This window comes from Macaca fascicularis, chromosome 4 (genome assembly GCF_037993035.2).
Source record: "Macaca fascicularis isolate 582-1 chromosome 4, T2T-MFA8v1.1".
Classification (NCBI taxonomy): Eukaryota; Metazoa; Chordata; class Mammalia; order Primates; family Cercopithecidae; genus Macaca; species Macaca fascicularis.
In genome coordinates this window covers 130,315,948-130,383,844 of record NC_088378.1, presented here as the reverse complement: position 1 = coordinate 130,383,844, position 67,897 = coordinate 130,315,948, and the positions used below count along the sequence as shown (strand labels likewise).

The following is a 67,897-nucleotide window of genomic DNA, read 5'->3' as shown; positions in this document are numbered from 1 at the left end:
TCAAAAGTGTGACCCTGGGGATCACTGTGCTGATGAGGGTAGAAGAGTTCAAACACTCACTCACTGACTGAGGAAGTATGTACTGGATTCAACCTTTCTTAAGAGAAATTTGGAAGCATTGGTCAAAATCATTAAAAATATGTATACATTAGACTTTTACATCCATCATTTGATTTAACACAGCAGTGTATTTTGTCTTTATATTTATTTTTCCCATTAAAAAATTAAGGCCTAATTTACATACAGTACTTTTCACCCTTTTCAATGAACAGTTCTGGGATTTCTAGAGACTTGTATCCAATGCCATAATGGAGACAGAGAAGAGTGCCATCATTCCCAAAAGCTTTCCCCTGCTCCTTGTTAGTCATCCCTTCAGTCCTAGACAAACATTGATCTGGTGGGGTTTTTTCCTATCGTTTCTCTCTTTCCAGAATGGAAATAGTACAGTATGAAGCACTTTATGTTGACTTATTTTGGTGAAGTCCAAATATAATTTTTATGGATCATATTTTTATGTCATATCTAATAAATCTTTTCTTAACCCAAGGTCACAGTGACTTTTTTCAACAGTTCTGTGAGCTATAATTCACATAATATAAAACTGACCCACCTAAAGCATACAATTCAGTGCTTTTCAATATATTCACTGAGTTGTACAACTATCACCAATTTTACAGCATTTGCATGTCCCCTCCTCCCAAAGAAACCCCATGCCCATTAGCAGGCACTCCCTGGATCCGTTTCCTATTACTGCAGACTGGGTGGCTTAAAACAGTATTAACTTATTATCTCGCCATTCTGAAGGCAGAAGTCTGAAGTCAGTATCACACTGTACTGAGATGAAGATGTCGACAGGGCTACAGTCTCTCCAGAGACTCTAGGGAAGAATTTGTTCCTTGCCTTTCCATCTTCAGGTAGCCGCCAGCATTCTTTGGTTTGGGGCTGTTTTACTCCAATCTTCAAGGCCAGCATCTTCAGTCTCCCTCTGCTCCATCTTCACATCACTTTCTCCTCTTTGTGTTCAAATCCCCCTCTGGCTGTCTTACATAAGGATACGTGTGATTGCATGTAGTTCCCATCTATGTAATCCAGGATAATCTCCCCATCTCAAGATGTTTAACTTATTCACATCAGCAAAGATCTTTTTTTTTTTTTTGCCATATAAGGTAACAATCACAGGTTCCAGGGATTAGGACACAGATATCTTTTAAGAGGACATTTATCAGCTTACCACAGTCCCCATTCCTACAGTCTCAGGCAATATATTTATTATATATACAATCCCAGGCACTAATATTTTTGTCTTTATAGACAAAAAAATCAAAACTTATTTTAAAAAAATAATCAAAAATTTCTTGATCAATTCTGGACATGTCATAAAAATATAATTGAACAATATGTGTTCCTTGTGACTGGATTCTTTCATTTAGCAGAATGTTTTTCAGGCTTGTCCATGTTGTAGCTGTACTTGTGCTATACGTTGTATTAATACTTCATTCCTTTGAAAGGCTGAATAATATTCCACTGAATGAATATATATGTTTACCATTTATCTTAACAGATATTTTATTTGTTTCCACTATTTAACTACTATAAGCAGTGTTACTATGACTATTCATGTACAAGTTTTTGTGTGGACATATGTTTTCATTTCTCTTGAGTACATAACCAATAGTAGAACTACTGGATCATATGGCAACTCTACGTTTAACATTTTCAGGAACTCTCACATAGTTTTCCAAAGTGGCTGCAAATTTTTCACCCTCTCCAGCAATGTATGAGTGCTCTCATTTCTCTACAATCTCTCCAATACTTGTATTGGCTTTCTGTTTATAGCCATTCAGTGAATGTACTTACGTTTTGAATTGTAGTTACCTAACAATTAATGATATTGCGCAGCTTCATCTTGAGCATGTACAATTTGCTCATTTGTATACCCTTGGAGAAATATTCATTCAATTGTGTTGTATGTCTTTTATAGCATTTGCACAATATTGTGCCACCTTTTTCTGGCTTCCATTGTTTCAGATGAGAAATTCACTACAATTAGAATTGGTGTTCCTTTATAGATAATTATTTCTCTCTGGCCATTTTAAAGATATTTTCTTTGTCTTTACTTCTCAGAAGGCTATCTATGCTGTGTCTTGGTGTCTATTTCTTTGGGCTTATTATATTTGTGATAAAATCAGATTCTTGGATTTGTAGCTTTAGGTCTTTGGGCAGATTTGATTAGACGTTTCTTTGAATACATTTTCAGGCTCACATTTTTTCTCCTTTCCTTCTGGGACTCTGAGGATGCAAAGATTAGCTCTTATGTTAATGTCCTGCAGATAGCTGACATTCTGTTCATTTATTTTCAGTCTGTTTTCTCTCTGATCAGACTGAGTAAATTTTCTCAGTCTGCCTTCCAGTTAACTAATAACATCCTCTGTCATCTCCACTCTCCTATGGAGTCCACGTAGTCAGCTTTTAATTTTGGTTATTGTTGTTTTTAATTCCCACATATTCTATTGTTATTCTGTTCCCCAAAGAATAAAAAAGAGTAAATGGAAAGAAGAACTACTAATACTTGAAAAAATAGTACTGAGGATTTTTCAGAATTAAACAAATATCTAAGACTTCAAATTGAATGTGTTCAGAGAGTTCCAAATAGAATGGATAATTAAATAGTCCATATTAAACACACTATAATAAAAATTCAAAGGGAAAATTATAAAAATATTGCAGAGATAAAAGTGGTCAGTAAAGATGAATAACTATCAGATTGTTATCCGACATTTCCATAGCAACACTGCGAAGGTAAGAAAACAATGAAATATGTTCAAAATTTTGAAGAAGTATATGTCTTTTACATGTTAACTTATGATATAGAATTTGCTACATGTACTTATGATATAGAATTTGCCACCCACTTGAAAATTGTGGTTAAGAGAACTATGACAATTTTGAGGCCAAGGATGTTAAGATAAAATATTTAAAAGTTATAACTAAATGCTAGCTCTTAGCATCTGATTGAGGAAGACCTATTTTTGTTTAGTCCACTTTTATCCCACCACCAATGTTCTTTAAGTGAAGCTCAACATTTCCATACTGTAAGTGAACCCATCCCAATCTGCTGCAGTTGCATAAGTTCAATAAATTGAGAAAGGATTGGGTTCAGTCACATATGACTGAAAACCAAATAGCAGTGGCTTCAACACACAACTGTTTATTTTTAGGTATCATTTTAATTATGAAAATTCCCAAGAAGGCACAAAAGTATCTCACAAAAAAGAAATAATCGGCCAGGCACGGTGCCTCATGCCTGTAATTCCTGCACTTTGGGAGGCTGAGGCGGGCAGATCACCTGAGGTCAGCAGTTTGAGACCAGCCTGACAAACATGATGAAACCCCATCTCTACTAAAAACACAACAGATTAGCTGGGGGTGGTGGCAGGCGCCTGTAATCCCAGCTACTCAGGAGGCTGAGGCAGGAGAATCGCTTGAACCCGGGAGGCAGAAGTTGCAATGATCCAAGATCGCACCACTGCACACCAGCCTGGGAAACAAGACAAAACTCAGACTCAAAAAAAATTTTTTTTGAAGATAATTATACATCTATCCCCTATGTAGCATCACTCAGTTACATTTACTCTTGCCTTCCATTTTTTTTTATTGGCAATACCATTCCATAGGTTGTGCTGTTTACTTCACATAGACTCACAGAAAATAATCTCTAGTGTCTAGATTCGTGTTTTGGGCAACACAAGCTGACAGCATTACTCAGACATCTGAGATCATAAAACCCAGCCGATGCCATCTGGGTATAAGTCCTAAAGGAAGTCTCACCTGATTCCACCAGAGAACATGATGGACAATATTCCTCACAGTATTGTTTGCAATATGGAGAAGTGAAGGCAAAACAGCACATGCACCCTGGGTTTGGAATGATACACTGTGGAATATGTACACAACGGAATAAGCACTGAAAAGTGGGCTGTGTATATGTACCCGGGAAGGAACAAAACGAATATATGAGAAAGATCTATCACAATTTCTTACATGTAAGTTAAAATACAGTCACAGAAAGAAAAGCTGCATGCTTTACAAGAATATATTCAAATTTAAGGTTACATATCAAACGTATTAGAGTGGTTGCCTCGGAGGGGAAGGCAAGTGGAAATAGGGAATGAGGATTAAAAAAAAAAAGAAAGCAAAAGTGGTGCCTCTCACAGATAGGTGATGGTCATTGGCAGGAGCAGAGATATACATGAAGAGACTTCTGTTTGATGCCTGTATTAGTCCCTTTTCATACTGCTATGAAGAAATACCCGATACTGGGTAATTTACAAAGAAAAAGAGGTTTGATGGACTCACAGTTCCACATAGCTAGGGAGGCCTCACAATCATGGCAGAAGGTGAAGGAGGAGCAAAGGCACATCTTACATGGTGGCAGAGAGCATGTGCAGGGGAACTGGCCTTTATAAAACCATCAGATCTTATGAGACTTATTCACTATCAGGAGAACAGGAAGGGAAAGCTCACCTCCACGATTCAATTACCTCCCACCAGGTCCCTCCCACAACATGTGGTGATTATGGGAGCTACAATTCAAGATGAGACTTGGGTGGGGACACAACCAAACCACATCAATGCCCCTCTCCAGAAAGAGCAAAAGAAAATGGTACTCTCTCTGTTTTTTGTTTGTTTGTTTGTTTTTGTTTTTTTTTTTTTAGCCTGTTGCTCAGGCTGAATTGCAATGGCGCAATCTCGGCTCACCGCAACCTCTGCCTCCCAGATTCAAGCGATTTTCCTGCCTCAGCCTCCTGAGTAGCTGGGATTATAGGCATGTGCCACCATGCCCAGCTAATTTTGTATTTTTAGTAGAGACGGGGTTTCTCCATGTTGGTCAGGCTGGTCTTGAAACCCTGACCTCAGGTGATCCACCCACCGTGGCCTCCCAAAGTGCTGGGATTACCGGCATGAACCACCGCGGCTGGCCAGAAAATGGTACTCTCTTTATGGTGGCCTTTTTCAGGGCTGGCATTCAGCTGCTATGCACTGGTACCCCAAATTGGTTGTTCATGGTGAACCCCCATTCTGAGTAGTCAACCTCGCTATGTTACCTGGTTCGAAAATGACTGTGCCTCTTCTTGTTTCACAGATGTGTGCTCCTCTTGCGTTCCCCAAAACATTTATCTTTCTCCTACCATCAATTATTGTTAGTTCAACTTAATTTTCTCTTTTAGGCTACGAATCTCCTCACACAGTAAACATACAAAATTTTGACCCCTGATGATCAGATTCCATTGAATGTTCTGGGTCCTGTTTTAGGCTGCTGAATCCACTGCTCTTGTCATTTTAAGGCATCTGATTTTTTCATTTACTTCTAGGACTTCCTCAGTTTCCAGTCTGCTGATTACAGCCTTTCTTAGTTTCAATTTTATCGTTTATTTTTAAGTCACTTCTCTCTCATTTAGGGTGGAAGGGGAGGAGGTTGAGGGGATACATCTGCCCTCTTGCTCAGTTGCCCCTGACACATTTCAGTTTAGAGGTTGAATTTAATTAAGCACAAGAGGAAACTGATAGGACTCTCGGGCAGACCACAGGCAACAAACAGGGAAAATGTGAGGGATCCTGGAGACCTGCTGAGGTGGGGCTGAGAAAACCACAGAGTGCTGGAGACGAGGGCTGGCACAGCTGAAGATGCTGAGCTGGGCGTTGACCCAGATACAGAAACCCCCACCCCAGGTCTTCCCAATGGCGAAAGGCAGGGCAGCGGAAGTAGATGTAAGAGGGCTCCGGGCAGGGGTGAGGGGTCACCACCGGGGAGATCAGGGGCTGAAAGTTCTCGCCAATAGGCTTAGCGCTGGCCTTTCCTCACGGGGAGGTGGGGCGCAATGCTTAGGGCGGCTCCCAGTAGCTGGGCAGGGGAAGAACTGGGATTCATCCTGGATCCGCGCTGTGGCTCACGCACCCAAGGGTTCTGGGGCAAGGCTGGGCTAATACAATCAGAAACCTCCGTCATTGCTGTCCTGAAATGTGGCAAGAGAAAGAAAGTCATGAATGCGTGTGATGCTTTCCCTGATCCTCTTTCCTGCCACTTTGTCTCACCCTGTCCTTGTTACCTGTTCCTCCTCTTTCCCTCCTTTCTCCCTGTCACCTGCTTCCTTCACTGCCCCTTCCTGTCTCCTAAACCTTCTACCCAGGCATTCTCAGCTTTGTCCTCCTGGCCTTGTTCCTTTCAGGACAAAGACAGAGGCAGAGCCCTAGGATGGGACTCCTACAAAGCCTCTGTCTTTTTCTAAGGTCTGTGTCTGCAGGAAGGCAGAGATTGCAAGAAAACACATATTTAAATTGGACTCAGCTGTCATTTTTCCTGCCTCTGTGATCTGTCTTCTTTTTTCTAGCCGTCTTTCTAGGAACAGCATCTGACTCCAGCTCCATTGCCCCCCAGGCCAAATCCAGGCCCCACTCACCTGTGGCACCTGCAGGTCAGGAACACAAACAGGACTCACAGCATCAGGGCCTTGGCCAGGAGGAGTCCACATAGCACAGAGACCAGGAGTTTGGGGTCAGCTGAGCCAGGGCAGATGGGGCACTTGATTTCCTGCAGGGAGGAAGGAGAAAGGAGGATGGACTTGGGCCAGGATGTCACCTGCTGCTGCTGTGTCTCTTAGCCAGGCCCCTTGTGGCTGGAGCTACTTGTATAAGGGCTCACCCTGAACTCACTATGACACAGGGGTGTGGGGCAGGAGCCACAGAGGTCTCTGGGACTGAGAGGAGACCTAGGCAGAAGGAACCTCAAAGTCTTGAATGGAGGAAAAAGCTGGCCAGGGGAAGAACAAGGGATTGGAGGTCAGGGAAGGGGAGGGATAGAGCCAGGGGAGCAGGAACTCTCCCTAACTAGGTCGGGTAGAACAGGACTATCAGGAGCCTCCTAGGAATCAGAGCCAAGTGCATCTTTAAGACCAGCCAAGATATCACACCTGAAGGAATGAGGCCCAGACACTGCACAGGACCTGACTAGACCCTTAGGAGCAGTGACAGAGCACAGACCTAGACCTCCTGTCTGCTGGTGCCAGGGGTCCTCCCAGGTCCCCTCTGTGTGGCACCTACTCCTGGCCTCCCTAGCTCTGATTCTGGGACTACCCTGTCCTAGCAAATCTGCTTTTCTCTTGTGGCCTCAGTAGCTTCCTGCTTCAGTATTACTTCATATTTGGTAAAGCTAGTGAGTTCTTTTTATTTTCACTTTTTCATGGTTGATTTAGCTAGTCATGCATTGTCTTTTTTTCATTTAATTTCAGAGTAAACTTTTAAAGTTCTTTACAAAAGTAAACTGAAGTTGTGTTTGGGATTGCATTTAAAGACTTGAATTTGGGGGAAATTGACATCTTTACAATGTTATTGCCTCTTCCAAAATCATGGATTATTTCTATTTATTCAGATCACCAGTCATTTTTTAGCATTTTGTAGTTTTCTCCAAACAGGTCTGGCTTAAATTAATTCTTTCTAGAAACTTAATGATTTTGTCGCTGTAATGAAAACTATCTTAGGTTTCTAAATGATTATTTTTCATAGAGATCTATTTGTGACGTACGTCGGTTGATTTTGTCTCTGGCAACCTTGCTAAATTCTTTTGTGAGATTTAATTGTTTGTTGTTTCTCATTCTTTTTCTGGGTAGATGATCCTATCATCTGCAAGTCATGATGGTTTTTTCTCTTCTTGTCTAATCTTCTTTATTGTAACTTGTTTTCCTTTCCTTCAAGCATTGATCAGAACCTCTAATATTATAGAAGACATTAATAGTAGCTGCAGAAATCCTGAATTTGTTTGTTTATGCTTTCTTCACTAAATAATGTTTATTGTAATCATTGCTGTACAATCTTTACCAAGTTATCTGTTCTTATTTCCATTTTATTAAGAGCTTTTTCATATAACATAAATGTGCTGAATATTCCCAAATGCTTTTTGTGCAGCAGTTGACTTTTTCCCCTGTAGTTTATGAATTTGGTTCACTTATATTAATAGATTTTTCTGAAGTTGAACAATCCTTTCTGTTTTGTGATAAAACTGTACTCGATCATACTTCAGTCTTCTTTTTGATGCACTCTTGAATTCAGTTAGCTAATGGTAATTTGGGAATTGACTCCACGTGCGTCAGAGAAATAAACCTGTAATTTAGTTTTTTTATTTCCCCCTAACTGGTTTTGTGATTTTGATGACACTAGCCCCTTCAAATAACCTGGGCTGTTCTTGCTTCTTTTCTATTTTCTGCAACATCTTGTATGAAATATAAATCAAATGTTTCTTAAACGATTGAGTTACCTGTAAAACCAGGTGAGTCTTGAATTTTCTGTGAGGGTGGAGCTTATCTACCATTCCAGTTTTCCTATTTATTAATCTATTGAAATTTGTTTCTTCTTGTGTTAATCTTTGCAGTTCATGTTTTTTAAGGAATGTGTGCACTTCTAAGGTTTAAAATTGAACTGGTCTGATCTGATTAGATCCGGTCTGATCCAGTCACAACCGGCTTGAACCAGTCTGATCCGGTTTGATCCGGTTTGATCCGGTGTGATCTGGTCTGACCCGGTTTGAACCGGTCTGATCCGGTTTGATCCGGTTCGATCCGGTCCGATCCGGTTAGATCCAGTCAAAACCGGTTTGATCCGGACCGATCCGGTTTCATCCAGTTTGATTTGGTCTAAGCCGGTTCGATACGGTTTGATCCGGTTTGATCCGGTCAAAACCGGTTGGAACCGGTCTGAACCGGTTTGATCCGGTGTGATCCGGTTTGATCCGTTCTGATCCGGTCTGATCCGGTCTGATCCGGTTCAATCCGGTCTGATCCGGGTTGATCCGGTTTGAACGGGTTTGATCCGGTCTGAGCCGGTCACAACCGGTTTGATCCGGTCTGATCCGGTTCAATCCGGTTTGATCCAGTCCGATCCGGTTTGATCCGGTCTGATCCGGTTTGATCCGGTCTGAGCCAGTCACAACCGGCTTGAACCGGTCTGATGCGGTTTGATCCGGTCTGATCCGGTCTGAGCCAGTCAAAACCGGTTTGATGCGGTTTGATCCGGTCTGATCTGGTCTGAGCCAGTCAAAACCGGTTTGAACCAGTCTGATCCGGTTTCATCCGGTCCGATCCGGTTCGATCTGGTTTGATCCAGACTCATCCGGTTTGATCCGGTCAAAACTGGTTCGATCCGGTCTGATCCGGTTTGATCCCGTCAAAACTGGTTGGAACCGGTCTGACCCGGTTGGATCCCGTCTGATCCGGTTTGCTTTGGTCTGATCCGCTTTGATCCGGTGTGAACCGGTCTGATCCGATTAGATCCGGTCTGATCCGGTCACAACCGGCTTGAACCAGTCTGATCCGGTTTGATCCGGTCTGATCCGGTCACAACCGGCTTGAACCAGTCTGATCCGGTTTGATCCGGTCTGATCCGTTCTGACCCGGTTGGAACCGGTCTGATCCGGTGTGATCCGGTGTGATCCGGTCTGATCCGGTCTGATCCGGTCAAAAACGGTTCGATCCGGTCTGATCCGGTTCGATCCGGTCTGATCTGGCTTGATCCGGTTTTAACCGGTCTGATCCGGTTTGATCCGGTCTGAGCCGGTCACAACCGGTTTGATCCGGTCTGATCCGGTTCGATCTGGTCTGATCCGGTTTGATCCGGTCTGACTTGGTTTGATCCAGTTTGAACCGGTCTGATCCGTTTGATCCGGTTTGATCCCGTCAAAACCGGTTGGAACCGGTCTGATCCGGTTTGATCCGGTCTGAACCGGTCTGATCCGATTAGATCCGGTCTGATCCAGTCACAACCGGCTTGAACCAGTCTGATCCGGTTGGATCCGGTCACAACTGGCTTGAACCAGTCTGATCCGATTTGATCCGGTTTGACCGGTCTGATCCGGTGTGACCCGGTTTGAACGGGTCTGATCCGTTTTGATCCGGTTCGATCCGCTCTGATCCGGTTAGATCCGGTCAAAACCGGTTTGATCCGGACCGATCCGGTTTCATCCGGTTTGATTTGGTCAAAGCCGGTTCGATCAGGTCTGATCCGGTCTGAGCCGGTCAAAACCGGTTTGAACTGGTCTGATCCGGTTTTATCCGGTCCGATCCGTTTTGATCTGGTCTGAGCCGGTCAAAACCGGTTTGATCCGGTTTGATCCGGTCTGATCCGGTCTGAGCCGGTCAGAACCGGTTTGAACTGGTCTGATCCGGTTTCATCCGGTCTGATCTGGTTTGATCTGGTCTGAGCCGGTCAAAACCGCTTTGATGCGGTTTGATCCGGTCTGATCCGGTCTGAGCCGTTCAAAACCGGTTTGAACTGGTCTGATCCGGTCTGAGCCGGTCAAAACAGGTTTGAACTGGTCTAATCCGGTTTCATCCGGTCTGATCCGGTTTGATCTGGTCTGAGCCATTCAAAACCGGTTTGATGCGGTGTGATCCGGTCTGATCCGGTCTGAGCCGGTCAAAACCGGTTTGAAATGGTCTGATCCGGTTTCATCCGGTCTGATCCGGTTTGATCTGGTCTGAGCCGATCAAAACCGCTTTGATGCGGTCTGAGCCGGTCACAACCGGTTTGATCCTGTCTGATCCGGTTCGATCTGGTCTGATCCGATTTCATTCGGTCTGATCCGGTTCCATCCGGTTTGAACCGGTCTGAACCGGTTTGATCCGGTCTGAACCGGTCTGAACCGGTTTGATCCGGTCCGAGCCGGTCACAACCGGCTTGAACCGGTCTGATACGGTTTCATCCGGTCTGATCCGGTCTGATCCGGTCTGAGCCGTTCAAAACCGGTTTGAACTGGTCTGATCCGGTCTGAGCCGGTCAAAACCGGTTTGAACTGGTCTGATCCGGTTTCATCCAGTCTGATCCGGTTTGATCTGGTCTGAGCCATTCAAAACCGGTTTGATGCGATTTGATCCGATCTGATCCGGTCTGAGCCGGTCAGAACCGGTTTGATCCAGTCTGATCCGGTTCGATCTGATCTGATCCGATTTCATCCAGTCTGATCCGGTTCCATCCGGTTTGAACCGGTCTGAACGGGTTTGATCCGGTCCGAGCCGGTCACAACCGGCTTGCACCGGTCTGATGCGGTTTGATCCGGTCTGATCCGGTCTGAGCCGGTCAAAACTGGTTTGATGCGGTTTGATCCGGTCTGATCTGGTCTCAGCCGGTCGAAACCGGTTTGAACCAGCCTGATCCTGTTTCATCCGGTCCGATCCGGTTCTATCTGGTTTGATCCAGACTCATCCGGTTTGATCCGGTCAAAACTAGTTCGATCCGGTCTGATCCGGTTTGATCCCGTCAAAACCGGTTGGAACCAGTCTGATCCGGTTTGATCCGGTCTCAACCGGTCTGATCCAATTAGATCTGGTCTGATCCGGTCACAACCGGCTTGAACCAGTCTGATCCGGTTTGATCCGGTCTGATCCGGTTCGATCTGCTGTGATCCGGTCTGATCCGGTTTGAACCGGTCTGATCCAGTTTGATCCGGTTTGATCCCGTCAAAACCGGTTGGAACCGGTCTGATCCGGTTGGATCCGGTCTGATCCGGTTTGATCTGGTCTGAACCGGTCTGATCCGACTAGATCCGGGCTGATCCAGTCACAACCGGCTTGAACCAGTCTGATCCGGTTTGATCCGGTTTGATCCGGTCTGACCCGGTTTGAACCGGTCTGATACGGTTTGATCCGGACCGATCCGGTTAGATCCGGTCAAAACCGGTTTGATCCGGACTGATCCGCTTTGATCCGGTTTGATTTGGTCAAAGCCGGTTCAATCCGGTTTGAATCGGTCAGATCCGGTTTCATCCGGTGTGATCCGGTTTGATCCGGTCTGATCCGGTCAAAACCCGTTCGATCCGGTCTGATCCGGTTCGATCCAGTCTGATCCGGCTTGATCCGGTTTGAACCGGTCTGAACCGGTTTGATCTGGTGTGAGCTGGTCACAACCAGTTTGATCCGGTCTGATCTGGTTCGATCCGGTCTGATCCGCTTTGATCCGGTCAGAGCCGGTCAAAACCGGATTGATGCAGTTTGATCCGGTCTGAGCCGGTCAAAACTGGTTTGAACCGGTCTGATCTGGTTTCATCCGGTCCGATCCGGTTCGATTTGATTTGATCCAGACTCATCCGGTTTGATCCGGTCAAAACCGGTTCGATCCGGTCTGATGTGGTGCGATCTGGTCTGAGCCGGTCAAAACCGGTTTGATGCGGTTTGATCCAGTCTGATCCGGTCTGAGCCGGTCAAAACCGGTTTGAACTGGTCTGATCCGGTCTGAGCCGGTCAAAACCGGTTTGAACTGGTCTGATCCGGTTTCATCCGGTCTGATCCGGTTCCATCCGGTTTGAACCGGTCTGAACCGGTTTGATCCAGTCTGAGCCGGTCAGAACCGGTTTGATCCGGTCTGATCCGGTTCGATCTGGTCTGATCCGATTTTATCCGGTCTGAGCCGGTCACAACCGGTTTGATCCGGTCTGATCCGGTTCGATCTGATCTGATCCGGTTCCATCCGGTCTGATCCGGTTCCATCCGATTTGAACCCGTCTGAACCGGTTTGATCCGGTCTGAGCCGGTCACAACCGGCTTGAACCGGTCTGAACCGGTTTGATCCGGTCCGAGCCAGTCACAACCGGCTTGAACCGGTCTGATGTGGTTTGATCCGGTCTGATCCGGTCTGAGCCAGTCGAAACTGTTTTGATGCGGTTTGATCCAGTCTGATCTGGTCTGAGCCGGTCGAAACCGGTTTGAACCAGTCTGATCCGGTTTCATCCGGTCCGATCCGTTTCTATCTGGTTTGATCCAGACTCATCCGGTTTGATCCGGTCAAAACTGGTCCGATCCGGTCTGATCCGGTTTGATCCCGTCAAAACCGGTTGGAACCAGTCTGATCCGGTTGGATCCAGTCTGATCCGGTTTGATTCGGTCTGATCCGGTTTGATCCTGTCTGAACCGGTCTGATCCAATTAGATCCGGTCTGATCCGGTCACAACCGGCTTGAACCAGTCTGATCCGGTTTGATCCAGTCTGATCCGGTCTGATCCGGTCTGACCCGGTTTGAACTGGTCTGATCCGGTTTGATCCGGACCGATCTGGTTTGATCCGGTTTGATTTGTTCAAAGTCGGTTCGATCCGGTCTGATCCGGTTTGATCGGTTTGATTTGTTCAAAGCTGGTTAGATCTGGTCTGATCCGGTTTGATCCAGTCGAAACCTGTTGGAACCGGTCTGATCCGGTTTGATCCGGTGTGATCCGGTTTGATTCGTTCTGATCCAGTCTGATCCGGTCAAAACCGGTTCGATCCGGTCTGATCCGGTTCGATCTGCTGTGATCCGGTTTGATCCCTTCTGATCCGGTGTGATCCGCTTTGAACCGGTCTGATCCAGTTTGATCCGGTTTGATCCCGTCAAAACCGGTTGGATCCGGTCTGATCCGGTTTGATCCGGTCTGAACCGGTCTGATCCGATTAGATCCGGGCTGATCCAGTCACAACCGGCTTGAACCAGTCTGATCCGGTTTGATCCGGTTTGATCCGATCTACCCGGTTTGAACCGGTCTGATCCGGTTTGATCCGGTCCGATCCAGACCTATCCGCTTAGATCCGGTCAAAACCGGTTTGATCCAGACTGATCCGGTTTGATCCGGTTTTATTTGGTCAAAGCCGGTTCGATCCGGTCTGATCCGGTTTGATCCAGTCAAAACCGGTTGGAACCGGTCTGATCCGGTGTGATCCCGTTTGATCCGTTCTGATCCGGTCTGATCTGGTCAAAACCGGTTCGATCCGGTCTGATCCGGTTCGATCTGGTCTGATCCGGCTTGATCCGGTTTGAACCAGTCTGATCCGGTTTGATCCGATCTGATCCGGTCTGAACCAGTTTGATCCGGTCCGAGCCGGTCACAACCGGCTTGAACCAGTCTGATGCGGTTTCATCCTGTCCGATCCAGTTCTATCTGGTTTGATCCAGACTCATCCGGTTTGATCCGGTCAAAACTGGTTCGATCCGGTCTGATCCGGCTTGATCCGGTTTGAACTGGTCTGATCCGGTCTGAGCCGGTTAAAACCGGTTTGATCCGGTCTGATCCGGTTCGATCTGCTGTGATCCGGTTTGATCCGGTCTGATCCGGTTTGATCCGGTTTGATCCCGTCAAAACCGGTTGGAACCGGTCTGATCCGGTTGGATCCGATTAGATCCGGTGTGATCCAGTCACAACCGGCTTGAACCAGTCTGATCCGGTTTGATCCGGTTTGATCCGGTCTGACCCGGTTTGAACCGGTCAGATCAGGTTTGATCTGGTCCCAACCGGACCGATCCGGTTAGATCCGGTCGAAACCAGTTTGATCCGGACTGATCCGGTTTGATCCGTTTTGATTTGGTCAAAGCCAGTTCGATCCGGTTTGTTCCGGTTTGATCCGGTCTGATCCGGTTCAATCCGGTCTGATCCGGGTTGATCTGGTTTGAACCGGTCTGATCCGGTTTGATCCGGTCTGACCCGGTTTGAACCGGTCTGATCCGGTTTGATCCGGTCCCATCCGGACCGATCCGTTTAGATCCAGTCAAAACCGGTTTGATCCGGTCTGATCCGGTTTGATCCGGTTTGATTTGGTCAAAGCCAGTTCGATCCGGTTTGAACCGGTCTGAAACGGTTTCATCCGGTGTGAACCGGTTTGATCCGGTCTGATCCGGTCAAAACCGGTTCGATCCGGTCTGATCCGGTTCGATCCAGTCTGATCCGGCTTGATCCGGTTTGAACCGGTCTGAACCGGTTTGACCTGGTGTGAGCTGGTCACAACCGGTTTGATCCGGTCATATCTGGTTCGATCCAGTCTGATCCGGTTTGATCCGGTCTGAGCCGGTCAAAACCGGTTTGATGCAGTTTGATCCGGTCTGAGCCGGTCAAAACCGGTTTGAACCGGTCTGATCCGGTTTCATCCGGTCCGATCCGGTTCGATTTGATTTGATCCAGACTCATCCGGTTTGATCCGGTCAAAACCGGTTCGATCCGGTCTGATGCGGTGCGATCTGGTCTGAGCCGGTCAAAACCGGTTTGATGCGGTTTGATCCAGTCTGATCCGGTCTGAGCCGGTCAAAACCGGTTTGAACTGGTCTGATCCGGTTTTATCCGGTCTGATCCGGTCTGATCCGGTCTGAGCCGGTCAAAACCGGTTTGAACTGGTCTGATCCGGTTTCATCCGGTCTGATCTGGTTTGATCTGGTCTGAGCCGGTCAAAACCGCTTTGATGCGGTTTGATCCGGTCTGCGCCGTTCAAAACCGGTTTATCCGGTTCGATCCAGTCTGATACGGCTTGATTCGGTTTGAACCGGTCTGATCCTGTTTGATCTGGTCTGAGCTGGTCACAACTGGTTTGATCCGGTCTGATCCGGTTTGATCCGGTCTGAGCCGGTCACAACCGGCTTGAACCGGTCTGATGCGCTTTGATCCGGTCTGATCCGGTCTGAGCCGGTCAAAACCGGTTTGATGCGGTTTGATCCGGTCTGAGCCGGTCAAAACCGGTTTGAACCGGTCTGATCCGGTTTCATCCGGTCCGATCTGGTTTGATCCAGACTCATCCAGTTTGATCCGGTCAAAACCGGTTCGATCTGGTCTGATCCGGTTTGATCTGGTCTGAGCCGGTCAAAACCGGTTTGATGCGGTTTGATCCGGTCTGATCCGGTCTGATCCGGTCTGTTAAATGAAATAGGGAGGAACAGAAAGTAAAATGCAGCATGTTGTCACTCACATGTGAAAGCTAAAAATGCTGATTTCTTGGAGTAAAGAGTAGAATAGAGGTTACTAGAGGCTGAGAATGGTGAGGAAAAGGGTAAGGGGGTTAGGCAGAGATTTGTTAAAGGATACAAGGAGTTGGTTTTTTGAAACAATAATTAAGATTGGTAGACCACTAGCTAGACTAATAAAGAAAAAAGAGAGACAATCTAAATAAACACAATCAGAAATGACAAAGGGGACATTACCACTGATCCCACAGAAATACAAAAACCCTCAGAGACTACTATGAACACCTCTGTGTGCACAAACTAGCAAAGCTAGAAGAAATTGATAAATTCCTCAAAACATACTACCTCCCAAGATTGAAACAGGAAGAAATTGAATTCCTGAACAGACCGATAATGAATTCTAAAATGGAATCAGTAATAAAATACCTATCAGGTGAATCACCTGAGCTCAGGAGTTCAAGACCAGCCTGGGTAACATGAGGAAACCCTGTCTTTACCAAAAACACCCTTGGGATGTAAGATTGGCTTAATATGCAAATCAATAAATACAATTCATCACATAAACAGAACTAACAACAGAAACTACCTGATTATCTCAATAGATACAGAAGAGGCTTTCAATAAAATTCAACATTCTTTTCATGTTAAAAACCCTAAACAAACTAGACATTGAAAGGACATACATCAAAATAATAAGAGTCATCTCTGACAAACCCATAGCCAACATCATACTGAAGGGGCAAAAGCTGGAAGCATTCCCTTTCAGAACCAGAAAAATACAAGGATGCCCACTCTCACCACTCCTATTCAACATAGTACCGGAAGTCCTAGTCAGAGCAATCAGGCAAGAGAAAGAAAGAAAAGGCATTCAAATAGGAAAAAAGGGAGTCAAACTATCTCTATTTGCAAATGTTATGATTCTATACCTTTAAAAAGCCATATTCTCTGCCCAAAAGCTCCTAGATCTGACAAACAACTTCAGCAAAATTTCAAGATACAAAATCAATGTACAAAAATCAGTAGCATTTCTATACACCAACAATGCTCAAGCTGAGAGCCAAATCCAGAACATAAATCCATTCACAATATCCACAAAGAGAATAAAATACCTAGGAACACAGCTAACCAGTGAGGTGAAAAATCTCTGAGAAAGAAAAGAATTACAAAGCACTTCACAAAGAAATCAGAGATGACACAAATAATTGGAAAAGTATTTCATTCTCAGGGATAGGAAGAATCAATATTGTTAAAATGGCCATACTGCCCAAAGAAATGTACAAATTCAGTGCTATTCCTATCAAACTGCCAATGATATTCTTCACAGGATTAGAAAAAAAAATTCTAAAATTCATATGGAACCAACACAGAGCCCAAACAACCAAGGCAATTCTAGACAAAAAGAACAAAGCTGGGGACATCACATTACCCAACTTCAAACTATACTATAAGGCTACAGTTACCAAAGCAGCATGGTATTGGTACAAAAACAGACATGTAGACCAATGGAGCAAAATAGAGGGCTCAGAAATAAAACTGCACACACGTAACCATCTGATCTTCAACAAAGTTGACAAAAACATGCAATGTAGAAAGGACTCCCTATCCAGTAAACAGTGCTGGGTAACTGGCTAGCCACATGCAGGAGATCGACACCAGACCCCTTCCTTACGTCATATACAAGAATCAACTCAAGAGGGATGGGAGACTTAAATGTAAAACCTAAAGCTATAAAAACCTTGGCAGATAATCTAGGTAATACCATTCTGGATGTAGGCCAGAGCAAAGATTTCATGACAAAGACACTGAAAGCAGTTGAGACAAAAACAGAAATGGTACCTAATTAAACTAAAAATTTTCTGCACAGCAAAAGAAACTATCAACAGATTAAATAGACAGCCTACAGAATGGGAGATAATATTTGCCAACTAATGTAACCAACAAAGGTCTAATATCCAGAATCTATAAGGAGCTTAACAAATTAACAAGCAAAAAATAACCACCTTAAAAAGTGGGCAAAGGACATGAATAGACACTTCTCAAAAGAAGACATACACGTGGCTAACAAGCATATGAAAAAAAAATGCTCAACATCACTAATCATTAGAGAAATGCAAATTAAAACCACGATTAAATGTTATCTCCCACCAGTCAGAATGGTTATTATTAAAAAGTCAAAAAATCACAAATGCTGGCGACATTGTAGAGAAAAGTGAATGTGTATACACTGCTGATGGGAATGTAAGTTATTTCAACCATTGCAGAAAGCAATTTGATGATTTCTCAAAGAACTTAGAACTACCATATGACCCAGAAATCCCATTCTTGGATATGTACCCAAAAGAATATAAATTGTTCTACCACGTACACGACACATGCATGACATGTATGTTCATTACAGCACTATTCACAATAGAAAAGACATGGACTCAACCTAAATGTTCATCAATGGTAGAATGGATAAAGAAAATCTGGTACATATACACCATGGAATGCCACACAGCCATACAAAAGAAAGAGATCATGTCCTTTACAGCAACATGGATGAACCTGGAGACCATTATCTTAAGTGAACTAATGGATAAACAAAAATCCAAATACCACATGTTCTCACCTACAAGTGGGAGTTAAACATTGAATACACATGAACACAAAGAAAAGAACCACAGACAGTGGGGCCTACTTGAGGGTGGAGGGTAGGTGGAAGGTGAAGAGTGAAAAACTACCTATTGGGTACTATGCTTATTATCTGGATAACAAAATAATCCATATACCAAACCCCCATGACACACAATTTACCTAACTAAAAACCCTGCACATGAACACCTGAAACTAAAAGGTTTTTTTTTTTAGGAAACCAAATAATGATGAAAAATAAAACATAATCCACCAATCTTCATAGTTCAGCTGTGATAAACACTTGTAAAAATACTACTAAAAGGGATTGCTGGGTCAAATGGTATTTCTGGTTCTAGATCCTTGAGGAATTGCCACACTGTCTTCCACAATGGTTGAACTAATTTACACTCCCACCAACAGTGTAAAAGTGTTTCTATTTCTCCACATCCCGTGGTTTCCTGACTTTTTAATGATCGCCATTCTAACTGGCATGAGATGGTATCTCATTGTGGTTTTGAATTGCATTTCTCTAATGACCAATGATGATGAGCTTTTTTCATGTGTTTGTCAGCTACATACATATAGGATTATAAATCATTCTACTGTAAAGACACATGCACACGTATGTTTATTGCAGCACTGTTTGCAATAGCAAAGACTTGGAACCAACCCAAATGTCCATCAATGATAGACTGGATAAAGAAAATGTGGCACATACACATCATGGAATACTATGCAGCCATAAAAAAGGATGAGTTCATGTTCTTTGCAGAGACATGGATGAAACTGGAAACCACAATTCTCAGCAAACTAACACAGGAACAGAATACCAAACACCGCATGTTCTCATTCATAAGTGGGAGTTGAACAATGAGAACACATGGACACAGGGAGGGGAACATCACACACTGGGGCCTGTCAGGGGTTGGGGGGGCTAGGGATAGCATTAGGAGAAATACCTAATGTAGATGACGGGTTGATGGGTGCAGTAAATCACCATGGCACGTGTATACCTATGTAACAAATCTGCAAGTTCTGCACATGTATCCCAGAACTTAAAGTATAATAATAAGAAGAATATAAAGAGATAACCGCCCCCCAAAATACTAGTGAAAGATTGTAAATGATGAATATGGATTTCACCAAAAGCTATGATATACGTCAGGAGGGTGGAGACTTGGGTAGTTTATGCAGCTAAATCTTCCTTTCAGACAGGACATCAACAATAATAAAAATCTGACATTTTGCTATATATACATATATATGTATATTTCATATATTTATACATATATACATATATGTATATTTCATATATTTATACATATATACGTATATATGTGTATATATATGAAATGCTGCACAGATCATTTCCACATTTTTAAACTGGATTTTTTGGGGTTTTGGCTGTTGCGATTTTTGAGCTCCCTGTATATTCTGGATATTATTCCCCTGTCCGATGAGTAGTTTGCACATATTTTCTTTCATTCTGTAGGCTGTCTTTCCACTTTGTTGCTTGTTTCCTTTGCTGTGCAGAATTTTTGTATTTTGTTACGATCCCCTGTGTTTGTTTTTGCTTTTCATGCTGTGGTTTTGAAGTCTTATCATACAATCTTTTTTTACAAATCATTATCTTGAAGAGTTTCTTCTTTTTTTCTAGCAGTTGTATGGTTTTACACTTTGGTCTTTAATCCATTTGAATAGATTTTTGGACAGGGTGAGAGATGGAAATCTAGATTTATTCTTCTGCATATTAATCTAGTTTTGCCAGGACCATTTATTCCCCTAAAACAAGTTCATGATGCTGTTCTTAAAAATCAGTTGGCTGTATATACATGAATTAATTTATTGGTTCTCTATTCTGTTCCATTAGTCTACATGTCTGCGTTTATGTCAGTGCCATGCTCTTTTGGTCACTATAGTTTTGTAGTATATTTTGAAATCTGAAAATTCAGCTTTATTGTTTTTGCTCAAAATAGCTTTTGCTAATTTCGGTTCTTTTATGGTTCCACATGAATTTTTAGGTTATTTTTCTATTTCTATGTAGCATGATCATTTTAACAATATTAATTCATCCAGTTCACAAACATGGGATGTTTTCCCATTATTTTGTATCTTTTTCAATTCTTTTCCTCAGTATTTTATAGTTTCCCTTGTAAAGTTTTTTCTCCTACTTTGTTAAATTATTCTTGATATTTTTTGTCACTACTTTAAATGGTATTGCTTTTTAAATTTTATTTTAGCTACTTTATTGTTCATGTATAGGAACACTACTGACTTTTGTATATTGATTTTATATCCTGCAACTTTAGTGAATTTAATTATCAGCTCTAAGAGTTTTTTGGAAGAATCTTAAGGTTTTTCTGAATATAAAATCACGTCATGTGCATACAGGGACAATTTGATTTCCTTCTTTCCAATTTGGATGCCCTTTATTTCTTCTTTTGCCTAATTGCTCTGCCTAAGACTTCTAGTACTATGTTGAATTAGAATGGTGAGAATGGGCATCCTTGTCTTGTTTCAAATCTTAGAGGAAAGGCTTTTAGCTTTTTCCTGTTTAATATGATGTTAACTGAAGGTTATCTTATAAGACCTTATTGTGTTGAGGCACTTTCCTTCTATACCTGATTTATTGAGACTTTTCATCATGATGGCATGTTGTATTTATCAAATGCTTTTCCTGCATCTGTTGAGATGTTCATATGGTTTCTATCCTTCATTTTGTCGATCTGATGTATCACATTTATTGGTTTGCATATATTTAACCATCCTTGCATCCCTGGAATGAATCCCACTTGATCATGGTGTATAATCTTTTTGATTTCCTGTTGAATTTGGATCCCTAGTATTTTGCTGAGGATTTTTGCATATGGACTCATCAGGAATATTGGCCTATAGTTTTCCTTTATAGGTGTGTCCTTATCTGATTTTGATATCAGGGTTATGCTGGCCTCACAGAAATAGTTTGGAAGAATTATTTCTCCCTCAATATTTTGGAGTAGTTTGAGGAGAATTGGCATTAGGTTTTCTTTAAACTTCAACATAATTTAGCAGTGGAGTCATCTGGGCTTTCCTTTGTTCAGATTTTTTTTATTACTGATTCAATTTTGTTACTCGTTATTTGTCTATTCATGTTTCCTACTTCTTGGTTCAATTCTGATAGGATGTGTGTGTCCAGAAATTTATCTGTTTCTTCTGGGTTTTTTAATTTATTAGAGCATAGTTGCCAATAATAGTCTCTAATGATTCTTTGTCTTTCTTTTATATATGTCGCAGAAGAAGAAAAGTTGTTCCAGACACCTTGGAGGTCTGTCTCCAGCTCAGATTAAGTCACCCAGGTGGAACAGATAGCATGGAAAGCTCAGAATGTGCTGTCCCATCATTCTCAAGCAATAGCTGGGTGTCTAGTAGGGACAGAGGCTTAGGTAAGGCCCTGAAGAGCTTTTATCTCTTCCAGAACATGGCACTTCCCAAACAGAGTCAACCCTAAAAGACACTCTGGATTCAACATAACTTGTGTCTGAATGAGGATCGCTGCACAGAGGACAGAAGAAAGCAGAGTATTACTTTGGGATTAGCTGAGGCCCTAGGCTCATGCCTCTCTTGTGGATTCCAGAGAAGCAGGCTGGACCACATCAGGGACTATCTCCAACTTCAAGCAGGCCCAGGGGGTCCTGAACATGAGCGGGCAGAATGACCTTCCCTTCAATTTCTATCCCCATGCCCTAACACAGGTCTTAGATGTACCCACTTCAAGCCAGCAAAACTCCCATTCATCAACCCTAGAGGAAAGGAGCTGGGGCTTGGGGCACTATGATCATACAAGCTTCTTATACCCCTTGGACAAGGTATGTCCCTGTCTACAGGAATCACAACCGTCTTTCCAAGTTGTGACCCTACCTCAGGCCTCTCCCCAGGCTTGAGATAAGATGCAGGAATCCAACCCTCTCCTCCCCCAGGGTCACAGCACAACCACCAGCTATCTCCAAAAGTCCTCTCCCAGTCTTCACACTCCTCACAACTTTCTACCCTTGATGTGTGTGAGGGATTCATTCCTCAAAGGTTTCAATACCTTTTGCCATGTGCTCCACACTGGCCTCCCACCTCACTCTGACAGATAGCATATATTTTCTTGGGACTTGCATTAGCTAAGATTTAGTTGCAAACTACAAAATCCAAGCTATGGATTTTAAGTAGAAAGGGATTTTTAAAATCAAACATGAAATGCTTTACAGAATCAGATCCTATGTAACTTCTGGGCATGACTCTTAAAGCCCAGGATGGGCTACTAAAGGACTGCTGCCTTTGCCACAGTCAACAGCCTTTCCAAATCAGGCAACTTTCCAAATCTGGAAGCTGCCAGCACAGCCCTGGCTGCAGAACCCCTCCATCTCACCCATAGTCTACCAGCACAATAGATGCCTCTCTTCCCATTCAGCTCACTTCCACATTTAAGTCTCATACAAATACATTGAATGGGTAGGACCTAAAATATATCTGGAACCCTAGCTGCAAAGGAATCAGAAATGATCTTGTAGACCTTTTACTATAGAAAGACCCATGAGAAAGAGGTGGCAGCCACTCATAGTGGCTCACACCTGTAATTCTAGCACTCTGGGAGGCTAAGCTGGGTGGATCTCTTGAGTCCAGGAGTTCAAGACAAGCCTGGCCAACATGGTGAAACCATGTCTCTGTGAAAAGCAATAAATAATAATAACCAGGTGCATTGGTGTGTGCCCATAGTCCCAGCTACTCAGGAGGCTGAGGTGGGAGGATCACCTGAGCCCTGGGAGGTCAAGGCTGCAGTGAGCCATGATCACACCACTGTATTCCAACCTGGGCGAAAGTGTAAAACTCCATCTCAAAAAAAGAAAGAAAGAGAGAGAAAGAAGAAAGAAAAAAAGAAAGAGAAAGAAAGAGAAAGGAAAGAAAAGAAAGAGAAAGGAAGGAAGGAAGGAAGGAAGGAAGGAAGGAAGGAAGGAAGGAAGGAAGGAAGGAAGGAAGGAAGGAAGGAAGGAAAGAAAGAAAGAGAAAGAAAGAAAGAAAGAAAGAAAGAAAGAAAGAAAGAAAGAAAGAAAGAAAGAAAGAAAGAAAGAAAGAAAAGAAAGAAAAAGAGAAAGAAAAAGAAAGAAAAAGAGAAAGAAAAGAGAGAAAGGAAAGAAAGAAAGAAAAAGGAAAAGAAAGAGAAAGAAGAAGGAGAAAGAAAGAGAAAGAAGAAGGAAAGGAAGGAAAATGGACAGAAGGAAAGGAACAGAAGGAAAGGAAGGGAAGAAAGAAAGAGGTGGCAATGAATGTATAGTGAGTTCACAGTGTCTACCTGAATACTGTCAGCCAAAACTGAGATCACAATAGTTAAAATTTAAAAGTTTTGTTGTTTCTTTCGCTGTCAGTGAAAGTCAAATATGATTAAGTGAAAAATAAACATATAGTATTTGTTTTGTTATGTCAAATAAACGTTATTTGTCAAAACATAGTATTTGCCTTGTTACACCAAATAAACTCTATTCTGTAGTATAAATGTTATAGTAACACATTTTCATTTACAGCAATCAGTACATCAGACACTATGTGCGACATATCACACTGAAGGCATCAAATGATACAGATGCAGAGAATAAATCCTATTTTCCTCTTCCAGAATTTATCATACTTTTCTTAGAAACTTCAGTGTGTTTAAGAAAATGACTCTTATTACCATCAATCTTCTTTATCTATTCCTGAGAAATCTTCATTGTTACAAATAGTTCAGTAACGCTTGGAAAATTCAGCCCAAACAGCAGTCACATAAGTGAACACAGGTCCATTTTAGCATCCTGTAAACTGAGAGTTTTCAAAACCTTGTAAAATCTGAAAAGATTACTTCGGGAACGAAAGGCAGGCTTTTCTGGGTAGGGGATGCTCTTCAAGGACCAGAGTCCTCTTTGGTGCTTGAAGGGAAGCAGTCATTTGCTTCCACCTCTTTTGCCTGCATAGTTGTTAGAGACCCTCACCAGCGCATGCCTGCCCACTTACTGAGTTCGTCTCAATTACAGTGAAATGTCCTTGCCTGTCTCCTGACTCAGTCATTTCCCCCGCTTGAATTTGCTGGGAAAAAGCATGACATTTGGTATCAGAAGGCCGGATGTGGAATCCCATCCTCCCCACCACTGCACACTGGACACTTTCAAATATGTCAGTTCCTCTCCCAGGCTGGAACTCAATCCTTGCATTCATGTTATAAAGGAAAACCTACCCCCTGAAAGATGGCAAGGTCAACCGTAAACAAAGAAAAATGCAAACATGCTGTGTTTCTGTTTTAGCTTTAGGTTTTTTTGTTTTTTGTTTTTTCCCACAAAAGATTTTAATGTAACCAAACTGAGTTGACGGACTCCTTATTTCACAGCCCGCAGTCATCAAAGGAAACACTTTACCACTCATTTGGTTTCATGTGTTTTTTTATGTGTATTTTTATGTATAGAGATGGAGTCTTGCTATGTTATCCAGGCTGGTCTTGAACTCCTGGGCTCAAGTGATCCTCCCTCCTTGGACTCCTAAAGTGCTGAGATTATAGGCATCGGCTACACACCTGGCCTAATGTGTTTTTTTAATCTTTCCCACTTTCATCCTGAACTCCCCTCCCTACCATTCCCTCATAAGCATCTTCTTCATTATATGTAATATACGTCTTTTCAATCAATTTTCCATTATGTTTACTTGCATGTATGCATACCTTTGAAAATATATAGAATCGATTTTGTGTGCTTTTATTTTTTTACACATTTTACTCTGTTGTAGGGAAAATCTGCAATTAAATTGAAACCTCTGCATTGTTTATTGCATTCTCTTCCCTAAGTTATGTGAATGTGATTCTACGAGAGCAATCTTACAACTCTCACAACTGTGGATTATGGATAGACAAGCAAATTCTTTCCTATCTTCCTTCCCCTGCTGTTGGGGGAAAGAACGCAAACTGGTGCTTCTCCACATGCAATTTATTTCAACATTCCTTTACTCCATATACATTTGTGAATCTTGACAGCTTTTTTTTAACCAGTTATAACCTCTGAATGAGTATGAGTTATGGAGTATACATTGAATAAAATTTTAAGATGTGTTTATTTTGTCTGTATGAGAGGTATAAATTAAATCTTTGAAAATTTTAACTCTATAAGTTTTCACACAATATCTTTCTTCCGTGACTATTTTTTGTTGCTACATGTGAATCTAATTCTTTGATAATTTTGCTACTATGTAAGTTCTCCTATAATGTAAGAACAGTAGTGGATTTTGCTTTTCCATTCCCCTTAGTGATGGACCCGGAAGTTGTTTCAACTCTTTACTATGCCCAAACGAACAACACACACACCTACATGAACAGAAATATGAAAACCATAAATTTGAAATAAATATCTTAATTTATGTTCTTGAAGGGACCGTGTAAGAATTTTCTAGAGTAAAGGCCTGTTGGCATAAAGTAAAATAAATGAAAGGAACAGAATAGAAAGTTCAGGGACATACCCACACACTGACAATCACTTGACTGCCACAAAGGGGCCTCTGAGACTTTGTCGGGAAAGGATGGTGTTTCCATCAAATGGATAACCACACACACACACACAAAATGGGCTTTTACCTCTCTCTCACACCATACACAAAATTAATTCAATTTGAGTCATAAACCTAAATATAATGGTGAAAACAATATAGCTTCTAAAAGAAAATATAGACAACATGGTCTTGGAGTAGGAAAGCATTTCCTAAACAGGACGTAAAAAATAGTAAGCATAGTAGAGCGTATGTCAGGAATGGGATATTGGGTGTGGGATATCCATGTGTTTATGCCTCACAGAAGCTCCAGATTGTTCTCCAGAATGCGGAGTCATGTTGCATTCCCCCCAGCAGGCTCGAGGCTTCCCCCTTTCTCCGATTCTCATCAACACAACAACAGGTGTCATCCACCTTCCGTGTGCTTGCCACTCAGAAGAGTTCAAGGTGACAGCTCTATGTTTTTAACTTAGTATTTCTCTGATAACTAACAATGTCAAACATCTATTTATGGGCTTCTCAGGCTTATGGATTTTTACTGCAATGTATCACCTATTTTTTACCACTTTCTGTAGGATTTCCTTGCTTCTGTTTCTTGATTTTTAATGGCCACTTAGTGAGTTTAGATAGTAATTTATGGAAAGCGTTAGATGTTGCAAAGATCTTGTCTTAGTCTGTCTTTTGTCATTTGTCAAGCTCACGCAAGGCAAGACGCGGCCAAGGTCAAGGCCTGACAGATTTGTCTGATAAAGACAAAATGAGCCACTATTAGATTCAATGAGTTTACTACTTACATAAACAAGGAAGATTATGTAAGGAAGATTAGCCAAAGGTTCCAGCTCCTTTTATTCCTTGTCTCAGACCCCAAAACGGAAGGGGCCAAACAACCGCAATATGAGTTGTGAGATACCCATTGCTAAGGAATCAATTCTAGAGGCAGCTAAGTGGTTTCATAGCCTGCAGCTCTATTCTGAGGGGCAGGACAGAGTCTCTGAACCCAGGAAAGGATGGGAAATTGTCTTTCAGAGGAGAAAGGGAGGTCACTCAGAGATCTTGTCACAGGCCTCCATCTTCTTATGTTCCGGGAGAGCCACAGAACCTTCTACCGTGCCTCAGATTACCTGTAGTTCAAGTGTCTGCCAGTGCGGCCTATGTGGCACATGCAAGGTCATCAGGGCGACATCATAGAGCTACGGCCCTATGTTGCTTTTGCCCACAATAGCTTTTGTAGAAAAATAAATTTTTTTGTTGGGGATTGAAACCGTCTATACTCACATTCAGTCTTGACACTGAGAACTGAAATCACACTTTTGTGTCTACATTAACATGGCTTTGTGATTCCACTGTCCTTGTGAGTATTATTTTATTTTTCTAGGAGTTTTCTTGTCCAGGCAAATGGTTTACTTGTCCATTATGGGGACTTTCTAAAAGACCCACCCGACTGTTCAATGGAAAGCAGTCAGAGATAGTTGGCAACCTAGGATTCTTTGAATCCCCCCACTTCAAAATCCTCATCTTGTTATTTCTGCCAATCCTGAATTGTTGTGTCATGATCTTTACTGAGTCCTAAGTTGGCCCTTGCTTTGAAAGACCTACCTTAAAGCAAACTTTTCAATAAGTCCTTATCTTGCCTTCTCCCTCTAAGACACTCTCAAAGCCTTGCCAAGGGGATGTTCTCCTTTAGGGCCATAAACTGTGCATAATCAACAGGTTGTGTTGGTAACATTTGGGGAGCTAGAATTAGACAGTATAATTAAATCCATACATTTTCCTCTTATGATTTATAACATAAGCACCTTATTTAAGATTTTATTTCCAATATGTAACCCAATTATATTCTCAATATTGTGTTTTACACTATATGTAAAGATATTCTCATAGGTTAATAATGATCAAAGCAGAAATAAAATTGAGACTAAAGAAATAACAGATAATATCAATAATACAAAAATATGGTTTTTTAAAAAATGAAAAACCAACAAATTTTTAGTTGGACTAAATAAGAAATAAAGAGAAAAGATTCAAATATATAACATAAGATATAAAAGTAGAGACATCACAACTGATAGAACAAGAATACAAAGAATTCTTACAGATTATCATAGAAAACAATATACCAATAAATTTAAAAACCTAGAGGAAATGGATAAATTCCTGGACACAAACAACCTCTGAATATTGAACCAAAAAACAAAACAGACAAGACCTGAATACACCAATAATGAGTAATAAGATTGTATCAGTAATAACAAGTCTCTCAGTAACAATTTATTTTATTTTATTTTTTATTATTATACTTTAAGTTCTAGGGTACATGTGCACAACGTGCAGGTTTGTTACATATGTATACATGTGCCATGTTGGTGTGCTGCACCCATTAACTCGTCATTTACATTAGGTATATCTCCTAATGCTATCCCTTCCCCCCGCCCAACAACAGGCCCCGATGTGTGATGTTCCTCTTCCTGTGTTCAAGTGATCTCATTGTTCAATTCCCACCTATGAGTGAGAACATGTGGTGTTTGGTTTTCTGTTCTTGTGATAGTTTGCTGAGAATGATGGTTTCCAGCTGCATCCATGTCCCTACAAAGGACACGAACTCATCCTTTTTTATGGCTGCATAGTATTCCATGGTGAATATGTGCCACATTTTCTTAATCTGGTCTGTCACTGATGGACATTTGGGTTGATTCCAAGTCTTTGCTATTGTGAATAGTGCTGCAATAAACATACATGTGCATGTGTCTTTATAGCAGCATGATTTATAATCCTTTGGGTATATACCCAGTAATGGGATGGCTGGGTCATATGGTACTTCTAGTTCTAGATCCTTGAGGAATCGCCACAGTGTCTTCCATAATGGTTGAACTAGTTTACAGTCCCACCAACAGTGTGAAAGTGTTCCTATTTCTCCACATCCTCTCCAGCACCTGTTGTTTCCTGACTTTTTAATGATTGCCATTCTAACTGGTGTGAGATGGTAGCTCATTGTGGTTTTGATTTGCATTTCTCTGATGGCGAGTGATGGTGAGCATTTTTTCATGTGTCTGTTGGCTATATGCATGTCTTCTTCTGAGAAGTGTCTGTTCATATCCTTTGCCCACTTTTTGATGGGGTTGGTTGTTTTTTTTTTCTTGTAAATTTGTTTGAGTTCTTTGTAGGTTCTGGATATTAGCCCTTTGTCAGATCAGTAGATTGCAAAAATTTTCTCTCATTCTGTAGGTTGCTTGTTCACTCTGACGGTACTTTCTTTTGCTGTGCAGAAGCTCTTTAGTTTAATGAGATCCCATTTGTCAATTTTAGCTTTTGTTGCCATTGCTTTTGGTGTTTTAGACATGAAGTCCTTGCCCATGCCTATGTCCTGAATGGTATTACCTAGGTTTTCTTCTAGGATTTTTATGGTTTAAGGTCTAACATTTAAGTCTCTAATCCATCTTGAATTAATTTTCGTATAAGGAATAAGGAAAGGATCCAGTTTCAGCTTTCTACTTATGGCTAGCCAATTTTCCCAGCACCATTTATTAAATAGGGAATCCTTTCCCCATTTCTTGTTTTTGTCAGGTTTGTCAAAGATCTGATGGCTGTATATGGGTGGTATTATTTCTGAGGGCTCTGTTCTGTTCCATTGGTCTATATCTCTGTTTTGGTACCAGTACCATGCTGTTTTGGTTACTGTAGCCTTGTGGTATAGTTTGAAGTCAGGTAGCTTGATGCCTCCAGCTTTATTCTTTTGGCTTACGATTGTCTTGGCAATGTGGGCTCTTTTTAGGTTCCATATGAACTTTAAAGCAGTTTTTTCCAATTCTGTGAAGAAAGTCATTGGTCGCTTAATGGGGATGGCATTGAATCTATAAATTACCTTGGGCAGTATGGCCATTTTCATGATATTGATTCTTCCTATTCATGAGCATGGTATGTTCTTCCATTTGTTTGTGTCCTCTTTTATTTCACTGAGCAGTGGTTTGTAGTTCTCCTTGAAGAGGTCCTTCACATTCTTGTAAGTTGGATTCCTAGGTATTTTATTCTGTTTGAAGCAATTGTGAATGGGAGTTCATTCATGATTTGGCTATCTGTTTGTCTGTTATTGGTGTATAAGAATGCTTGCGATTTTTGCACATTGATGTATCCTGAGACTTTGCTGAAGTTGCTTAACTGCTTAAGGAGATTTTGGGCTGAGACGATGGGGTTTTCTAAATATACACTCATGTCATCTGCAAACACGGACAATTTGACTTCTTCTTTTCCTAATTGAATACCCTTTATTTCTTTCTCTTGCCTGATTGCCCTAGCCAGAACTTCCAACACTATGTTGAATAGGAGTGGTGAGAGAGGGCATCCCTGTCTTGTGCCGGTTTTTAAGGGGAATGCTTCCAGTTTTTGCCCATTCAGTATGATATTGGCTGTGGCTTTGTCATAAATAGCTCTTATTATTTTGAGATACGTTCCATCAATACCGAATTTATTGAGAGTTTTTAGCAGGAAGGGCTGCTGAATTTTGTCAAAGGCCTTTTCTGGATCTATTGAGATAATCATGTGGTTTTTGTCTTTAGTTCTGTTTATATGCTGAATTACGTTTATTGATTGGTGCATGTTGAACCAGCCTTGCATCCCAGGGATGAAGCCCACTTGATCATAGTGGATAAGCTTTTTGATGTGCTGCTGGATTCGGTTTGCCAGTATTTTATTGAGGATTTTTGCATCGATGATCATCAGAGATATTGGTCTAAAATTCTCTTTTTTTGTTGTGTCTCTGCCAGGCTTTGATATCAGGATGATGTTGGCCTCATAAAATGAGTTAGGGAGGATTCCCTCTTTTTCTATTGATTGGAATAGTATCAGAAGGAATGATACCATCTCCTCCTTGTACCTCTGGTAGAATTCAGCTGTGAATCCGTGTGGTTCTGGACCTTTTTTGGTTGGTAGGCTATTAATTATTGCCTCAATTTCAGAGCCTGCTATTGGTCTATTCAGGGATTCAACTTCTTCCTGGTTTAGTCTTGGGAGAGTGTATGTGTCCAGGAATTTATCCATTTCTTCTAGGTTTCCTAGTTTATTTGCATAGAGGTGTTTATAGTATTCTCTGATGGTAGTTTGCATTTTTGTGGGGTCAGTGGTGATATCCCCTTTATCATTTTAATTGCATCTATTTGATTCTTCTCTCTTTTCTGCTTTATTAGTCTTGCTAGTGGTCTATCAATTTTGTTGATCTTTTCAAAAAACCAGTTCCTGGATTCATTGATTTTTTGAAGGATTTTTTGTGTCTCTATTTCCTTCAGTTCTGCTCTGATCTTAGTTATTTCTTGCCTTCTCCTAGCTTTAGAATGTATTTGCTCTTGCTTCTCTAGTTCTGTTAATTGTGATGTCAGGGTGTCAATTTTAGATATTTTCTGCTTTCTCTTGTGGGCATTTAGTGCTATAAATTTCCCTGTACACACTGCTTTAAATGTGTCCCAGAGATTCTGGTATGTTGTATCTCATCGGTTTCAAAGAACATCTTTATTTCTGCCTTCATTTCGTTACGTACCCAGTAGTCATTCAGGAGCAGGTTGTTCAGTTTCCATGTAGTTGAGCGGTTTTGATTGAGTTTCTTAGTCTTGAGTTCTAGTTTGATTGCACTGTGGTCTGAGAGACAGTTTGTTATAATTTCGGTTCTTTTACATTTGCTGAGGAGTACTTTACTTCCAACTATGTGGTCAATTTTGGAATAAGTGTGATGTGGTGCTGAGAAGAATGTATATTCTGTTGATTTGGGTTGGAGAGTTCTGTAGACGTCTATTAGGTCCGCTTGGTGCAGAGTTGAGTTCAATTCCTGGATATCCTTGTTAACTTTCTGTCTCGTTGATCTGTTTAATGTTGACAGTGGGGTTATGGGAGTCTAAGTCTCTTTGTAAGTCTCTAAGGACTTGCTTTATGAATCTTGGTTCTCCTGTATTGGATGCATATATATTTAGGATAGTTAGCTCTTCATGTTGAATTGATCCCTTTACCATTATGTAATGGCCTTCTTTGTCTCTTTTGATCTTTGTTGGTTTAAAGTCTGTTTTATCAGAGACTAGGATTGCAACCCCTGCCTTTTTGTGTTTTCCATTTGCTTGGTAGATCTTCCTCCATCCCTTTATTTTGAGCCTATGTGTGTCTCTGTGCATTGGATGGGTCTCCTGAATACAGATGGGTCTTGACTCTTTATCCAATTTGCCAGTCTGTGTCTTTTAATTGGACCATTTAGTCCATTTATATTTAAGGTTAATATTGTTATGTGTGAACTTGATCCTGTCGTGATATTAGCTGGTCATTTTGCTCGTTAGTTGATGCAGTTTCTTCCTAGCATCGATGGTCTTTACATTTTGGCATGCTTTTGCAATGGCTGATACCAGTTGTTCCTTTCCATGTTTAGTGCTTCCTTCAGGAGCTCTTGTAGGGCAGGCCTGGTGGTGACAAAATCTCTCAGCATTTGCTTGTCTGTAAAGGATTTTATTTCTCCTCCACTTATGAAACTTAGTTTGGCCAGATATGAAATTTTGGGTTGAAAATTCTTTTCTTTAAGAATGTTGAATATTGGCCCCCACTCTCTTCTGGCTTGTAGAGTTTCTGCTGAGAGATCTGCTATTAGTCTGATGGGCTTCCCTTTGTGGGTAACCCGACCTTTCTCTCTGGCTGCCCTTAACATTTTTTCCTTCATTTCAACTTTGGTGAATCTGACAATTATGTGTCTTGGAGTTGCTCTTCTCGAGGAGTATCTTTGTGACATTCTCTGTATTTCCTGAATTTGGATGTTGGCTTGCCTTGCTAGGTTGTGGAAGTTCTCCTGGATAATATCCTGCAGAGTGTTTTCCAACTTGGTTCCATTCTCCCTGTCACTTTCAGGCACACCAATCAGATGTAGATTTGGTCTTTTCACATAATCCCATATTTTTTGGATGCTTTGTTCATTTCTTTTTACTCTTTTTTCTCTAAACTTCTCTTCTTGCTTCATTTCATTCGTTTGATTTTCAGTCACTGATACTCTTTCTTCCAGTTGATCGAGTTGGTTACTGAAGCTTGTGCATTTGTCACGTAGTTCTCGTGTCATGGTTTTCATTTCTATCTGGTCATTTTTGGACTTCTCTGCATTGGTTATTCTAGTTACCTATTCTTCCATTCTTTTTTCAAGGTTTTTAGTTTCTTTGTGCTGAGTACGTAGTTCCTCCTTTAGCTCTGAGAAGTTTGATTGACAAGACTTCTTCTCTCAACTTGTCAAAGTCATTCTCCATCCAGCTTTGTTCCGTTGCTGGCAATGAGCTGCATTCCTTTGGAGGGAGAGAGGCACTCTGATTTTTTAATTTCCAGCTTTTCTGCACTGCTTTTTCCCCATCTTTGTGGTTTTATCTGCCTTTGGTCTTTGATGATGGTGACATACTGATGGGGTTTTTGTGTGGGTATCCTTTCTGTTTGTTAGTTTTCCTTCCAAGAGTCAGGACCCTCAGCTGCAGGTCTGTTGGAGTTTGCTTGAGGTCCACTCCCGACCCTGTTTGCCTGGGTATCAGCAGTGGAGGTTGCAGAAGATAGAATATTGCTGAACAGCAAGTGTTGCTGTCTGATTCTTGCTCTGGAACTTCATCTGAAAGGTGTACCCAGCCATGTGAGGTGTGAGGTGTCAGACTGTACCTAGTGGGGGATGTCTCCAATTTAGGCTACTCAGGGATCAGGGACCCACTTGAGCAGGCAGTCTGTCTGTTCTCAGATCTCAACCTCCGTGCTGGGAGAACCACTGCTCTCTTCAAAGCTGTCAGACAAGGACATTTACATCTGCAGAGGTTTCTGCTGCTTTTTGTTTAGCTATGCCCTGTCCCCAGAGGTCGAGTCTACAGAGGCAGGCAGGCCTCCTTGAGCTGCAGTGCGCTCCACCCAGTTCGAGCTTCCCAGCAGCTTTGTTTACCTACTTAAGCCTCAGCAATGGTGGGTGCCCCTCCCCCAGCCTTGCTGCCACCTTGCAGTTAGATCTCAGCCTGCTATGCTAGCAATGAAGGAGGCTCCGTGGGCATGGGACCCTCTGGGCCAGGCGTGGGATATAATCTCCTGGTGTGTCATTTGCTAAGACCCTTGGTAAAGCACAGTATTAGGGTGGGAGTTACCCAATTTTCCAGGTGTTGCATGTCTCAGTTTCCCTTGGCTAAGAAAAGGAATTCCCTTCCCTCTTGCACTTCCCAGGTGAGGCAACGCCTCGCCCTGCTTCAGCTTTCGCTGGTCGGGCTGCACCCACTGACCAGCACCTACTGTCTGACACACCCCAGTGAGATGAACCCGGTACCTCAGTTGAAAGTGCAGAAATCACCCATCTTCTGTGTCTCTCACGCTGGGAGCTGGAGGCTGGAGCTGTTCCTGTTCGGCCGTCTTCTCAATAACAATTTTTTAAAAGCCCAGGCTCAGATGGTTTCACTGCTGAATTCTGTTGAGGTTTTAAAGAAAAACTAACACAAATTCTTCTGAAATCACTCCAAAAAATTGAGGGCGAAATAATTTTTCCAAACTAATTCTATGAGGCCAGCATAACCCTGAAATCAAAGCCAGATAAGGACACAACAATAAAAGAAAACTACAGGACAATATTCCTGATGAGCCAGATGCACAAATCCTCAGCAAAATACTAGTAATCCAAATCCAACAGGAAATCAAAAAGATCATACACCATGATCACGTGAGATTCATCCCAGGGATGCAAAAGTTGTTCAACATATGCAAACCAATAAACACCATACCTCTCATCAACAAAATGAAGGACAGAAACCATATGAACATATCAATAGATGCAGAAAAAGCATTTGATAAGGTAAAACATGCCACCATGATTAAAATTCTCAATAAATTAGGTATAGAAGGAAAGTACTTCAACATAATAAAGACCCTATGAGACAACATATAGCTAACATAATATTGAACAGAGGAAAGCTGAAAGGCCTCTTTTAAGATCTGGAACAAGGAAAGAATGCCCATTCTCACCACTCTTATTCAACATAATACTGAAAGTCACAAGCAGGATAATTAGGCAAGAGAAGGAAATAAAGGGCATTCAAATTGGAAAAGAGAAAGTCAAATTGTCCCTCTTCGCACATAACATGATTGTATATACAGAAAACCCTTAAGACTCTTCCAAAAAACTCTTTGGGCTGATCAATGAATTCAGTAAAGTTGCAGAATGTAAAATCAACATTAAAATCAGTAGTATTTTTATGCACAAACAATAAACTAGGTAAAAAAAATCAAGAAAACAATCCAATTTACAACAGCTACCAAAAAATACCTAGGAATAAATTTAAGTAAAATTGTAAAAAATCTCTACAAGGAAAATGATAGAACACTGATAAAAAAACAAAAATGAAACAAAAAAAAAAAACAGAAGAGAAGCAAAATAATGGGAAGATATCCCACGTTCACGGATTGGAAGAATAATGTTAATATGATCATATTACCCAAAGTGATCTATGGATTCAATGAAATCCCTATCAAAACACCAATGACATTCTTCACATCAATAGAGAAAATCTTTAAAATTCATATGGAACCACAAAAGAACTCAAATAACCAAAACAATATGGAGCAAAAATAACAAAACTGGAGGCATCATACTACTTGACTTCAGAATACTTTATAGTATAGTAACCAAAAGAGCATGATTCTGGCACAAAAACCAATATATACATTAATAAGCAGTATGGAGAACCCAGAAATTAATCTACCTATCTACAACCAACTGATATTTGACAAAGGCACCAATAGCATACATTGGAAAAAGGACAGTCTCTTCAGTAGATGGTACTGACAAATGTGGCTATCCATATGCAGAAGAATAAACCTAGATCCCTATCTCTTAGCCTATACAAAATCAACTAAAAATGCATTAAAGAACTAAATGTAATCTTACAACTATACAACTACTAAAAGAAAACAGAGGAAATTCTTCTGTATATTGGCATGATAAAAGATTTTATGAGCAAGACTTCAAAAGTACAGCAACAAATACAAAAATAAATGGGATTACAAGAAACTACAAAGCTTCTGCATAGCATAGTAAATGATTGACAAAGGGAAAAGATGACCTATAAAATGGGATAAAATATTTGCAAACTATACATCTGACAGAATATATGTATATTATCCAGAATACACAAGAAACTCAAACATCTCAACAGAAAAAAACACAAACAATCCAATTTTAAAAGGTGCAAATGACCTGAACAGACATTACTTAAAAGAATATATACAAATGGCCAATAAATACATTTTGTCTTGACATCACTAATCATTAGAAAATAGCAAATCAAAATCATAATATGATATCATCTCACCAAGGTTAGAATGGCTGTTATCAAAAAGACAAAAAAAAAGACAAATGCTGACAAGGATGTGGAGAAAAGGGAAATCTTTATACACTGCTGGCAGGAATATAAACTAGTATGGACTCTATGGATAGCAGTATAAAGGTACCACAAAAATCTGCAAATGGAACTATCATATGATCTAGCAATCCCACCACTGGGTGTGTATTCAAAGGGAGGAAAATCAGTATACTGAAGCAATATCTACACCACCATGTTTATTGCAGGACTAATCACAATCGCCAAGATGGGGAATCAACCCAAATGAAAAATGAACGGATAATGAAAATGTGACATAAATGTACAAGAGAATATTATTCAGCCATAGAAGAATAAAATCCAGTCATTTGCAACAATATGGATGACCCTGGAGGGCATTATGTTAAATGAAATAAGGAGGAACAGAAAGTAAAACGCAGCACGTTCTTACTCAGATGTGGAAGCTAAAAATGCTGATCTCATGGAGTAAAGAGTAGAACAGAGGTTACTAGAGGCTGACAATGGTAAGGAAAAGGGTAAGGGGGATAGGCAGAGATTTGTTAAAGGATACAAAATTACAGCTAGAGAGGAAGCGTATAGTGTTCTATACCACTGTTGCATGACTATAGTTACAATAATATATATTCTCAAATAGAGAGAGGATATTGAATATTCTCAACACAGAGAAATGATAAATGTTTGAGATGATGGATATGCTAATTATCCTGATCTGAAAACTCTACATTATGTGTATCAAAACACTATATATTCCCACAAATATGTACAATTATTAGGTGTCAATAACAAAAACAAATAAAAAGTAAAGAGTAAATTAATGAAAATTGAATAAAAAATAAACATTCAGTCCCTCAGTTACACTTGCCACATGACAGGTGCTCAACAACTGCATGGCTACTGGCTACAATGATGGACGGGGAGCGAGAACATTTCCACCATCACAGAAAATTATATAGGATGTTACTGCTACATATAGGATGGCATGCTTCATTGAGGCATAGACTTCTGCCTCAGTATAACTGGCCAGCTAATAAAGTATTCGGCTCCTTACTATAAATTTATCTTCTTATTAATACAGATTAAACATCTTATAGCACAACATGCTTTGACACCTCCTGAGTGCTTTAGTTGGTAGTTTTTATTTCTTTAAAGTAGTTTTTCCTCTGAAAGGGAAAAAAATTGTATTTCTGATCTTTTGTCTCAAGGAAAGACTTGCTATTTTTCTTCTTCTTTGTGTGTGTGTGTGTGTGTGTGTGTGTGTGTGTTTGTGTGTGTGGGCACCTCAGGCTCTTTGTCCTTTATCCCCTGAGTCTCCTCCATAAGGGTCGTATCTTTGGGCCTACCAGTGCAGGCCATTTGGACGGATGATGGGCACTGTCAGGGAGGCAAAACATCCTCTACCTTCTTAGGATTTTCATCTCAGAGCCTGTGAATTAAACTAACAAAAGGCAGATCAATAGGAAGAAAAGCATACAATTTTTATTAAGATTTATGTGCATGGGAGTTCACAGGAAAGAAATGAAACTCAAATAAACAGTTAGAACCAGGGGTTCATAGACCATTTTACAATTGAAAAGGGGATCTGGGCTTCAAGGGGCAACCTATCTTTGGAAGTGACTAGGAAATCTATGGGGGGAACTAATGACAGACAAGGGCTAATTTAGCAAGATGTTTATGCAAACTCCTCTCAGTGTTGACTCTCCATCTTTTATGGCTGCTGTTCTACTCCAGAAGTGGGGGACACATCCAAAAACGGAATTTTATGCTCTGATTATAGGCAGATATGGGGAGGGCAGAGAATTTTGCTTGGACCTGCTGGTTCACACTTGTCTGAAGACAAGCTGAAGCTCAAAATCATCCTTATGCTGAAGTGGCATATTTTGGGATAGTATATTCCAGAAACCTTAAGGACATACTGCCTGAAGTCAGGGTGGATGGAGCAGCTCTGCAGTGGGTATGCATTGGGTATGTGTTCGAGGACCAGGTTCAAATGTCCAGCACAGCTGTGACATTCTCTGTGAAATCTTGGGCATGTCCCTGCCACACTCTCCAGCTCAAACTCCACAGTGAAAAGGGAAGGAGGCTGGAGATGTGCTCTGTGGCCCCTTCCATATCAGACCAACAAAAACGCAGGGACAACACCACAGGGATGAGCAAGGCAGGGCTCTGGAAGTGAGAGAAGCTGTCCTGGCCCACAGGGAATGGACAGTGTGGCTGGAAAGGAAGAGTGTGCACTGTAGGGTAGCAGTACAACATGGCACAGGTTCAGGAGCCATAGTGTGCAGTCAGCCACTAAGTACTCATGGGCATGGGGATATGCAGGCTGGAGTCATCTACATTAGCTTCAGTAAGAGGAGCTGCCATGTGACCCCACTCATGTGAAGTTAGTTTACTGGGAAGGGGGCCAAGCACCAGCACAGTCTGAGGCAGGACCCGCATGGCAGGCAGTCCTGGGGCCATGGCGTCTAGACATGTAGGAAGCTAGAGACGGTGGTAAACATCGACTATAAGACCTTAATGCAGGCAGAGGCCTTTTCCTGAGCCGAGAAGTCCAGTTAGACAAAGTAGCTGAGCTGCTAGGTCAGACAGTGAGGAGAGCACAAGGCCACGTGCAGGAAGTAGCTGGAGATCTCTGCTCCTTTTTTTCCCTCTTACTTGACTGTTCTCCCCATGCCTAATGACAGGTTGGGCTCCAGGCTTTCTGGTCCTTTTCCTCAGAAACTCCAGGTTCTCACCTCCTCCTGCCTCTTGTCCTTCTTCTTGGGGCTCCTGGGGGCTCCATTCCACAGCAGGACCAGGGACAAGTGGGTCTTCAGAAGACCGGAATTCCTGCCCATTTTAGGGTGTTGAAGTGATCCCGTTATCTCAACAAGACACCATGAAGACTGAACGCACCAAGGGAGAGCTCGCTGATGTAACACTAAGGAAAAACCAGCCCTGTGAATTCCACACCTACAGGGACATATCCATGGCCACTGTGCAGAGCGGCAAGCAGACCTGGGATGAACGAATCCCTTGAATAGTTACAGTCATTGCAGTCACTGTGCTTTACACCTAGCCACACTAAGATTTCTTAAAACTTTGCTGTTTGTTATGTATCAAGCGATTATTCATATGCTTTGGGTAAATCGTTTCTATACATATTAAAATTAATCTTTTACACTTAGAATGCTTTCAGATTCACTGAAGAATTGTGTAGGTATTGCACACATCCCTGATGTGCTATGTTCAATGTCTTCTACTATTAACCTAGTCCACTAGTATGCTACATATCTCACAATTAATGAGTTGATATTGATACATTACTATAATTTTACAAAATTGATGAGTAGAACTCATGTATTTATAGTGCATGGTAGGATAGTTTGATGTGTGTATTAACTGTGAAATTACTAAATCAAGCAATACCACATACACTTAATTTTTTTGTGGTGAGAACATTTAAAATCTACTCTCTGTCATTTTCAAGTGTACAATTCGTAGTTGTGAACTGCACTCACCATATTGTACAATAGATCTCTTGAACTTATTTTTTCTGTCTAACTTAAATTGTGTTTCTTCAACAATACCTACCCAGTCTGTCCAATCCCCAGCCTCTGCTAATGCTATTCTACTCTGTTTCTGTGGTAGATTTTATTAATTGAAGTCCTTACTTCATTCAGATTTCCCTGGCTTTTACCTCGTGTACTTTCTGTGCTCCAGGATCCCACCTAGGACACCACATTGCTTTTAGTCTTCATGTCTGCTTAGTCTCCTTTTATCCATGGCAGTTTCTGGGCATTATTTCTTAGTTTTGATGGCCTTGACAGTTTAGAGGAATGCTGTTCAGGTATTTTGTAGAATGTCCCTCATGTGGAATTTGTTTGATGTTTTTCTCCTGGGGCTAGTGGCTTTGGGGAAGGAGTCTGCACAGCTAATTACCCTGTCATCACATCAAGTCAGTGACACATTCTAACAACCAGAGTTATCCCTGTGGGTCTGCATCTTGGTTGCCTGGCTGCCACAGTAAGCGTGAGGTTTCTCCACTGTACAGTTACTCTTCTCCTCCTTCCCCATGCTGTCCTCTGGAGGAAAGTCACCTGCACAGCCCACGCTTTAGCAGTGGGAATTTACGCTCCCCCTTGAGAGCAGAACCTATAAGAGTTGTTTGCAATCTCCCTCAGTTCCTTCAGGCTGCTATGAGAAGATGCCTTAGACTGGCGACTTTATACATAATAGAAATCTCTTTCTCAAAGTTCTGGGGGCTGAGAAGTCAAAGATCAAGGTGTCAGTGGATTTGTTATCTGCTGAGGGCTGCTCTCTGCTTCCAAGGTGGTGCTTTCTTGCAGTAACCTCAGTTGACTGAAGGTGTGAACACTGTTCTCACATGGCAGACAGGGCAAATCTGCTTCCTGCAGTCTCTGGTATAAGGGCATTAATCTCATTCTTGAGGGTGACACCCTCATGACCAGATTTTCCCACAAGATCCCACCTCTTAATGCTATCACACGGAAATTACGTTTGAATATATGAGGTGGAGGAACACCAACATTCTGAACACAGCAGAATCCTTATACATGGAATATTTGTCTATTCTCCTGCAGTTCTTTATTCAGTCATTTACTTACATCAGCATGGACTCCTAGAGTTTTAATATACACATTGGGTGGTAATCCAGTACCACTTGATTTTGTTGCTAGATAGTTCTCACTTTGGCCATTTTCTTCTACTGTACATTTTACACACACGTTGTTATTTCATCCACTCATGTATTCATCCAACAAGCAATGATTGAGATGATCCCAAGCTCCCATAACTGATCCACTCCTGCCTGCCTTCCCCTCCAAATATCCCTGACCAGCACTCTCTTTTCTCCCCGCTCTCCTGGCCCCACCATTTCCAGGGTACATCTTATAATTCCTGGGATTAAAATTTGCCCTCTACAAAATGTCCCAGGATCAAAACTCATCATCAATCCACCATGGCTGAGACCAGAAGGACTCAGGGGTCTGGTTATGCCTCCAAGTGCCCTGACCACCTATAGGAAGTGCATAGAGAGAAGGAAGGAGGGATGACCCAGCTTTATTCACCAGCTTTATTCTTGGCCATCCTGAGAGCTGCCCCTAGCAACAGAGGAGCAGTATGATGGGCTGGAAGGCATAAAGCAGCAGACGCAGGGAGAAGTTCAGTGAAAGGCAGCAGAGCAACACAGGAGGGCTGAGGTGACCAGGCCCAGAGACAGACCCTGTAGCAGATGGCTGCTGTCCAGGCCTGGCTGCCCCTCCTCCCCTGGTCTGCAGAGCCCGCCCTCCCAGGCCGACCATTTCGGTCAAGGCATTGACCTTCCTCAATTTTCCCAGATGAGAGACACTGGGAACCTGGGGCAGAATCAGGCAGAGCATCTGACTCCCTCTCCTGAGAGGACTCCCTTTTTTATCCTCTCCTCCACTGTCAGAAACAGATTTGGGCTGGAATGGCCTGGGAGGGTCCACACCTGCTGCTTCTACCTGTGCTGCTGCTGCTCCTGGCCTCAGGTGACATGGAAGGAAAGAGGGCAGGGGGTACAAGGAGTGGGATGAAGAATGAGTGGGGCAGGGAAGCAGCGTGGCTCTGTGACCAGAGGACAGAATTTAGGGGCCCTCTTCCATGTGTGGGCATCAGAAGTAGTTCCCTCTCCCCTTCCCAAGCCTGTGATGGGGGAGGTTGGGTCCCTTCAGAGCTCTGACCTTGGTATCTTTCTGCAGGTTCCTGGGTAAAGGGCACCATGCCTGAAGAACTTCACAAACACACAGGACAGACCCTTCTCCTGCAATGCCAGTACTCACCCAAGACAGGACCCTATCAGTCCAAGACCTGGTGTCAGCAGACATCTCCAGATTGGTGTACCATACTTGTCACCAGCTCCAAGCCCCGGACAGCAGTTCAGAAGTCTCGTTACACAATCTGGGATGAGCCCGACGCTGGCTTCTTCAACATCACCATGATTCAGCTGACACAGAACGACTCAGGATTCTACTGGTGTGGAATTTACAACACTTCCAAAAAAGTCATCACTGTTCTTAGAGATATCAATCTGGTGGTGTCTCCAGGTGAGCGCTTTTCTTGAGGAAATACCTCTGTGCCACCCCCCACGGACCTGAAGGAAATGTCATGCCCCCCCTCCCATGCCTCTATCATCCCCCATCCTGCCAGGTCTTCTGCTCTGACCCAAGGGGAGCAAAGATTCTGTCCCTAGACATGGACTCTCACCTCTCCTTCACCCAGCACATCCTGGCCTCAACTGTTGGGAAGATACCCCCAGAGATCCCTGGACAGAGACACAGTCTGTCTGTCATTCTGCATCTCTCTTCGTGTTACACAGGCACACCCGCAACTCTTCTTTTCACACACACACACACACACAAAAACACACACACACCCCCACAGCTCTGTTATGCAGATCTGAGGCACGGGACACTCCCGGCCTAAGACATCCTGAGGGTCTGGCTCTGGGCCCCTACCTCCTCTCATGTATGGGGTAGACCCCACTCTCTTCTGGGCCCCTGGAGAGTCATTGTCTGCTTTTTTCTTTAGCCCCAACAACGTCTCCTATGTGGACCTTCCCCTGGCTCGCAACAAGCACAGGTAGGTTGGAGGCCTCGGTGGGGGGAGATTAGAAGGGTCACCAGGCAGCTTGGGAGCCTCAGATTCAGGGAAGGGGAAACCAGGGAGGACTGCCTCTGAGGACTGATCTCCTGGGGCCTGGGCCAGTGGGAAGCTACCTTCAGGGCCCACTGACTCCCAGGGAGAGAAACATGCACTATCTGATGTGATCAGAAGATCGCTATGTTCTCATGATGATGGGCGGGTGTCCCTAGAGGGGAGTCCATATGGGACACCTTGCACACATGTGTCCCAGCCCTCCTGCCACTGGCCCACCAGCATGGAGAGGACAGTGCCAGACTTAACTTTAGCTGGATATGGAGATTTCAGGCCTCAGTTACCCTTAGCCTGAGGGACCCTTAGGAGCTGCCTCTGGTCCCTCTCCCCTTCCTCTCACACTTTTGGGACCCAATCCCATTCTTTATTCTGGTCCCCTGGGCAGCCACTGTCTTCTTTGTGTCCTCCTTAGTTCTGATCACTTCTCCAGAGGGGACCTCTGGCCATCCCTCCATCAAGGGCTCTGAGACCAGGTAGGTCAGAGGTTTTAACAATGGGAGGGAGGTCTTGGGAAGGGAGGCCTGATTAGCTCATGAACCTTCAAATCAGGTCCAGGGCACGCAAGGATCCTTCTCTGGTGGGTTGGGTGGGTTGGGGCATAGGTTACAGCTGTGGAGCCCCCAGGCCATGACTCCAAGTTTGGTAGAGAGGAAAGGGGAAGAGGATGCAGGTTGTTAATTGTGGAGGAACCATGGAAAAGACAGTTCAACATGGATTTCTGCAATGAGACAAAATGGAATCCAGAAAATGTGGAAACTGGAGGCTGTGTTGGTGTGTTGAAGGGTGAATGTGAATAGAGTGACTGCAGCCTGGGGCAGATGGTGGCTGGAGAAGTCAGCCAGAGAAAGATGAGAGGAATGCTCTTAAATTCTGCTTCTATCCCTGTAGTCATGGGTTTTGAGGCCATCATGGCCTCCCCTTCACTGTAGGAATAGGCTGCAATAGACTAGGTCACAGGTGCTCTAGGGGACCATGGAGCACAGCAAAAGCCATGAGCGACTGATGAAAATAGACAACCAACTGCCAGAGCATTTGCTCCCTAGCCCTCTCCTGCAAACTCCAGCACAGGTGGATTACAAACAGACTCTCTCTCTCAGGGAGTTTGAAGGTGAAACTCTAACCAGAGAACAAGCGTGGCAGCTAATGGGGGTCCCTGGGGTCTTGTGCTCTAGGGCAGTGGTCCCCAAGCCTGTTAGAAATTGGGCCATATATTAGGGAGTGAGTGGCGAACCACTGGAGTTCATCTGAATTACAGCCTCTTTCCATAGCTTGCATTACCACCATCTGAATTACAGCCTCTTTCCATAGCTTGCATTACCACCTGAGCTCCGCCTCCTGTCAAATCAGTGTCAGCATTAGATTCTCATAGTAGCATGAACCCTGTTATGAACTGTGCATGCAAGGGTTCTAGGTTGCATGCTCCTTATGATAATTGAATGGCTAATGATCTGTCACTATCTCCCATCACTCCCAGATGGGACCATCCAGTTGTAGGAAATCAAGTTCAGGGCTCCCACAGATTCTACATTACGTTGAGTCGTATAATTATTTCATTATATATTACAACATAATAATAATAGAAATAAAGTGCACAATAAATATAATGTGCTTTAATCATCCTGAAACCATCCCAACTCTCAGGTCTGTGGAAAATTTGTCTTCCACAAAACAGTTCCCAGGTGCCAAAAAGGTTGGGGACTGTTGCTTTAGGGCTTTTTCCTCTCATTTTTAATCCTCAATGGCTAGAGGATTTAGTCTTCCATTATTCCCCATTACCAGATCCGTATCTAATACGCCCAGTGGAATCTGAATTCACAAGCCAAAATACCTAGGTTTCTTAGTAGAAGCACTACCTTAAAAGAGTGGCAACACACCCAACAATAGAAACCTGTGAAGCAGAACTATGGGAACTGCCCATTCCCCAGGAACTGAAGTACCTATCATCAGTCTGGCTAAAAAGGTGAAGGGAAACATGACCTATGTGGATCATGAGGATGATCCATTGGAAAAAAAGAGCCAAATGCTAATCATAGTTGTGAAAAATATTATAGACCACAATATATGTGATGAAGGATGGCCGTGGCTGGCCAGTGAGCTGTAGGAAGTTGAGGAATTCTCACAGAAGTTCCTGGAAAGAACTGGACATTTAAAAATCAAAGAGAAGTCAGGAGACATGAAGGAAAAGAGTAGATGTACTAATGTATGGGTATCAAGAACCCCTGTGGGAAATAAAGGATGAAAGAAAGAAATATTTGAAGAAGGAATCCAGGAAAGTTTTTCAAAATTATAGAAGAAAAGACCTCAAATTGAAAAGATTCGTACATTGCCAAATAGGGGAAAACAGCCAACACACACACAAAAAATACCTCTACACCCATTATGTAAAACGGAAGAACTTAAAAAGCAGAGGGAAATGTCTGAACGCTCTCAGATCACCTACAAAGGAACACGAATTAGACTTCTTAAGAGGAACACTAGAGAAAAGAAGACCATTGAGTAATATTTCTAAAGTACTAAAGAAAAACTTTGTATCCAGTGTTTTGTATTCAGCCAAATTGTCACTCCAATGTGAAATCATAAAACCTCTGGATTCTCAAGGCCTCAGAAGGTTTGCCACATGCAGAGATCCCCATTGAAAACAGTCCTGGAGGAAGGACTCAGCTAGGATGAAAAATAAACAATGGAGACACTGCTAGAAGTGAGGGAGTAAGTGTGCCCAGCATCTTGGGAAAGTTTATTTTTATCTTTTTTAATTCATAGAAATGGCAGCTAAGAGCAAAATGAAGAACAAGAGAAAATACATTCATGGTCATTGAAAAATAACATTCTAGACCAGCAGTCCCTAACCTTTATGGCACCAGAGATTGGCTTCGCAGAAGACAATTTTTCCATGGACTTGGAGGTGGGCGGTGGTTTCAGGATGACTCAAGTGCATAACATTTATTGTGCACTTTATTTATTTATATTATTATTACATTTTAATATATAATGAAATAATTATACAACTCACCATAATGTAGAGTCTGTGGGAGCTCTGAGCTTGTTTTCCTGCAACTAGACAGTCCTATCTGGGGGTGATGGGAAACAGTGGCAGATGATCAGGCATTTGATTTTCCTAAGGAACATGCAACCTAGAACCCTCACATGCCCCGTTCATAATGGGGTTCATGCTACTACAAGAATCTAAAGCCACCACTAATCTAACAGGAGGTGGAGCTCAGGCAGTGTTGAGTGCGATGGGGAGGCTGTAAATACTATGAGGCTTCCCTTGCTCACCAGCCACTACCCTCCTGCTGTGCAGCCAGATTTCTAACAGGCCAGGAACTGGTACTGGTCTGTGACTCAGGGGTTGGGGACCCCGTTCTAGACAATATCAACATGGGGTGAGAAGGAGAGACCAGAAGCCCATGAAAGGATGGTTGGGTATTTGTCTCATGAGAGGCAATATGTAGATATTGATAAGCTCAGTGTAGCAATTGTACTAAACCAATGTGGATAAGAGTCTTCAGGTTAAGTCAAGAGAATGTATACCCTTTCATCCAGCAAAATAAAACTCTAGCCAAAGGAAAACTGGAATCGAATTTTTTTTAAATAAAGCACAATAAATGGAAAAAGTGAAATAAAAAGGTAGAATTACGTCCTAACATAAATGCAATTCCAATAAATTTAAGTGAATTAAACTCACAAAATAAGGACAGGGACACTTTGAGTTTTAAAAATTGCAATATTATACTATCTATAAGAGATACACACACAAAAAGATTTTAAAAGTTTAAAAGTTAGAAAAATATATTTGACTATTAGGAAACAAACTGTTCTGGCACTCTTAATATTGAATAAAATAGAATTTAAGGTAAAATATTATGTCTATAACGTTTGCTTATAAAAAAGACAAAGATATGTAATATATACTGATGAAAGACACACTTGAATATGAAAATAGACCCATCATAAACGTGTATGTGCTTACATTTTGGCCATGAAATATATCAAGCAACAATATCAGAAATGCAAGAAGTAAATTATTAGCCATTGTAGTTGAAGGCTCACATACCTCTCAGAGGATCAAAGACCAATGAGACAAAACTAAATACAGGGGTTTAAGTTTTAAGCCAAATAACTAATAAATTCCAGTATAATACCATCATATGTTTATCAATATGTTACATATTTTATGAGATATTTATGATAATATAGGATACATATAAACTATACTTTTAAACATATATTTTCAAATATATAAAAATGTAGTTACAGATTGAAAAATGTTCTAAACTATATAAACCTTGTTTTAAATAGTTTAATAATATATAATAGGGTTCATGCTACTACAAGAATCTAAAGCACCACTAATCTAACAGGAGGCGGAGCTCAGGCAGTGATGAGTGCGATGGGGAGGCTGTAAATACTATGAGGCTTCCCTTGCTCACCAGCCACTACCCTTCTGCTCTGCAGCCAGATTCCATATATTATGTATGTTTTATAAAATACAGTATTCACAAATATAAATAGTGTATAAGTACACATATATATGTTTATAACCCTCTACATAATAAAAACAGATAGTATACGTTCTTTCAAATACATGGAATGTATTTACAAAAGGACACCTTGTATGAGGACACATAAGAAGTGTGAAGAAATTCTAAAGAATCAGTATGACACAGAATATATTCTCCAAACCTAACGCAATGACATTAGGAATGCATAAGAGAACTAAAGATAAAATAGCACTTTTCAAACTATTTACTAATACATTCATATATGAATGTTTAAGTATGCAATAAAATATACTTTTATAATATGACCACTATATATCAAAAAGTATGAGGCATACAATATTAGGGAGTAATCAGTACCTTTGAATACATTTGTTGGAAAACATGAAAACTTTCAAATTAATGAGCTAAGGAAGCATCTCAAGAAGATGGAACGTGAGCTTCAGAGCAAGCCCAAATAATCATGTAATTGAACGATTGAGAAAGGAGACCAAAGAAATTCATAATTCATTCTTTAAAAGTTTACTAAGATAGACATGTTCTTGCCAAGACAAAAGAAGATAAAAGAAGATAATGAATAAACAACAAATCGAAGAAAAAGAAGAAAATAACCACACACTCATTCTACAGAGATTTTAAAATAAATAAATCCTGAATAAAATCTTGTTGTTTTAAATCCTAGAAGCACACAATTTCATAACAATATGAACTGCCAAGATTAACACAAGAAGTAACAGATTTCAATAGATTAATAAATAGGAAAACTGAAATGGTTGATGAGACCCATCCTCACAGAAAATTCAAGACTCACATGGTTTTCAGGTAACCCAATTTTTAAAGAAACATTTGATTTATATTTCATACTAGATGTTGCAGAAAATAGAAAAGAAGCAAAAATGGCCCAGGTCATTTGAAGAGGTTAGTGTCATCAAAATCTCAGAACTAATTAAAGGTGATACAAAAAAATTACATTACAGGTTCATTTATCTGATGCACATGGGGTCAATTCCCAAATTACCATTAGCTAACTGAATTCAAGAGTGCATTGAAAAGAAGACTGATTATAACAGAGGAGAGTTTTATCACAAAACAAAAAGGATTGTTCAACTTTACAAAATCTGTTAATATAAGTCAACCAAATTCATAAACTACAGGAAAAAAGTCAACTGCTGCACAAAAAACATTTGGGAATATTTGGCACATTTATGTTATATGAAAAAGCTCTTAATAAAATACAAATAAAAACAGAAAACTTGGTAAAGATTGTACACCAATGATTACAATAAAGATTACTTATTGGAGGTATAAACTCAAATTAAGGATTTTCACAGCTACCATAAATGTCTTCTAAAATATTAGAGGTTCTGATCAATGCTTGAAGGAAAGGAAAACAGGTTACAAGAAAGAAGATTAGACAAGAAGAGGAAAAACTGTCATGACTTGCAGATGATGGGATCATCTACCCAGAAAAAGAATGAGAAACAACAAACTGTTAGATGTCACAAGAGAGTTTAGCAAGGCTGCCAGAGACAAAATCAACTGACATACATTACAAATAGATTGGTATGAGGAATAATCATTTAGAAAAATAAGATAGTTTTCATTACAGTCACAAAGTCTATAAAGTTTCTAGAAAGAATTAATTTAACCAAGACCTATTTGGAGAAAAGTATAAAATGCTAAAAAATGACACGTGATCTGAATAAATAGAAATAATCCATGACTTTGGAAGAGGCAATAACATTGTAAAGATGTCAATTTCTCCCAAATCAAAGAGTCTTTAAATGTAATCCCAAACACAACTTGTACTTTTGTAAAGAACTTGAAAAATTTACTCTAAAATTATACGAAAAAAAGAATATACATGAGTAGCTAAGTCAACCATGAAAAAGTGAAAATAAAAAGAGCTCAGTGACTTTATTATATATTAAGTAACACTGAAGCAGAAAGTTACTGAGGCTACAAGAGAAAAGCAGATTTGCTGGGACAGGGTATTCCTAGAATCAGAGCTAGGCAGGCCAGGAGTGGGGACTACACAGAGGGGACCAGGGAGGACCCCTGGGACCAACAGACAGGAGGTCTAGGTCTGTGCTGTCACTGCTCCTAAGGGTCTGGTCAGGTCCTGTGCAGTCTCTAGGCCTCATTCCCTCAGGTGTGATATCTTGGCTTGTCTTGAAGATGCACTTGGCTCTGATTCCTAAGAGGCTCCTGATGGTCCGGTCCTACCTGACCTGGTTAGGGAGAATTCCTGCTCCCCTGGCTCTATCCCTCCCCTTACCTGAACTCTAATCCCTTGCTCTTCCCCTGGCCAGCTTTTTCCTCCATTCAAGACTTTGAGGTTCCTTCTGACCAGATCCCCTCTCAGTCCCAGATATCTCTGTGGCTCCTACCCCACGCCCCTGTGTCACAGTCAGTTCAGGGTGAGCCCCTCTACAAACAGCTCCAGCCACAAAGGGCCTGCCTGGCTTAGGGACACCGCAGGAGGTGGTGACATCCTGGCCCAAGTCCATCCTCCTTTCTCCTTCTTCCCTGCAGGAAATCAAGTGTCCCTGCCTGCCTTGGCTCAGGTGGCCCGTTTGCTGGTCTCTGTGCTGTGTGGACTCCTCATGGCCAAGTGCCTGATGCTGTGAGTCCTGTTTGTGTTTCTGACCTGCAGGTGCTACAGGTGAGAGGGGCCTGGATTTGGTCTGGGGGGCAATAGAGCTGGGGCCGGATTCTGTTCCTAGAAAGATGGCTAGGAAGAAGCAGCCAGATCACAGAGCCAGGAAAAATGACAGCTGGGAACAATTTAAATATGTTTCCTTGCAATCTCTGCCTTCCTGCAGACGCAGACCTTAGAAAGAGACAGAGGCTTTCTGGGAGTCCCATCCCAGGGCTCTGCCTCTGTCTTTGTCCTAAGAGGAAAAAGACCAGGAGGACAAAGCTGAGAGTGCCTGGGTAGAAGGTTTAGGAGACAGGAAAGGAAAGGGAAGGAAGCAGGGGACTGGGAGAAGTGGGGGGAGGGGCGGGAAAAGGAGTAACAGGTAACAGGGACAGGCTGAGACAAAGGATCAGAAAAACATCACTTCCATTCATGACTTTCCCCCTCTTGCCCCGTCTGAGGACAGCAGTGACAGAGGTTTCTGATTGTCCCAGCACAGTCTTGTCCCAGGACCCTTGGGTGCATGAGCCACAGCTTGGATCCAGGATGAATTCCAGTTCTTCCCCTGCCCAGCTATTGGGAGCTGCCCTAAGCATCAGGCCCCACCTCCCCATGAGGAAAGGCCAGCACTAAGCCTGTTGGAGAGAACTTTCAGCTCCCTATCTCCCCGGTGGCGACCGCTCACCCCTGCCCTGAACCCTCTTAGATCTACTTCCGCTGCCCTGCCTTCTGCCATTGGGAAGATCTGGGGCGGGGCTTTCTGCATCCGGGTCAACGCCCAGCTCAGCATCTTCAGCAGCGCCTGGTGTCCTCTCCAGCACTCTGTGGTTCTCTCAGCCCCGCCCCGGCAGGTCTCCAGGATCCCTCACATTTTCCCTGTTTGTTGCCTGTGGTCTGCCCGAGAGTCCTATGAATTTCCTCTTGTGCTTAATTAAATTCAGCCTCTGAACTGGAATGTGTCAGGGGCAGCTGAGCAAGAAAGCAGGTGTATCCCCTCACCTTCCTCCTCTCCCACCTCAGATATCCTAAATGAGAGAGAAATGACTTAAAAATAAATGATAAAATTGAAACTAAGAAAGGCTGTAATCAGCAGACTGAAAGCTGAGGAAGATCTAGAAGTAAAAGAAAAAATAAGATGAGTTAAAATGACATGAGCAGGAGACTCAGTAGCCTAAAACAGGACCCAGAACATTCATCCATAAATGGAATCTGATAATCTGGGGCCCATATTCTGTTTGCTTAACATGTGAGATTCATAGCCTAAAAGAGAAAATCAAGTTGAACTAACGGTAATTGACGGTGGGTGAAAGATAAATGTTTTAGGGAACAGAAGAGGAGCACACATTTATGAAGCAAGAATAGGTACAGTCATTTTCCAACTAACATCTAGTGAGACTGGGATTGCCAACTCAGAATGGGGGTCCACCATGAACAACCAATTTGAGGTACTGGTGCATAGCAGCTGAATGCCAGCCCTGAAAAAGACCACTATAAATAGAGCGCCATTTTCTTTTGCTCTTTTGGGGACGTGGCATCAAACAAAAGTCTCTTCATGTATATCTCAGCTCCTGCCGCATGATCATCACCTATCTGTGAGAGGCATCACTTTTGCTTTGTTTCTTTATTTTTTTAATCCCCATTCCTTATTTCCACTTGCCTTCTTCTCCGAAGCAACCACTCTAATGCGTTTGGCATGTAACTTTAAATTTGAATGTATTCTTATAAAACATGCAGTATTTTTTTTCTGTGACTATGTTTAAACTTACTTAGAAGAAATCGTGATAGACCTTTTTCATATGCTTGTCTTACTCCTTGCTGGGTGCATATACACAGCCCACTTTTTTTCAGTGCTTATTACATTGTGTTCATATCCCATAGTGCATCATTCCGAACCCAGGGTGCATGTGCTTTTTTGCCTTCACTTCTTTATATCGTAAATAATGCTGTGATGAATACCCTCCTTCAGGTTCTCTTGTGGAATCATGTGAGACTTCCTTTAGGACTTATACACAGGTGGCATCAGCTGGGTTGTAGGATCTCAGACATCTAATTAATACTGCCAGCTTGTGTTACCTGAACCAAGAATCTAGACACTAGCGATTATGTGTTTTCTTTGAGTCTATGTGAAGCACATAGCACAACCCTTGGAATGGTATTGCCAATTAAAAAAAAAAATGGACGGCAAAAATAAATGTAGCTGAGTGATGCTACGTGGGGCTAGATATGTGATTATCTCTACTTTTGTGTATGCTTGGAAATTTTCATAATTAAAATGATACCTAAAATTAAACAATTGTGTCTTGAAGCCACTGCTATTTGGTTTTCAGTCGTATGTGGCTGACCCCAATCCTTTCTTGATTTATTGAACTTTTACAACTGCAGTCGGTTGGGAAAAGTTCACTTGTAGTATGGAAATATTGAGCTTCACTTAAAGAACATTGGTAGTGGGATAAAAATGGACTAAATAAAAATAGGTCTTCTTTAATCAGATGCTAAGAGCTAGCATTTAGCTATAACTTTTAAATATTTTTTCTTAACATCCTTGGCCTCAAAATTGTCATAATTCCCTTAACCACAATTTTCAAGCAGGTGGTAAATTCTGTGTCATAAGCTAACATCTAAAAAAAAAAATGTATCTTTCTTTAAAATTTTGAACATTTTTTATTGTTTTCTTATCTTCATAGTGTTGCTATGGAAATGTCTGATAATAATCTGATAGTTATTCATCTTTACTGACCAATTTTATCTCTGGAACATTTTATAATTTTCTTTTTGAAATTTTTATTACAATGTGTTTAATGTGGGGTAATTATCCGGTTTGTTTTTTTTTTCTTTTTCTTTTTCTTTTTTTTGGGGGGGGCGAAAAAGTGGGATAAGAGTCAGGGAGTGGTTGGGAAGCCCGGCGACAAAAGGCAGAAAGAGGGAAGGAGCAGGGAGCCAAAAGCCTACATCACCTGGTATTCCCAGGCGGAATCCCATCCACCTACTAACCAGGCCGACCCTGCCTGGGTCATGCCTCGGGCGCCTTGAGGGTGGTATGACCATAGAGGCCAGCAGTGGCCCCTGGCTGCCCCAACAACCCGCCGTGCTGCAGTGGCGGACCCCCACGAGGAGGTCCCGGGCTCCCGCGGACACGCAGGTGGGCAGAAAAGAGGGAGAAGAGTCAAGGGGTGTTTGGGAAGCCGGGCGACAAAACAAGGAAAGATGGAGGGAGCGGGAAGCCAAAAGCTTGATTATCCATTCTATTTGGAACTCTCTGAACACATTCAATCTGGTGTCTTACATATTTGTTTAATTCGGAAAAATCCTTGGTATTATTTTTTCAAGTAGTTATTCTACTCCATTTACTCCTTTTTCTCCTTTAGGGACTTCTTTGAGGAGATATTGACGTTTCTATTTCTATCCTCCATACCTCTTAATGTTTCTCTTACACTTTCTGTCACTTTATTCCTTCCTACTGCCTTTAGGGAGCTCTCCTTGACTCTTTCCCTTATGTACTCATTCTTCTGCCAGTCATTGCATTCAGAGTTTTCTTTCAACAATGATCATTTTCTTAATCAATATTTCTAATGTTTTCTTCTTCATTATTGCTTGCTCTTGTTTCATGCCTCTAATATTGTCCTGAGAATATCTACTATGCTCTGAGAATATCTACTATGCTTCTTTAAATCATTGTTCTCCCACTGGTTCTGCTTTCTCTGTAACAGATTGTTCAATTTGTTTCTCTATAAGAAATTTGTTCAATTTGTTATCTTTTATAGCATTTGGTAATTTTTCTTGTGTTCTCATCTTTTATTCCCTTCCCACCCTTTTTTTTTTTTTTTTGAGGATCAGTGAATTACTACAGATTTCACTACCTAAGGAAGCCCCAGAGGTAAATAGAGTTGATGAGTTTGCCATAAACCGTCCAAATATATAGATACACTTACTATATCACAAAGATAGCCATTCACATCAATGAGTTTATTTAACAATGAAAACAGCATATGTTTAACTATTTGGAAAAAATTAAATGCTACCCTCTTTTCATACTATAATCTAAAATAAATTTTAAGTAGATCAAAGAATTAAGTGTTAAATGAGAAAATATTAAATAACTAAAAGAAACAACTCTATAAGGATTCAATTCTAGTAAGGACGGGCATAAGCAGCCAATATAAGAGAGACAGAAATCATAAAGAAAAAAGGCTGAGAGATTTTCCAAACTTAAATTTTTAAAACTAATCTGTGTCCAAAGTAAGTCATAAAGAAAATAAACAAGAAAAGAACAAACTCAGTAGAGTTTTTTGGAATTAAACTAGAAATCAGTAGCAGAATAACAAAAGGATATTTGGGAACTAAAAACTATAATAACCAAAATTAAAAGCTCACTAGATGGACACTATAGGGTAGTAGAAATGAGAGGATATAATTAGTGAACTAAAAGACAGATCAATAAATTTACTCAGACTGAACAGAGAGAAAGCAGACTGAAAATAATTGAACAAAACCTCGGCTATCTGTGCGACATTACCACAAGAGCTAACTTTTGCATCATCAGAGTCCCAGAAGCAAAGGAGAAAAAGTGTGGGACTAAAAAATTATTCGAAGAAATGTCTGAGCTTCTCAAATTTGGTCAAAGACATAAAGTTACTGATCCAAGAAAGCTTTTGGGATGATGGCACCCTTCTCTCTTGATTATGGCATTGGATACCTGGAACTCTCAGAACTGTTCATTAAACAGGTGAATAGTACTGTGTAAATTAGACCTTAATTTTTTAATGGGAAAAATAAATGTAAAGACAAAATACACTGTTGTGTTAAGTCATTTTGGACATAAAAGTCTAATGTATACATATCTTTAATGACTTTGACCAATGCTTCCAAATTTCTCTTAAGAAAGGTTGAATCCTGTGCATACTTCCTCAATCAGTGAATGAGTGTTTGATTCCTTGTACCCTTATCAGCACAGTGATCCCAAGGGTCACAGTTTCGACGATCCCTGGCTCAGTGCTGGGCACACTGTATCGGTTTCATAGAAGCATGGATTGCAAGCGCATGAAGCCCCCAAAGCAACTTACTGTTCTAATGGGGGAAGGGATGAAGGAACATACTGTGTGTGTTGGGGAGGGAGATGACCTCTGAACTCAGGGAGCTCAGGAAGTTCTGAGGACTGGGTTGGAAAAAGGAAAGGTGAAGAAGGAAAACAAAACACATCTGTGAGCTGAGAGGTCTCAGGTGACAACTGTGTCTCATTCCTGTGCCCCCAGTGCCTACCTAGCCCCATGCATAGCAATGAGGTTGTGGGAATGAACAAATGAATGAATGAATAAGTGAGTGAATGAGTTGAGAGACTATAAAAGCTTAGGGTCAGCCGAGATAGACTTTGCTTGGAGCTTGGAGGGTCCAAGGTCAGTTTAAGATTGTGGCCGTGAAAGCTTGAGGACTTTTTGCTCTGAGTCCTGTTAAAATGAATGAAAATGGAGACCAGGCCTGAAGAGTCCCTGTGAAAAAAAAAAAAAAAAAAACAGGCCTCATAAGTGACCTCAACTTTGCTTGATTTGCAAACATCAGTGAAACTTAACTTGAGCTATTTCTTGTAAATGTGTACATTAAGGAAGAAAAGAACTTAAGCTCAACCAGTCAGAAGAAGCCAACAAGCTTATGTAGATAACTAGGGTCTTTCCAACAGGATAGGCCAAATAAGGGAACTGTATAACTGTAACCAATTAAATATTTTCTTCACTTTACTTGTCCTGCAGGAGTCTTCCCCTTGCATTCCCCCAGTGGAGCTCCTCAACCTCTTCTGCTTGGAGCTGCCTGATTCATGAATTGTTGTTTTCTCAAATAATCTGTTTAAAATTTTACTGTGCCTCAGTTTACTTTTTGACAGTCCCATCTAAGGAGTAGAAACGTGGCACTGGTGAGTAGGGGGAGCATACATAACCATGGGGGTCCAGCTAGGTCCCCACACACTGAAGGAGCAGATGGCACAGGTACTGGACATCAGAAATCAATGCTTCTGATTCTAGGCCTTGGGGTAAGTGAAGGGTGTGGTCTTGGGCAAAGTGCTGGGTCATTTCCACTGGAGCTGGAAGTAGCACAGGCGAGACAGGGTTGAGCAGGGGGAAGTTGATGGGGCTTTCCTGCGTGCTGACAGAGGCTGGAGGCAGGGGAGGAAGGGGCTCTTGAGATGAGGTGGGTGAGGGAAAGCACTGTGGTGGCTTTAGGAAGCCTGCCCAAGAGACTAGGACTCTAGAGGGAGCTGGTGATGAGTAGAGACGACAGAAGAAGAGGCAGGGAGAGGGATAAAGGAGACGCATGGATAGGGAAAAGGAGAGGCGGCTGGAGGGTGTGTGAGACTGTGTGCATAGACGTGTGTGTGTGAGAGAGAGAGAGAAAGCAAGACTGTGTGTAAGTGTGAGTGTATGTGCACTCACATCTATGTGTGAGAGTATAGGAACCCCTTCCACAACCCAAACTTTATGGGAAACCAAAAAGATTTCAAGTAAATCTGTAAGAGGTTATTTACAAGAGTGAATATGGCTGGGCATGGTGGCTCACGCCTGTAATCCCAGCACTTTGGGAGGCCGAGAAGGGCGGATCATGAGGTCAGGAGATCGAGACCATCCTGGCTAACACGGTGAAATCCTATCTCCACTAGAAATACAAAAAATTAGCCGAGTGTGGTGGCAGGCACCTGTAGTCTCAGCTACTCGGGAGGCTGAGTCAGGAGAATCGTTTGAACCCAGGAGGTGGAGGCTACAGTGAGCTGAGATCACGCCACTGCACTCTAGCCTGGGTGACAGAACGAGACTCCGTCTCAAAAACAAAACAAAACAAAAATGAATTCCCTGGGAATCCCTGAAGACAGAGCTTGTCACTCTCCCATCAGACTAGAAAATACCATGAGGAAAGGGGCTGTGTCTGAGGGATCTCCGAGTGTAAGTGCTGCGTATCCTCCATTAGACCTGGGGCTCCCTGAAGGATATACCTGCCTCCTCTATCGGACTGAAAGCTCCCTGAGAGGGGGGCCTGTGTGTCCCCCGTAATACTGGGACCTAGCTGTTTTCAGGGCCCGTTTACCTCCCTTCAGGCTGGGGAAAGCTCCCTGAGGATGGGGTTATGTTTCCCCATCAGTCTGGTTTTCATGACAGCAGCACAATATCCACCTCGCCCTTCACCATGATCTTCAACCTTCATGATGCCTTCTTCCTCTCCTCTTGCCAGAGCTTATTCAACAAGTCTTGTCTCCACAGGCCCCTCTGCTGACAGCGTATACACAAAAGTGAGGCTTCTCGAAGGGGAGACTCTGTCTGTGCAGTGTTCCTATAAGGGCTACAAAAGCCGCATGGATGGCAAGGTTTGGTGCAAAGTCAGGAAGAAGAAGTGTGAGCTTGGCTTTGCCCGAGTCTGGGTGAAAGGGCCCCGCTACTTGCTGCAGGACGATGCCCAGGCCAAGGTGGTCAACATCACCATAGTGGCCCTCAGGCTCCAGGACTCAGGCCGATACTGGTGCATGCGCAACACCTCTGGGACCCTGTACCCCTTGATGGGCATCCAGCTGGATGTGTCTCCAGGTGAGTGGGCTGCAGGGGCACTGGGACGGGTGGAGGGAGTCCTCCCTGCCCCACACTCCACTAACATCAGAGATAATAAGGATAATAATCCATTAATGGTCATGTTGCAGTGCCCTTATGGCACTATTCATGGCACTATTGCCACCATTTTACAGATGAAGATAATGAGACTTGAAAACCCAATGTGACTCTGAGCTTGTCTGGGGTCCCAGAGCTAGCAGGTGGCTGAGATGAGGTTCAAACTTGGCACTGTCTGTGCTGTGTTTTATTCACTCATTGCTTCAACATAATTCATTGAGCCCCTATTATGTGGCAGGCACTATTCTAGGCTCTAAGGATACAGTGGTGAGCAAAAACAGACACAATCTTGCTCTATAACAATTGCAAATAACAAATTTTTGTAAGAGAAAAAAAAAAAACACCAGTGAACAGGAAAGTAACTCAGTAATGCAGGAGCTGTGGAAGTACTGAGGATCAGAAAACACTTCCCTGAGCAGATGATACCAAGCCGACCCCTGAAAGGTGAGTGTTCTCCAGCCCTGTTGAAATCTGGGTGCTTTGAAGGGCACTTTGTGGCAAGGGCTGCATGTGCAAAGGTCCTGAGGTCAGAAGGAACTTGGCTTGTATAAGAAAGGCCTATTTGGCTAGGCGCAGTGGCTCACACCTTTAATCCCAGCATTTTGGGAAGCTGACGCGGGTGGATCATCTGAGGTCCAAAGTTTGAGACAAGCCTGGCCAACATGGTTGAAATCCTGTCTCTACTAAAAATACAAAAATTAGCTGAGTGTGGTGGTGCATGCTTGTAACCTCAGATACTCGGGAGGCTGAGGCAGGAGAACGCTTGGACCTGGGAGGCAGAGGTTGCAGTGAGCCAAGATCGCGCCATTGCACTCCAGCCTGGGCAGCAGAGTGAGACTCTGTCTCAAAAAAAAAAAAAAAAAAAAAAAAAAGCAAAGCAAAAAGGCTTATTTAGTAGCTCCATATTGAGTGCGGACAGTGATTGATGAGGCTGGGAAGTCAAGCAGCCCTGAAGCCTATGAGATAAAGTTTGGGTGATTTTAAGTACAAGAGGAAGTTATTGGAGAGTTAAGAGAGGTGTGTCCCAGCTTATTTTTAAGTATGTAGTGGCCACTTGTCAAGGATGGACTAGGAAGGGTATGAACACGGGCAGAGAGGCCATTGTGAGCACAGTGGACAGAGTTGCATCCCAGCCTGGAGGGCGAGGCAACCTCTGTAAAACACCAGTACCAGCCCTCCCAACATTTACAGGTGGAAAGCTGGTGCAGGAAAATATCAGCCAATACGTGTGCCATAGTAGGGGACAGTCCCAGGACAGTGACCTGGGAGCCTCGATTCTTCATCCAGGATGATCACCTCTATGGCGTCTTCACCATCACCATGACTGAGCTCAGAATAGAGGCCTTAGGATTCTGTGGGTGTGGAATCTCTAAATCCCCTGAGATCTCCATTGTCAGAATCATCTGCCTGGTGGTATCTCAAGGTAAGTTCTGTCCCTTGTTATTTGTGGGTCTCAAAGTTCCTGAATCACAAGGTGTTAAAGCTGGAGAGGATCCTAGAAATCTTCTCCTTCCACCTTCTCATCACTGAAAACTGGGGGCATGGAGAAGAAAAGCCCCTGGCCTAAGGTCACCTGCTGGCTGAAGGGCAGAGCCAGCCCCAGAATGCAGACCTGCTGGCTTTTGGTTCTTCCTTCCACATCATATATATTGCTCTTAACATTTTTGCTGCTACTAATAGGACTCCTCAATTTATTTGGAATAAGTTTAAAGCTTCCCCATGCTCAAGCACAAAGGGCTTAATGGTCCATTCCAGACATCCCTAGCCTTGGCCCTAACTCCCAGCATCCTCTCAAAGGGCTGTAGTCAAGAAAGATCACTGAGTAATGGAGTTGCAGGGGAGAAATATGACACAGGAGACAGCTAAACAATGAGGCTGACATGACACTTAGGGTGTGAGGCTGGGAGGTGTAGTAGCCAGGGGCTCAGGGGACCTGGATCCTCTCCCTGGACCTGCCCTTATCCGTTGAGAGTCATTAAGCTTCAAAATGAGAAGTTAGGGGTCACCACTAATCCTAAGACCCCTGGGCATTCCTCCTGAAATTAGAGTTGCCAAGCTCTCCTGCCTTTTTCTGTGATGGTCAGAAACAGTGGTGCTTTTTCCCTACTGCTGAGTGTGCCCAGCCACTTGGTCAAATGGGCACCTAGAGGACCCCAATAAGCTTCTCAGTCTTCAATGCCCAAGCTTTGGCTCAGTGCCCATTCCCTGGAGGGCAAAGGGCTAGCTAGGCCCTGGATGGGGACTCAAAAGCCTTGAGATCCCATCCTGAGCTGGAGGAGCCCACAGTTGGGCCAGAGAAACAGCATGTGAGGAAGGGTTATGATGCGAGGTGGTAGGTGGCATTAGAGAAATATGGTGGATGGAAGAATAATGAAAGAGAAAGGAGGGAGAAAGTTTAAATTCCTAGCACCAGGGGAATTCTAAGCCTAAGGAAAACAAAGTACATATTGAATACATTAATAAAAGATAACTTATAAAGCGATACGCCACAGTCATAGGTGAATACAAGGTAGAATGAATAATATAAGGTAAAATAATCAAGGATTTATTCCTGAAGAAGTTGGGGGCATATGGATTGATGAAGAATAGCAGGCAAGTGCAATCCAATAAAGTGAATAGCCTGAATATTTATTTTTTCTTCCTCTTTCTGCCTTTCCTCCCTCCCTCCTTTCCTCCTTTTCTTCTTCCTGACTCTAACCTAGGCTGATCATACACTATTCCTAGGTTATAGCAAAAGAAAACCCTGCTTCTTGGCCATGTCCATTTCCTTCCTGAGCTCCATTTACCCTAACACCTACCCATTCACCCACTCATCCATCTTTTCATCTACTTATTCTTCCTACATCCTATCCATCCCTCCACTCATCCATCTATTTATCCACCTACCCATTCATCCATCCACCCACTTCCAAATAGTTTATCCATTAAATCACCCACTTATCCATCCATCCATTCATCCAATGTGCCTTTTCACAGGTCTCTTAGGTACCCCTTTCTCCAATGTTAATCCTACCCAAAACTTGCCTCAGATTCCCACAGTTCTTCCTACTAGCACTAAGGTCCTGAGCCCACTGTATACCAGCCCAAGAACCGTGACCCAGCCTCCACCCAAGTTAACTGCTGATGTCTCCACTCCTGCCCACAGTCAACAGTAAATGTGGCAAATGTCATCAACTATGATTTCCCAGCCTCTGAGCCCTGGGTTTGGACACCAAGCCCTTTGTTCCCCAGTCCATGTGCTAAGAGGATGTGGGAGTGAGGGAAAGGGGAGGGTGGGGCAGGAGCAGACTTGAGTCACATTAGTCTGGGTAGAAATGTCCAGGGGAAGAAGGAGGTGGTGATGGAGAACAGGGGAGGCTCTCAGCCAGGCTGTCATTCTCCCTAAGTCACCTTCTTTGTTTTCTTGCAACCTGAGTATTAAGGAGAGGGAAATGGCATCTTCCCCAAATTCCAATGGAGCTCATCCAACCCCAGGGTCCTGATGAGTAGTGGGAAAGCACTCTGAGTGAGGGACCCTGGATCTAGTGTCAGCCTGTGACTTTGGGTGAGTCAGGAACCCTCTCTGGCTTTACCTTCCTTGACAATTCAGTAGGCATGCTAGAAACCCACAGCTGGAAGACATTGCTCACCTAACAGCTCTCAGCAGGAGCCACATGTTAGGACTAAATGCAATGTTTGGTTAGTTTAAAAAAAATACTGATGTGTATGTTCTCATACACAGACCAATAGAATCAGAATTTCTGGAAAAGAAGCCCATCTCAGTATTTTTTAAAAACACTTCAGAAAGAAACTCAGAGAGGAAAGGACAAACAGACTGAGGAAGGAGAAAGAATAAAAACTCTTTCTTTTGAAATAAAAAAAAAATTAATGCGATTTTTTTCCCCTTAAGAGGAAAATCTGCTTTAATTAAATGGAAACTATGATCCAAGCTACTTAAATGTAAAAGCACATTGTGCTATAAAATGTTTAATCTGTATTAATAAGAAGCTAAATTTATAACAAGGAACTGAATGCTTTTTAGTTGACTATTTATGTTGAGGCAAAAGTCTATAAAGCAGCATTTCCTATGATGGTGGAATGTTCTCCCTCCCTGTCCAACATGGGTAGCCACTAGCCATGCGTGATAATTGAGCATCTGACCTGAGACAAGTGAGAGTGAGGGACTGAATTTCTATTTATCATTTATTAATTTAAATGTAAATAGCCACCTTGACAAAACTTTGGGAGTGTTTTAAGGCAAGATTAGGACTTACTGAGCAGTTTGATTTAAGGTAGGTCTTTCAGAGCAAGGGCTGGGCTATGATTAAGTAAGGATCACGATCGAATAGTACTGGATTGGTAGAAACCATAAGATGAGGATTTTGAAAGTGGGGGATTCAAAGAATCTTAGGTTGCCAACTACCTCTTAATGCTTTCCATTAAAGAGGTAATGAATCTTTCAGGAAGTTCCTGTAATGAACAAGCAAACCATTTTCCTGGACAAGAAAACTCCCAGTAAAGTAATATTCACACAGACACCCGAATAGTAAAGTTATGTTAATGTAGACAGCAAAGGTGTGATTTCAGTTCTCAGTGTCAAGACTGAATGTGGGTATAGACAGTTTCTATTCCCAAAAAAAAATTTCTTTTTCTGACAAAATATATTGTGGACTAAAGCAACTTAGGGGAACAGCTCCATGATATTGCCTTGACAACCTTGCATATGCCACATAGGTCACACTGGCAGACACATGAAGTACAGGTAATTTGAAGCATGGCAGAATGCCTGCAACCCTCCTAGAACATAAAAGGATGGAGGCTTGTGAGAACCATGGCCCGGTAACTTCTCTGTCTCCCCTGAAAGACAGTTCCTCATGCCCTCCTGAGTTCTGATGAGGCCAGAGGCTCTGTCCCATACCTCAGAATAGGGCTACAGGTTATGAAACCACTTATCTGCCTCTAGAGTGGACTCCTCAGCAGTGGAGTGTCCCACAACTCATATTGCAGTTGTCTGGCCTCTTTTGTTTTGGGATGTGGGACAAGAGCCATGAGGAGCTGGCACCTTTGCCTAATCTTTCTCTTGTTGTCTATGTAAATAATAAACTGACTGAAAGTAAAAGTGGCTCATTGCTGACATTGCGCCACTGCACTCCAGCCTGGCGACAGAGTGAGACTCCTTCTCAGAAAAAAAAAAAAAAAAAAAAAAAGTGGCTAATTGCATTATTAGCAGTCAAATCAGTCAGGACTTGGCTTTGGCGCAACCTTGTCTTGTATGAGCTTGACAAGTGACAAATGACAGACTGAGACAAGATATTTGCAATTTGTAACATAGAATAATATCTAGTTTTTTTCCAAGATGGCTGCCTGGAAGCATTTTAACCACATCTCATACACTTAAAAGAACCAAATAGTGTGTAGACAATCACACTTTGAATACAATATCCAAGAGGGAACTTGAGAGTTCAACAGAAAAGCAAAAGAAAAGTCCAAAATCAAGGAAAATAGAAAGAAAACAGGAAGCTTGTGTAGTTGGGACCAGCTGGGAACCAGAAGAGACCCTTCCAAATGGGAGAGAGTGAGTGAGAGTCCTTTTTTTTTTTTCTTTTTTGGAGACGGAGTCTTGCTCTGTCGCCCAGGCTGGAGTGCAGTGGCCGGATCTCAGCTCACTGCAAGCTCCCCCTCCCGAGTTCATGCCATTCTCCTGCCTCAGCCTCCCGAGTAGCTGGGACTACAGGCGCCCGCCACCTCGCCTGGCTAGTTTTTTGTATTTTTTAGTAGAGACGGAGTTTCACCGTGTTAGCCAGGATGGTCTCGATCTCCTGAACTTGTGATCCGCCCGTCTCAGCCTCCCAAAGTGCAGGGAGTGAGAGTCTTTCTGTGATCCACTTTCCCACTGGGGAATCATTCAATCCAGGACATGGGAGAGCACCTTGACTCTCCAATCCCTGAATCTAACTTATGGAGCTGTTGGGAGACTGTGAGAAGAAACTTCCCCATGGAGGTAGCATGCCCTGGGTTTCACACCCTTCCTGAGACTTAAGAAACTGCCATTCTTGATCCTTGCTCTTAAAAAATTGTGTGTGGTCCTGGGAACCAGTAATGGCAGTCTTAGGCATTAGGGGAACTCAGGCTGCAGCCTGCAGAACCAGGGCTTGAGTGGGGAATAGGTTCCCACAAACAGGACTAAGAAGTAAGCATAGTGTGGACATCAGCTTCAATGCTGAAACAGGGTACACCTCCTCCCCAAAACCTGAGCAGGACAAGATTTACTTCAGTGACTTGATTGAGCTGGGCAGGGCCTCCTATAGCTCAGGGCTAAGTTACAGGCCAGGTGCAAACTGCCTGGTCTGACTGTAACTGGGTTTACTATGACAGCCAGCATATGGGAGGGAGCCCCACCAGGACTAGGGCATAAGAGGAATGCAAATCCTCAACCAGTTGCCAAATCTGTGGCTACTGGGACCACCCCCACACTCCCTGTGGCAGGACCTCAGTGCAACAATTGTTGCCCCTCACTCAAGCATTTTTCCAGGGGCCTGAGTACTGCTCCATCCCCCTGTAGTAGCTGGTGCATGCACTTGCCATTGGAGGGTCTGAGTATAGGCTTTCCTGGCCCAGTTGTGCCCAGCTTCATCCTACCTCCCACCCCGAGACAGAGTGCAGAATCCAGGCTTCTCTTTCTTGGGATCAGGGTTGTTCTGTCATGAGTTGCTCTGATGGCTTGTGTTGGTTGGCCTCCAAACAAGAGGTTGGGCTTTCAAGAGAGCTCCATCTGCGGTATTAGTAGGGGGATCCAAGTATGTCCTGAGTTGGACAAGATAAGTATTTTGGTTTCTTAGGTGTTGGGTGGGGCCATAAAGCTCGCAAGAGTTTCTTTTTTGTTAGCTACCAGAGCACATAGAGAAATACCATCGGGTGGTGGAATTCCACTGCCTGCAATATCCTGGCTAGCCAAAGGTCCTGAGTCTGGGCTCAGACTCTCCTTGGGCAGAGCTTGACATAGCCACTGTGAAGGATGATGGGGTGATTCTCAGGCCAATGGTGGCAGAGTTAAGTGGGCCTGGGAATTGAATTGTGGTGGCAGGTCTTTTCCATGCTGTTCTCATGATAGTGAATAAGTCTCAGGAGATCTGATGGTTTTATAAAGGGGAGTTTCCCTGCACAAGTTCTCTCTCTTGGCCTGCCACCATCCATGTAAGACATGATTGCTTCTCCTTGCCTTCCACCATGATTGTGACCCCTCCCCAGCCATGTGGAACTGTGAATCCATTAAACCTCTTTTTCTTCCCAGTCTCAGGTATATCTTTATCAGCAGTATGAAAATGGGCTAATACACCATATGATAACTTCACTGCTAGCATAACCAGCATTTGACAAAGCCAGCACACTAAACATATCTACAACCAAAGACTCTCACAGAGTTTACTTCACTCCCCTTTCACCTCTACCAGACCAAGTGTTGGGAGACCTGAAGATGGGTCACATTGCAGAACTCTTTGCAGACATTCTCCAGCACCAACACAGAGCCTGGTAGTCCCACTGGATGGCTACAACCAGAAGAGCAATAACAATCACTGCAGTCTGGTTCTAAGGAAGCCTCATCCTTAGGAGAACAGAGAGAGCACCACATCAAGGGATCACCCTGTGAAACAAGAGAATCTGAACAGCTGAACAGCAGGCCTTGAGTTCCAGATCTTTCCACTGAAATAGTCTAGCCAAATGAGAAGGAACCAGAAAAGTAATTCTAGTAATATGACAAAACAGTGTTCTATAACACTCCCAGAAGATCACACCAACTACCCAGCAATGGATCCAAATTAAGAAGAAATCTCTGAATTGCCAGATAAAGAATTCAGAAGGTTGATTATTAAGCTCCTCAAGGAGCTACCACAGAAAGGTGAAAAACAACTTAAATAATCTTTTTTTAAAATACAGGATATAGATGAAAAATTCTCCAGAGAAATAGTTATCATAAAGAAAAAACAATCACAACTTCTGGAAATGACGTACATACTTAGAGAAATACAAAATGCAATGGAAAATTTCAACAATAGACTAGAACAAGTAGAAGAAAGAACTTCAGAGCTTGAAGGCAAGGCTTTTGAATTAATCCAGATAAAGACAAAGAAAAATGAATTTTTTAAAAAATGAACAAATTCTCCAGGAAATTTGGGATTATGTTAAGCAGCCAAACCTAAGAATAATTGGTATTTCTGAGGAAGAAGAGAAATATAAAAATTGGGAAAACTTATTTGAGGCAATAATTGAGGAAAATTTCCGTGGCCTTGCTAGAGATCTAGACATCCAAATACAAGAAGCTCAAAAGACACCTGGGAAATTCATCTCCAAAAGATCATCACCTAGGCACATGGTCATCAGATTATCTAAAGTCAAGATGAAGGAGGAATCTTAAGAGCTGTAAGACAAAAGCATTGGGTAACCTATAAAAGAAAACCCATCAGATTAATAGCAGATTTATCAACAGAAACCTTACAGGCCAGAAGAGGTTGGGGTTCCATCTTTAGCCTCCTGAAACAAAATGATTATCAGTGAAAAATTTTGTGTTCAGCAAAACTAGCTTCATAAATGAAGGAGAGATAAAGCCTTTTTCAGACAAACAAATGCTGAATTTGCCACTACTAAGTCAGCACTACAAGAACTGCCAAAAGGAGCTCTAAGTCTTGAAACAAAACCTCAAAATACACCAATGTTACATACACTGCAGGTTTATAGCAGCACAATTAGTAATTGCAAAAATATGGAACCAGCCTAATTGCCCATCAACCAACAAATGGATAAAGAAAATGTGGTATGTATGTGTGTGTGCGTGTGTGTGTGTGTGTGTGTGTATATATATATATGTGTGTGTGTATGTGTGTGTGTGCGTGGTATGTATGTGTGTGTGCGTGTGTGTGTGTGTGCGTGGTATGTATATGTGTGTATACACACACATATATATGTGTATATATATATATACACACACACACACACACACATATATGTGTATATATATATACACACACACACACGCACACACACAATAAAATACTATTCAGCCTTAAAAAGTAATGAAATAATGTCATTTGCAGACTCACCAGGATGAATTTGGAGACCATTATTCTAAGTGAAGTAACTCAGGAATGGAAAACCAAATATTGTATATTCTCACTTATAAGTGGGAGCTAAGCTATGAGGACACAAAGGCATAAGGATGATATAATGGACTTTGGGGGCTCAGGGGGAAGGATGAAAGGGTGTGAAGGATAAAAGACTATACATTGGATACAGTATACACTACTCGGATGACAGGTGCACCAAAATCTCAGAAATTACCACTGAATAACTTGTCAATGTAACCAAAAATCACCTGTTTCCCCCAAAACTATTGAAATTTAATTTAATTTAATTTTAAAATACAAAAAAAAAATTGATCTTAAGGAAACTCAAGATGCAAAAGATGCAACAGAAATCAAAATCGATGCAAAGCACTCAGAAAATTAATTCAGGATATGAATGAGAAATTTACCAAAGCATAAATATCTATCTTAAAAAAAAAACAGAAAGTCTAAAACTAAAAAATTCGTTGAAGGGAATACAAAATACACTCAAAATCTTCAATAATAGACTATGCCAGGCAGAAGAAATAATTTCTGAACTTGAAGACAGGTATTTTGAAATAATCCAGTCATACATGAATAAAGAAACAAAATGAATAAAGCCTTTGAACATTTGGGATTATGTAAGGTGACCGAACTTACAAATTATCAGTATTCCCAGGTATGAAGAGAGATCCAAAAGCTTAATAAAACTATCTAATGAAATAATAGATGAAAACTTTTCAAGTCTAGCAAAAGATTTAGACATCTATTTAGAGGAGGCTCAACAATCCCCAGGCAAATACAATGTAAAAAGTTTGCCACAGCATATTGAAATCAAACTGTCTAAAGTCAAAGTGAAAGAAAAAATTCTAAAATCAGTAAGAGAAAGATGTCTAATCACTTATGGAAGAACCCCCATCAGTCTAACAGTGGATTTCTCAGCAGAAACCTTCCTGGCCAAAAGAAAATGGGATGACATATTCAAAGTGCTGATGAAATTTTTAAAAACTGGTAACCAAGAATTCTACATCCAGCTAGATTAAGCTTTGTAAATGAAGGAGAAATAAAGTCTTTCCCAGACAAACAAATGCTGAGGAACTTCATCACCACTAGAAGAGTCCTACATGAAATTCTCAAAGGAGTCCTAAAA

The 67,897-nt window shown here is 42.2% G+C and overlaps 1 protein-coding gene across 1 annotated transcript; it reads left to right on the top strand.

Annotated features, from left to right (window-relative positions):
• Positions 1–41,230: 41,230 nt before the first annotated feature.
• TREML4 (triggering receptor expressed on myeloid cells like 4) lies at positions 41,231–50,740 on the top strand. The gene is given in 6 exon segments (XM_015449422.3): positions 41,231–41,728; positions 41,953–42,283; positions 42,768–42,818; positions 43,306–43,366; positions 49,928–49,966; positions 49,968–50,740. Coding segments are annotated over 6 exon segments (711 nt in total). The 5' UTR covers positions 41,231–41,554; the 3' UTR covers positions 50,023–50,740.
• Positions 50,741–67,897: the final 17,157 nt, after the last annotated feature.